We start from the raw sequence: 70624 nt of genomic DNA, 5'->3' as shown, positions 1-70624 counted from the left end.
GCTGGGGAGGATGGGGGTTATAGGGCTGGGAGGGGGCTATGGGGCTAGAGGGAGTGGTTATGGGGCTGGGGGACTTGTGGGGCTGGCAGAGTTATGGGGCTGGGGAGGATGGAGGGGTGTGTGGGGCTGGGGGAAGCTATGGGGCTGGTGGAGCTATGGGGCTGGGAGGGGGCTATGGGGCTAGAGAGAGTGGTTATGGGGCTGGAGGTGGTTATGGGGCTGGGGAGGATGGGGGTTATAGGGCTGGGAGGGGGCTATGGGGCCGGGGGAGTGGTTATGGGGCTGCAGGTGGTTATGGGGCTGGGGGACTTATGGGGCTGGCAGAGTTATGGGGCTGGGGAGGATGGAGGGGGGTGTGGGGCTAAGGGAAGCTATGGGGCTGGGGGAGCTATGGGGCTGGGAGGGGGCTATGGGGCTAGAGAGAGTGGTTATGGGGCTGGTGGAGCTATGGGGCTGGTGGAGCTATGGGGCTGGGAGGGGGCTATGGGGCTAGGGGGAGTGGTTATGGGTCTGGAGGTGGTTATGGGGCTGGGGGTGCTGTGGGGCTGGCTGAGCTATGGGGCTGGGGGTCTCTATAGGGCTGGGAGGGGGCTATGGAGTTAGGGGCTGGGTTGTGGGTCTGGAGATGGTTATGGGGCTGGGGGGGGGTTGTGGGCCCCAGGCATCCTGGCCCCGCCCCCCCAGGCCCCGCCCCCGCCCCATACATCCCCTCCCCGCCCCCCAACCAGGCGCCTGGTGGCCTCGGCCGGCGGTTGGACGACCTTGTTGTTGGGTGCCCTCTTAGTGGCCGCTTTGCCCCTCGCCCGTCCGGGCGTGGCCGCCCTTCTCCGCGCCGTTGGGCGCTGGGCGGTGGGCGTGGCCCTGGCTCGCTCCGCCCCTCGTTTCTTCGCCGCCTTAGAAGCCGCCACCGGCCGTTGTTTGAGCCCCGTGGCCGGCGGGATCCTCCTTCTGCCCCACGGCGACCCACGGAGCTGTCGGGCCGAGGGACATCGGTGGGAGGGGTTCGGGGCCTCCCCCCAAGCTTTCGCCTTGGTTCATTGCGGCTTGGGATTGGCCGAAGAAGCCGGGGCTTTGGGGCGGATCCTCTACCCGCCCTGGCGAAGGAGATGGGGGCGGGAAGGACCTCGCCGGGCGGGGTGGGGCCGGGAGGAACCTCAGCGAATGGGGTGGAGCGGTGAAGAACGTCAATGGATGGGGTGGGGCCGCGAAGGAGCTCAACGAATGGGGTGGGGCCCTGAGGGAGCTCAACGAATGGGGTGGGGCCATGAAGAACCTCAAGAGGTGGGATGGAAGGGTGAAGGACCTCAATGGACGGGGTGGGGCCGTGAAGGAGCTCAGCGAATGGGGTGGGGCCGTGAAGGAACTCAGCGAATGGGGTGGGGCCATGAAGGAGCTCAGCGAATGGGGTGGGGCCGTGAAGGTGCTCAGCGAATGGGGTGGGGCCGTGAAGAAGGTCAAGAGGCGGGATGGAAGGGTGAAGAACCTCAACGGGTGAGATGGAGCCACGAAGAACCCGAACGGATGGGGCGGAGCCACGAAGGACCTCAGCGAATGGGGTGGGGCCACGAAGAACCTCAACGAATGGGGTGGGGCCACGAAGAACCTCAACGAATGGGGTGGGGCCACGAAGAACCTCAACGTCCGGGTTGGGAGACCCATGAAGGACCTTGGCGTCCGGGCTGGGAAGTCCCCGCCCCCTCCTCCCCTGGGAGGAGCCAGTCATTCTGGCATTGGTTGCTACGAGCTCTCCGATTGGGTGGTTTGACCTTGGGGGCGACCCCAGCGTCTGGGTGGAGCCAGGCATCCGGCTGGCCGCCATCTTCCATGGGGCCACCGTTCTCCATGGGGCCGCCGTCATCTATGGGGCCACCGTCATCTATGGGGCAGCCTTCGTCTATGGGGCAGCCTTCATCTATGGGGCAGCCTTTGTCTATGGGGCGACCTTCGTCTATGGGGCGGCCTTCATCTATGGGGCAGCCTTCATCTATGGGGCAGCCTTCGTCTATGGGGCGACCTTCGTCTATGGGGCGGCCTTCATCTATGGGGCAGCCTTCATCTATGGGGCAGCCTTCGTCTATGGGGGAGCCTTCGTCTATGGGGCGACCTTCGTCTATGGGGCCACCATCGCCCATGAGGTCACCATCGCCCATGAGGTCACCATCGCCCATGAGGTCATCACCGCCCCCGGAGCCGCCGTCACCTGGTTGGACCCAACCGGCCCCATGGGCTTCTGGGTGGCCGGAGGATGAAGATGCCGCGGAGGAAGGACCCAGGCGGCCGGGCACCGCCCTCTGCCTCCTCTTCCTCCTCAACGTCGCCCTGGTGCTGGTGTGGCAAGCCTTATTGGCCGTCACCTTGGCCTACCGTCACGATTGGCCGCGCAACGCCGCCGGCGCCGCCTTGGGTTGGGCCGCTTGGGTCGTCACCTATCGCTTCTGGTACCGTTACCCGTGTTCTCCTGGGCCACCGGGGTTGGGGCTTCCATCGGCATGAAGGACCCAAGGGGCCGGGGGGCGATCCAGATGTCCGGGAAGGTTCTAGATGTCCTGGAGAACCTCAACTGTCTTGGAGAACCTCAACCGTCTTGGAGAACCCAACCATCTTGGAGAACCTAACCCGGCTTGGAGAAGCCAACCATCTTGGAGAACCTCAACCGTCTTGGAGAACCCAACCGTCTTGGAGAACCTCAACCATCTTGGAGAACCTCAACCGTCTTGGAGAACCCAACCGTCTTGGAGAACCCAACCGTCTTGGAGAACCTCAACCATCTTGGAGAACCTCAACCGTCTTGGAGAACTCAACCGTCTTGGAGAACCTCAACCGCCTTGGAGAACCTCAACCGTCTTGGAGAACTCAACCGTCTTGGAGAACCTCAACCGTCTTGGAGAACTCAACCGTCTTGGAGAACCTCAACCGTCTTGGAGAACTCAACCGTCTTGGAGAACCTCAACCGTCTTGGAGAACTCAACCGTCTTGGAGAACCTCAACCGTCTTGGAGAACTCAACCGTCTTGGAGAACCCAACCGTCTTGGAGAACCTCAACCGTCTTGGAGAACCCCAACCATCTTGGAGAACCTCAACCGTCCAGGAGAACCTCAAGTGTCCCGAAGGTCCATGTGCCCATGGTGGGAGGGGTCATATAGGGGGATGATGGGGTTTGGGGGTGGGGACTGAGGTGTCCAGGAAGGTTCTAGATGTCCAGGAGAACCCAACCATCTTGGAGAACCTCAAGAGTCCAAGAGGAGCCATTTTGGGACAAATTGGGCTAGAAATCGGGGGGGTTCCCCCTTTTTTGGGGGGTGTTTGAGGTCATTGAGGTCCCGGCCAATCAGGGGAGGGCAAGGGGGGGGAGGTCCAAGGCGCTGCCATTGGCTGAGGGAGCGGGAGGCGGGGTGAGGGCGGCGGCCAATGAGGTGAGAGGTGGAGGAAGTGGGCGGTCTGGTGCCACCTGGGTGACCCCGTTGACCCCCCAATGGGAGCCAGGCGTTGGGGTTTGCCCCTCCCCCTCCCTGATTTTGGGGGTGGGGGAGGGGAAATCTGACCGTTGCGGGGGGGGGGGTGGTAAAATTGGGTCGAAACCCGCAAGTTTTGGGGGCCGGGCGGTGACGGGATTGAGCGGCCCGCGCGGAAAGGGGCAAAAAAGGGCGTTTTGCATAAAAAAGCAGAAAACGGTGGTTTTCAGTACGGGGGAGGGGATCTTTTGGGGGCGTGAAGAGGCAAATTGGGGGATTTTCCCAAAAAATAAGGTTTTGGGTTTTTTTTTTAATATGTAGAAATGGCGGGTTTTGCACAACAGGCAATTTTTGCCCAAAAGTGAAGATTTTTGGACAGAAAAGTCAAGATTTTTGGATAGAAAAGTCAAGATTTTGGAGGACAAAATTCAAGATTTTGGGGGGTGAAATTCAAGATTTTGGGACAAAAAGGTCAAGATTTTGGGGGCACAAACGTCAAGATTTGGGACCACAGAAGTCAAGATTTTGGGGGCATGAAAGTGAAGATTTTTGAGTACAGAAGTGAAGATTTTTGGAGCACAAAAATGAAGATTGTTTTTGGGTGCAAAAGTCAAGATTTTTGGGTGCAAAATTCAAGATTTTGGGGGCAGAAAAGTGAAGATTTTTGAGTACAGAGGTGAAGATTTTTGGAGGACAATAATGAAGATTTTTTTGGGTGCAAAAGTCAAGATTTTTGGGTGCAAGAGTCAAGATTGCTGGAGCACAAAAGCCAAGATTTTGGGGGCAGAAAAGTGAAGATTTTTGAGTACAGAAGTGAAGATTTTTGGAGCACAAAAATCAAGGCTTTGGGGCGCAGAAGTCAAGATTTTGGGGCAAAAAAGTCAAGATTTGTGAATTGCGGTTGGAGCTCTCTCCAAAAAAAGGCAGGTTTGGGGCAGGCAAGGGGAGGTTTTGTGCCAAATTTCATGTTTTTGGGCAAAAATCCACTGGTTTTCCCTTTTCGCGGAAAAAAAAAGGGGACTTTGGGTTTGGCAGTGAAGGTGGAAATGGGGTTTTTTTGCAGCAAAGTGCCTGGTTTGGGGGGAAAAAAGGAGATTTGGGGGGCTAAAATGATGATAAAGGAAGAAAATGTAGTTTTTTTCCCATAAAATGTGTGCGTTTGCTATAAAATGTGTGTTTTTGCCATAAAATGTGTGGTTTTGCCGTAAAATGTGTGTTTTTGCTGTAAAATGTGTGGTTTTGCTGTAAAATGTGTATTTTTGCCATAAAAATGTGTGGGGTTTGTGATAAAATGTGTGGTTTGGCGATAAAGTGCTTCTTTTTGTGCCGTAAAATGGGGGGTTTGCACCTAAAATGCTTTTTTTTTTGCCATAAAATAAGGGGGTTTTTGCCATAGAACGAGGGGGAAATTTGCTAGAAAATGCGGAATTTTTGCCATAAAATTAGGGGTTTTTTTCCCATAAAATGGAAGGGGTTTTTTTCATAAAATGTGGGTCTTTTTTACCGTAAAATCAAGTTTTTTTCCCTTTAAATGAGGGCTTTCTTTTTGTCACAAAATGGAGGGATTTTACCAAAAAAAGAGGATTTTTTTGGCCATAAATTTGGGTGGGGTTTTGCCATAAAATGAGGGCTTTTTACCTTAAAATGAGGACTGCTTTATGATAAAATGAGTTGTTTGTTATTTTTTTAATAAAATGAGGGATTTTTAAACATAAAATGAGGGGATTTTACCTTAAAATGAGGGTTTTTTTTACCACAGAATGAGGGTGGTTTTGCCTTAAAATGAGGATTTAATTTTTTGCCTTAAAACAAGGATTATTTTGCCATAAAATGCTGCTTTTGCTGTGTTTATTTTTGCCATAAAATGAGGGTTTTTTTCCATAAAATGATTTTTTTTTCCATAAAATGAGGGTTTTTTTCCATAAAATGATTTTTTTTCCATAAAATGAGGGTTTTTTTTCATAAAATGAAGTTTTTTTCCATAAAATGAGAAGGTTTTTTCATAAAATGAAGGTTTTTTTTCCATAAAATGATTTTTTTTTTTCATAAAATGAGGGGGGTTTAAACATAAAAGGGGGGTGGGGTGGTCCATAAAATGAGGGTTTTTTTCCATAAAATGAGATTTTTTTTCCATAAAATGATTGGGTTTTCCATAAAATGAGGGGGTTTTTACCATAACATGAGTCTTTTTTCTGTAAAATGAGTTTTTTTACCCTAAAATGAGGGCATTTTTTACCATAAATGAGGGCTTTTTTCTGTAAAATGAGATTTTTTTACCATAAAATGAGAGGCTTTCACCATAAAATGAGTTTTTTTCCATAAAGTAAATTTTTTTTCCATAAAATGAGGGGTTTTTTTCATAAAATGAGGGGTTTTTTTCATAAAATGAGGGGGAGGGTTTATCATAAAATGAGGTTTTTTTCCATAAAATGAGGCATTTTTCCCTAAAGTGAGGGCGTTTTTTACCATAAATTGAGGGGTTTTTTAACCATAAAACGAATTTTTTTAGCATAAAATGAGCATTTATTTACCTTAAAATGAGGGCTTTTTTTACCAAAAAAATGATAGTTTTTTTACCATAAAATGAGTTTTTTTTCAATAAAATGAGGGGAGGTTTCCATAAGAAGAAGGTTTTTTTCCATAAAATGAGGGGGTTTTTCCGTAAAATGAGATTTTTTACCATAGAAAGAGGCATTTTTACCATAAAATGAGGGCTTCTTTTACCATAAGATAAGAGGATTTTGCCATAATTTTTTTTTTCCATAAAATGAGATTCTTTTTTCATAAGATGAGGTGGTTTTCCATAAAATAAGGGGTTCTTTTTACCATAAAATGAGGGGTTTTCTTCTGTAAAATGAATTTTTTTTACCATAAAATGAGGGGCTTTTATCATAAAATGAGGGGTTTATTCCCACGGAATAAGTTTTTTTCCATAAAATGAGGGGGGGGTTTTCCATAAATGAAAGAGTTATATTCCATAAAATAAGCATTTATTTACCATAAAATGAGGGCTTTTTTTACCATAAAATGAGTTTTTGTTCTGTACAATGAAATTTTTTACCATAAAATGATTTCTTTTAACCATAAAATGAGAGTTTATTTACCAGAAAATGAGGGCTTTTTTTACCAGAAAATGAGGGGGTTTTTTACCATAAAATGAGGTTTTTTTCCATAAAGTTTTTTTTTCATAAAATGAGGGAGGCTTCCATAAAAAGATTTTTTTTTTTTTTTCCATAAAATGAGGTGGAGGTTTTTTACCATAAAATGAGGTGTTTTTTACCATAACATGAGGGTGTTTTCTATAAAATGAGGGGTTTTTTTACCATAAAATGAGGGGTTTTTTCCCTGTAAAATGAGATTTTTTTACCATAAAATTAGGGCTTTTTTCATATGAGTTTTTGTTTCCATAAAATGATAATTTTTTCCATAAAATGAGCTGGTTTTCCATAAAATGAGGGATTTTTTTTTCCCAGAAAATGAGGGTTTTCTTTACCATAAAATGAGGTTTCTTTCCATAAAACAAGGGGGTGTTTTTACCATAAAATGAGGGATTTTGACCATAAAATGAGGGTATTTTTACATAAATTGAGGGGGTTTACCATCGAGGGTTTTTTAACCATAACATGAGGTTTTTTTCTATAAAATAAGTTTTCTTTCCATAAAACAAGGCGCTTTTTTACCACAAAAATGGGTACTTTCCCCATGAAATAAGGGTCGTTTCCACAAAATGCAGATTTTTTTCCGCCAGAAACTCGGTATTTTCGTAGCGCCAGGTGTCAGCGCAGCTTTTGAAGACAACCCGGGGAATAAACGCAACAACTTTGAGCTGAAGGAGCCAAAAATAGCGACTTTTCGCAGCAGGAGGCCGTTGGCGGGAAGCCGACGGGTTCGGTGGCCGAAACCGGGGGAAAAAGGGGGATTTTAGCGCTGTAGCGGGTGAAATGAAGCGAAGCGGTTGGGCAGATGCAAATAATGCTCAAATGTGGTGGCTTTGCTCTAAATCGGCGGGTTTTTCTGGAGAAAAGAGACGGCTCGCCCCACCCTGCTCCCCCCACTCCCCCCCCTCCTCCTCCCCACCTCCAGTAGACCTGGTGGCCAATTGCCCTGGGTAGACCTGGTGGCCAGTTCGCACTGGGTAGACCTGATGGCCGGTTGCCACGGGTAGACCTGGTGGCCAGTTCCCACTGGGTAGATAGACCTGGTGGCCAGTTCCTATTGGGTAGACCTGGTTGCCCGTTCCCACTGGGTGGACCTGGTGGCCAATTGCCCTGGGTAGACCTGGTGGCCAGTTCGCACTGGGTCGACCTGGTGGCCCGTTCCCTTGGGTAGATAGACCTGGTGGCCAGTTCACACTGGGTAGACCTGGTGGCCAGTTCCTATTGGGTAGACCTGGTGGCCAGTTCCCCCTGGGTGGACCTGGTGGCTAGTTCACACTGGGTAGACCTGGTGGCCAATTGCCCTGGGTAGACCTGGTGGCCAGTTCGCACTGGGTCGACCTGGTGGCCCATTCCCACTGGGCAGACCTGGTGGCCAGTTCCCTTGGGTAGATAGACCTGGTGGCCTGCTCCCACTGGGTAGACCTGGTTGCCAGTTCCCACTGGGTAGACCTGGTGGCCAATTGCCCTGGGTAGACCTGGTGGCCAGTTCGCACTGGGTCGACCTGGTGGCCCATTCCCACTGGGCAGACCTGGTGGCCAGTTCCCTTGGGTAGACCTGGTGGCCAGTTCCTGCTGGGTAGACCTGGTGGCCAATTGCCCTGGGTAGACCTGGTGGCCAGTTCGCACTGGGTCGACCGGGTGGCCAGTTCCCTTGGGTAGATAGACCTGGTGGCCAGTTCACACTGGGTAGACCTGATGGCCAGTTGCCACGAGTAGACCTGGTGGCCAGTTCCCCTGAGTAGACCTGGTGGCCCATTCCCACTGGGTAGACCTGGTGGCCAGTTCCCTTGGGTAGACCTGGTGTCCAGTTCCTATTGGGTAGACCTGGTGGCCTGCTCCCACTGGGTAGACCTGGTGGCCAGTTCCCACTGGGTAGACCTGGTGGCCAATTCCCTTGGATCAACCTGGTGGCCAATTGCCCTGGGTAGACCTGGTGGCCAGTTCGCACTGGGTAGACCTGATGGCCAGTTGCCACGAGTAGACCTGGTGGCCAGTTCCTACTGGGTAGACCTGGTGTCCAGTTCCCTTGGGTAGACCTGGTGGCCAGTCCCTACTGGGTCAACCTGGTGGCCAATTGCCCTGGGTAGACCTGGTGGCCAGTGCACACTGGGTAGACCTGGTGGCCAGTTCCTATTGGGTAGACCTGGTGGCCTGTTCCCACTGGGTAGACCTGCTGGCCAATTGCCCTGGGTAGACCTGGTGGCCGGTGTGCCCCCCCCCCCCCATGGGTAGACCTGGTGGCTGCTGCCCCATCATCACAGCCCCCTCCTCCCCCCCCCCCCCCCCCAGCTGGGGGTGCCACCCACCCCAGGGTGCTACCTTGAGGCCCCACCTGACACCCTTGAGATGGGGGGGGGCGGGCAGGGACAGGAAACATCTGCCACCCGTAGCGGAGGTGAGGAGACCTCCCCCCCCCTCGGTCTCCCTGCACCCAGTGCGAGCACCCAGGCGTCGGCCTCCCCGTGCACCCCGTTTTCCTCCCCGTGCACGCGTGCAGCCGCGCAACGTCTTCTCCGTGCGCGTCTGAACCCCGTTTTCTTCGTGCACGCGTGCAGCCGCGCGACGTCTTCTCCGTGCGTGCACGCACCCCGTCTTTTCTGCGCGCATGTGCGTTCATGCGACGTCCTCTCCGTGCACGCGTGCACCCACGCATCATCTCCGCGCAACCGCGCAACGTCCTCTCCGTGCACGCGTGCGCCCTGTTTTCTTCTCTGTGCATGCGTGTGCATCCGTGCAACACCCTCTCCGTGCACGCGTGCGACGTCCGTGCAAGCGCGCACCCCGTTTTCTTCTCCGTGCGTGCATGTATCTGTGCATCGTCCTCTCCGTGCACGCGTGTGCAGCCGTGCAAAGTCCCCTCCGTGCACACCTGCAGCCCGTTTTCCTCCCCGTGCACGCGTGCGCCCACGCATCATCTCCGTGCACACGTGCAACAGCCGTGCAACGTCCTCCCCGTGCACGCGCGCACCCCGTTTTTCCTCTCTGTGCACACGCGTGCGCCCGTGCAACACGCCTGCACCCTATTCTCCTCCCCATGCACGCCCCCCCGCCCCTCCCCCCCTTCCTATCCCCTCCCCCTTTGCCGGGCGCGGGGTTTATTGTCACTCAGTGCAAGCAGCCAATGGGAGAGGTGGCCCGCCCCCCCCCGGTGTCACCTCCCCGGGGGGGGGACACGCCCCCCCTAGACCACACGCTGGATGACGTTCTTGTAGTCGCGGGCGGGGCCCTGCTTGAGCTGGATGACGGTGGAGAGGAGCCACTTGACCTGCAGGTGGGGGAGGGGGGGGCATGTTCAGGGCGTGGCACCTCAGGGGACCCCGGGTGTGGTGACCACCCGTCCGACCATCCGTCTATCTTCCCAACCGACCAGCCGGCCATCTCCCCGTCCCACCATCCATCCATCCACCGAGTTGTCCATCTACCCGACCAGCCAGCCATCTGCCCAACCATCCGTCCGTCTGTCCGTCCCACCATCCATCAATCTACCCAACCGTCCGTGCCACCATCCATCTGCCCAAACATCCACCCAACCATCGTCATCCATGTCCCCGTCCCACCAGCCATCCATCTAGTTGTCCATCCAGGCAACCATCTACCCAACCATCCAGCCAACCATCTAGTCGTCCATCTACCCAACCAACCAGCCAAACATCCACCCAACCATCCATCTACCCATCCATCCATCCATCTAATCATCTATCTACCTGTCCCACCATCCATCCATCCAGTCATCCATCTACTTGTCCCACCATCCATCCATCCATCTGGTCATCCATCTACCCAACCCTCCAGCCAACCATCGAGTTGTCCAGCTACCCAACCAACCAGCCAAACATCCACCCAACCATCCATCTACCCATCCATCCATCCATCTAATCATCTATCTACCTGTCCCACCATCCATCCATCCAATCATCCATCTACTTGTCCCACCATCCATCCATCCATCTGGTGATCCATCTACCTGTCCCACCATCCATCCACCCATCTACACATCCATCTACCCAACCCTCCAGCCAACCATCGAGTTGTCCAGCTACCCAACCAACGAGCCGAACATCCACCCAAACATCCATCTACCCAACCGTCCATCCAGCCATCTGATCATCCATCCACCCATCCCACCATCCATCTAGTCATCCATCTACACATGCATCTACCCAACCATCCATCCAATCATCCATCTACCTGTCCCACCATCCATCCATCTAGTCATCCATCTACCCAACCATCCAGCCAACCACCTAGTCGTCCATCTACCCAACCAACCAGCCAAACATCCACCCAATCATCCATCTACCCATCCATCCATCCATCTGATCATCCATCTACCCGTCCCACCATCCATCTAGTCATCCATCTACACATGCACCTACCCAACCATCTATCCATCCATCTACCTGTCCCACCATCCATCCATCTAATCATCCATCTACCTGTCCCATCATCCATCCATCCATCCATCCAGTCTTCCATCTACCCAACCATCCAGCCAACCATCTAGTCGTCCATCTACCCAACCAACCATTCATCTACCCAACCATCCATCCATCCATCCATCCACCCATCCCACCATCCAGTCATCCATCCACACATCCATCTACCCAACCCTCAAGCCAAGTTGTCCATCTACCCAACCAACCAGCCGAACACCCACCCGACCATCCATCTACCCATCCACCCAACCATCCAGCCGTCTATCCATCCCACCATCCATCCTTCCATCTAGTCATCCATCTACCCAACCATCTAGTTGTCCATCTCCTCAACCATCCATCCATCCATCTACCCAAACATCCAGCCCTCTACCCGTCCATCCATCCATCCATCTACCCACCTATCTAGTTGTCCATCTAGTTCTCCATCCATCCATCCATCCTTTTATCTATCGATCCATCCACCGCCCGTCCACCTCTGGGACCTCCAACTCTCCTCCTCCCACCCTCCCCACCTCACCTTGAAGAGGGTGATGGTAGCGCTGTAGCAGACGCTGAGGAGGAAGAGGGTGATGAAGACGGCGATGGTGTCCCAGGACCCGTTGGACTTCTCGGGGTCGGCGTAGCAGAAGTCTTCGGGCAGGCTGAAATCTGGGAGAGGGGAGGAGGAGGAAGAGGGTGAGCGTCCGGCAGCTGCCTGCCCCTCTGCCTGTCCTCGGTGTCCCCTTGTCCCTCACCCCTCTGTCCCACCCTCGCTCCATCCATGCATCTACCCAACCGTCCGGCCGACCACGCCTCCGTCCGGCCAGCCAACCATCTACGCCCCCGTCCACCACCTGCCCGACCCCTTCTCCACCCACCTCCTCATCCCTACGGGAACGTCCCTCCCACCCGCCCTCGCCCCACGGAGGACGTGGGTGGGGTGAGGTTGGTGGGTGGAAGGGCGGGACGTGCCCTGCAGCCTCAGGACGGGTGTCCGTCATCCACCCCTTGCAGGCACTCGTCTCTTGGGTCATCCATCCGTCCGTCCATACATCCCATTGCATAGCTGTCCATCTGCCTGTTCTCCAACCCTTCATCCATCTCCATCCATCTATCCAACTATCTCCATCCATCTCTCCAATCTTCTCCATCCATCTCCATCCATCTATCCAACCATCTCTATCCCTCTATCCAACCATCTCCATCCATCTCCACCCATCTATCCAATCTTCTCTACCCATCTCCATCCATCTCCATCCATCTATCCAATCTTCTCTACCCATCTCCATCCATCTCTGTCCATCTCCATCCATCTATCCAACCATCTCCATCCATCTCCATCCATCTATCCAACCATCTCCATCCATCTACCCAATCTTCTCTACCCATCTCCATCCATCTCCGTCCATCTCCATCCATCTATCCAACCATCTCCATCCATCTCCAACCATCTCCACCCATCTATCCAATCTTCTCTACCCATCTCCATCCATCTCTGTCCATCTCCATCCATCTATCCAACCATCTCCATCCATCTCCATCCATCTATCCAACCATCTCCATCCATCTACCCAATCTTCTCTACCCATCTCCATCCATCTCCGTCCATCTATCCGTCCATCTCCATCCAAACCCATCCATCTCCACCCAACCCCGTCCATCTCCACCCACCTACCCAATCTTCTCTATCCATCTCCATCCATCTCCACCCATCTCCACCCATCTCCAACCATCTCCATCCATCTATCCAACCATCTCCATCCATCTCCATCCACCTCCAACCATCTCCATCCATCCATCCAACCATCTCTGCTAATTTCTATCCCTCTCCACCCATCTCCATCCATCTATCCAACCATCTCCATCCATCTCCACCCATCTACCCAATCTTCTCTACCCATCTCCATCCATCTCCATCCATCTATCCGTCCATCTTCATCCATCTATCCAACCATCTCCATCCAACCCCATCCATCTCCATCCATCTAGCCAACCATCTCCATCCATGCCCATCCATCTATCCAACCATCTCCACCCAGCTACCCAATCTTCTCTATCCATCTCCGGCCACCTCTGTCCATCTCCACCCATCTATCCAACCATCTCCACCCATCTCCATCCATCTCCAACCATTTCCATCCATCTATCCAACCATCTCTGCCAATTTCTATCCCTCTCCACCCATCTCCATCCATCTATCCAACCATCTCCAACCATCTATCCAATCTTCTCTACCCATCTCCATCCATCTCCATCCATCTATCCGTCCATCTTCATCCATCTATCCAACCATCTCCATCCAACTCCAACCATCTATCCAATCTTCTCTACCCATCTCCATCCATCTATCCAACCATCTCCATCCAAACCCATCCATCTCCAACCATCTCCATCCATCTCCATCCATCTATCCAACCATCTCCATCCAAACCCATCCATCTCCAACCATCTCCATCCATCTCCAACCATCTATCCAAACATCTCCATCCATCTATCCGTCCATCTTCATCCATCTATCCAACCATCTCCACCCATCTACCCAATCTTCTCTACCCATCTCCATCCATCTCCATCCATCTCTCCGTCCATCTTCATCCATCTATCCAACCATCTCCATCCAACCCCATCCATCTAGCCAACCATCTCCATCCATGCCCATCCATCTAGAACCATCTCCACCCATCTACCCAATCTTCTCTATCCATCTCCGGCCACCTCTGTCCATCTCCACCCATCTATCCAACCATCTCCATCCATCTCCAACCATTTCCATCCATCTATCCAACCATCTCTGCCAATTTCTATCCCTCTCCACCCATCTCCACCCATCTCCATCCATCTCCAACCATCTCCATCCACCCATCTCCCCCCACCCCTCTACCTCTCCACCTGTCCCCGTGTCTCTCCCTCCATCTCCCATGGGTGCAACTCCCACGTGTTGCCCCCACGGTTGGGGAGGAACCTCCCCTTCCTCCCTGTCCATCCGTCTGTCCAGCTATCACGCAGGCCCACCACTGTCCATCCAGCTCTTCCTCCAACCATCTGCCCACCCAACCATCTGCCCGCCCACCCACCCACCAACCCTCCTGTCCATCCAGGCGTGCATCTGCCCATCCATCCCTCCCTCCGTCCATCCAGGTGTCCATCCGTCCCACCAGATCTCTCTCCATCAATCCATCTGCCTGATGTCTCCCTGTCCATCCATCCATCCGTCCCACCTGATATCTCCCCAGCCACCCACCTACCACACCTGATGTCTCCCCGTCCATCCATCCATCCATCCATCCATCCATCCATCCATCCCTCTTCCTCTTGTGTCCTCATCCAGCCATGGCTGGTGTCCGTCCGTCCATCCATCCACCCACCCGAGGTCTCCCCATCTAGCCAACTCTCTGATGGCTCCCCCTCCATCCATCATGGCTGGTGTCCATCCATCTGACATCTCCCCATCCATCCATCCGACATCTCCCCATCCATCCATCCATCCATCCATCCATCCATGTTTGATGTCCATCCATCCACCCAATATCTCCTCATCCATCTGTCCATCCACCCATCCACCATGCTTGATGTCTCCCCATCCATCCACCATGTTTGATATCCATCCATCCACCATCTAATGTCTCCTCATCCATCCGTCCATCCACCCATCCACCATGTTTGATGTCTTCTCATCCATCCATCCACCATGTTTGATGTCCATCCTTCCATCCATCCATCCTTCATCTCATGTCTCCTCATCCATCCATCCACCATGTTTGATATCCATCCATCCTTCATCTAATGTCTCCTCATCCATCCGTCCATCCACCATGTTTGACGTCTCCCCAACCATCCAACTATGTTTGATGTCCATCCATCCATCCATCAATCCAACCATCCAACCATGTTTGATGTCCGTCCATCCATCATCTCATGTCTTCCCATCCACCATGTTTGACATCTCCCCATCCATCCAACCATGTTTGATGTCCATCCATCCATCCATCCATCCATCCATCCATCCACCATGTTTGATGTCCATCCATCCATCCATCCATCCATCCATCCATCCATCCTTCATCTAATGTCTCCTCATCCATCCATCCATCCATCCACCATGTTTGACGTCTCCCCATCCATCCACCATGTTTGATGTCCATCCATCCATCCACCCATCCATCCATCCATCCAACCATGTTTGATATCCATCCATCCATCATCTCATGTCTTCCCATCCACCATGTGTGACATCTCCCCATCCATGTTTGATGTCCATCCATCCATCCATCCATCCATCCATCCATCCAACCATGTTTGATGTCCATCCATCCATCCATCCAACCATCCAACCATGTTTGATGTCCGTCCATCCATCATCTCATGTCTCCCCATCCATCCATCCACCATGTTTGTCCGTCCATCCATCCATCCATCCAACCATCCAACCATGTTTGATGTCCGTCCATCCATCATCTCATGTCTTCCCATCCACCATGTTTGACGTCTCCCCATCCATCCAACCATGTTTGATGTCCATCCATCCATCCATCCGTCCATCCATCCATCCATCCACCATGTTTGATGTCCATCCATCCATCCATCCAACCATCCAATCATGTTTGATGTCCGTCCATCCATCACCTCATGTCTCCCCATCCACCATGTTTGACATCTCCCCATCCATGTTTGAAGTCCATCCATCCAACCATGTTTGATATCCATCCATCCATCCATCAATCTAACCATGTTTGATGTCCATCCTTCCATCCATCCATCCTTCATCTAATGTCTCCTCATCCATCCATCCATCCACCATGTTTGACGTCTCCCCATCCATCCAACCATGTTTGATGTCCCTCCATCCATCACCTCATGTCTCCCCGCCCACCACGTTTGATGTCTCCCCATCCCTCCATCCATCACCCCGCGTCTCCCCATCCCTCCCCCCCGCCCATCCGCCACATTTGACATCTCCGCCCCCGCCATGCCCATGGCTCCGCCCCCCTTCCCCCCTCCCCCGGCACTCAGAGGCAGACGCCAGCCTGACTTCTTCTCCTTTATTCACCCACCCAAGACGGGGGGAGGGGTGGGGGGGGAGGGGAGGACCGAGGCGGGTGGGGGGAGGGGGCGGGGGCCGACGGCGGTGCCACCACCTCATTTTTTACCGGGGTTCTTGTTGATGCTACGTTGGATGAACTTCATGGGCAGCGCTTCGTGGACCACCATGCAGACGAAGGTGGTGCCCCGGTTCCACTCCTCCCTCTTGACGACCAATCGGCTGTAGAGGAAGTAGGAGGCGTCGCCCGTCTTCTCCTTCAGCGGTTGGACGGTGTCGTAGGTGGCGGCGTCCAAGGTCTCTTGGTTCTTCTGCCACTCCACCGAGATGTCCTCGGGGTAGAAGCCTCGCACCAAACAGGTCAAGCTGAGCGTGTCCCGGTTGCCGCTCAGCTCCTCGGAGGGCGGAGCCAGCAGGTAGACGCTGGGAGCCAGGCGCTTGCCTGCGGGGGAGGGGAGGGCGTGAGCGAGGGGCGGGGCCGAAATGGGGCGGGGCGGGGGGGAGGAAATGGCGACGGGAAGGCCGGGGGTGACGCGACGGGAAGCGGGATCGGCGAGCGACGGGTGGCGCGCCGCCACCCGGGCGTGAGGCGACGCGACCTGGGGGTGGGGTGACGCGGCGCAACGGAGGCGTGGCGCAACGCGGCGGGGGCGCGGCGCGACGCGTGATGCGACGCGACCTAGGCGTGGCGCGACGCAAGGTTGGCGTGATGCAATGCAAGATTGGCGTGGCGCAAGGCAAGACCTAGGCGTGGCGCAATGCAAGATAGGCGTGGTGCAATGCAAGATAGGCGTGGCGCAACGGAAGATAGGCGTGGCGCAACGCAAGATAGGCATGATGCAACGGAAGATAGGCGTGGCGCAACGCAAGATAGGCATGGCGCAATGCAAGATAGGCGTGATGCAAGGCAAGATAGGCGTGGCACAATGCAAGATAGGCGTGATGCAAGGCAAGATAGGCGTGGCACAACGCAAGATAGGCGTGGCACAATGCAAGATAGGCGTGATGCAACGCAAGATAGGCGTGGCACAATGCAAGATAGGCGTGATGCAACGCAAGATAGGCGTGACGCAACGCAAGATAGGTGTGGCGCAATGCAAGATAGGCGTGGCACAACGCAAGATAGGCGTGGTGCAACGCAACGTAGGCGTGACGAGCTGCCAATCGGCCCCGACGCGCCCCCCGCCCCCCGCCCGCGGCGAGGCGCCATGCCGCAATGCGAGGCCGAGGAGGCGCGGCGCAATGCGGACGAGGCGCGGCGCTATGCAAATGAGGCAGGGGGGCGGGAGGGCCTTACCGGGTTTCTTGCTGATGCTCCTGCTGATGGGGGAGGGCAGCTCGGCGTGGTTGATGGTGCAGGTGAAGGTCTCGCCCTCCTCCCAGTCGTGGGTGGAGATGGGGACCTCGCTGGTGGCCGTGAAGGTGCCGTTGAACTGGGCCTTCAGCGGGTGAAGGTGGGGACGGAGGGTGCCCCCCCGTTTCCGGGTCCAGCTCACCACCACATCCTCGTCACTGGGTAAACTGGTGGCCAAGCAACGGAGTTTGGGGTTTTGGGAGACGTAGAGTTCCGAGGGGGTGGGGGGAAGGACGAAGACTTGGATGTGGCTGGCGTCCGGCGGGGCACCTGGGAGGGGGAAGTGGTGGAGGTGAACGTCGCGGTGATGCCACCGGCCCCGGAAGTAAGGTGGGGGGAACCCCGGGGAGATGCCACCACCCAACTCAACGGGCGGTCAACCCCATGGAGATGCCACCATGCAACTCAAGGTGGGGTGAATCCCATGGAGATGCCCCCACCCAAAGAACTTGGGGTCAACCCAAGAGGGGTGGAGACCCCCAGAGCAATGGGAGGTGAACTCCATGGAGATGCCGCCACCCAACTCAACGTGGGGTCAACTCAAGGCGATGCCACCACCCAACGCAAGGTCTGCTCAACCCAAGGAGATGTCACCACCCAACTCAACGTTGGGTCAACCCCATGGAGATGCCACCACTCAACTCAAAGTGGGGTGAATCCCATGGAGGTGCCAGCGCCCAACTCAACGTGGGGTCAACTCTATGGAGATGCCACCACTCAACTCAACGTGGGGTGAATGCCATGGAGATGCCACCACCCAACTCAACGTTGGGTCAACCCCATGGAGATGCCACCACCCAACTCAACGTTGGGTCAACCCCATGGAGATGCCGCCACCCAACTCAACGTTGGGTCAACCCCATGGAGATGCTGCCACCCAACTCAACGTGGGGTGAATCCCATGGAGATGCCACCACCCAACACAAGGTCTACTCAACCCAGGGAGATGCCACCACCCAACTCAACATAGGGTCAACCCAAGGAGATGCCACCACCCAACTCAACGTTGGGTCAACCCCATGGAGATGCCACCACCCAACTCAACGTTGGGTCAACCCCATGGAGGTGCCAGCACCCAACTCAACATAGGGTCAACCCAAGGATATGCCACCACCCAACTCAACATGGGGTCAACCCCATGGCGATGCCACCCCCCAACGCAAGGTCTACTCCACCCAAGGAGATGCCACCACCCAACTCAACATGGGGCGAATCCCATGGAGATGCCACCCAACTCAACATGGGGTCAACCCCATGGCGATGCCACCCCCCAACGCAAGGTCTACTCCACCCAAGGAGATGCCACCACCCAACTCAACATGGGGCGAATCCCATGGAGATGCCACCCAACTCAACATGGGGTCAACCCATGGAGATGCCACCCCCCAACGCAAGGTCTACTCAACCCAAGGAGATGCCACCACCCAACTCAACGTTGGGTCAACCCCATGGAGGTGCCAGCACCCAACTCAACATAGGGTCAACCCAAGGAGATGCCACCACCCAACTCAACGTTGGGTCAACCCATGGAGATGCCACCACCCAACACAAGGTCTACTCCACCCAGGGAGATGCCACCACCCAACTCAACATGGGGTCAACCCAAGGAGATGCCACCAGCCAACTCAACGTTGGGTCAACCCCATGGCGATGCCACCCCCCAACGCAAGGTCTACTCCACCCAAGGAGATGCCACCACCCAACTCAACGTCGGTGGAACTCACTCAAGCACTTGTGGCCGGTGACCTCATGCACGCTGCTCGAGCCGGGGTGGGTGACCTTGCAGGAGAAGGTCTTCTGCTGCCAATCCTCCAAGGAGACGTTGAGGTGAGAGCTGGTACGGAAGGTCCCGCCGGCGGCTTCGGGTACGACGGGGTCAACGGAAGGGGCGGGGCTGAAGCGTTGGCCGTCCACCAACCACTCCACGGTGACGGCGGCGGGGGAGAAGTGGGAGACGAGGCAGACGAGGTGGGCGGAGTCGATGTCGCAGGCGTGGAAGACGTCGACGGTGGGGACGTGGGGCTTGGAGACTGCGGGGGAGGGGAGAAGGGGCGGGGTCGGCAAGGGCGGGGCAGCGGGGGGAAAAAGCCGCCGAAATTGCGCCTGCGAGGGCGCCGGGCGCGATTGCAGTCCTGCTGCAGCCGCGCGGGGGATGCGATGCGAAAGAGCCCGCTGCGATTACGAGCCCGCTGCAATTGCAACCGTGCTGCAATTGCAACTGCAAGGCCTCCTGCTGCAATTGCAGCTGCGAGTTTTCCTGCTGCAATTGCAAGCTCGCTGCAGCTGCAAGCGGGATGCAATGCAAAACCCCAGAGAGATCCCGCTGCAATTGCGATCTTGCTGCAATTGCGATCCCACTGCAATTGCAACTCTGCTGCAACTGCAAGGCCTCCTGCTGCAATTGCAACCCTGCTGCAACACAACTCCGAGGGATCTGGATGCAATTGCAAGCTCGGTGCACCTGCAAGCGGGGTGCAATGCCAAAGCAAAGCATCCTGCTGCAATTGCAACTCCACGGGCTTCTGATGCAATTGCAAGCTTAGTGCAGCTCCAAGCGGGATGCAACGGAAAAGCAAAAGATCCTGCTGCGATTACGATCCCGCTGCAATTACAATCCCACTGCAATGCAGCTGCACGGCCTCCTGCTGCAGTTGCAATCATGCTGCAATGCAAAAGATCCCGCTGCAATTACGAGCCTGCTGCAATTACGATCCCGCTGCAATTGCAACTGCAAGGCCTCCTGCTGCAATTGCAAGCTCGGTGCAGCTGCAAGCAGGATGCAATGCAAAATCAAATGATCCAGCTGCAATTTATGATCCCACTGCAATTACGATCGCACTGCAATTGCAGCCCTGCTGCAGCTGCAAGCACGACGCAATGCAAAAGCAAAGGCTCCTGCTGCAATTATGATCCGGCTGCAATTGCAACTGCAAGGCCTCCTTATGCAATTGCAAGCTCGGTGCAGCTGCAAGCGGGATGCAATGCCACAGCAAAGGATTGTGCTGCAATTACGATCCTGCTGCAGCTGCAACCCTGCTGCAATTGCAAATCCGTGGCCTTCTGATGCAATTGCAAGCTCAGTGCAGCTCCAAGCGGGATGCAATGCAAAAGCAAAAGATCCTGCTGCGATTACGATCCCGCTGCAATTACAATCCCACTGCAATGCAGCTGCACGGCCTCCTGCTGCAATTGCAACCCTGCTGCAGTTGCAATCACGCTGCAATGCAAAAGCAAAAGATCCTGCTGCAATTACGATCCCGCTGCAATTATGATCCTGCTGCAATTACAATCCCCCTGCAATTGCAACCCTGCTGCAATTGCAACTGCAAGTTCTCCTGCTGCAATCGCAAGCTTGGTGCAGCTGCAAGCAGGATTCAGTGCAAAAGCAAATGATGCTGCTGCAATTATGATCCTGCTGCAATTGCGAACCTGCTGCAATTGCAACTGCAAGGCCTCCTGCTGCAATTGCAACCCTGCTGCGGCTACAAGTGGGATGCAATGCCAAAGCAAAAGAGCCTGTTGCAATTACGATGCTGCTGCAATTGCAGGCCTGCTGCAATTGCAACAACACTGCAATGCAAAAGCAAAGGATCCCGCTGCAATTACAATCCTGCTGCAACTGCAACCCTGCTGCAATTGCAACTGCAAGTCCTCCTGCTGCAATTGCGATCCTGCTGCGTTTGCAATCATGCTGCGATGCCAAAGCAAAAGAGCCTGTTGCAATTACGATGCTGCTGCAATTGCAGGCCTGCTGCAATTGCAACCACACTGCAATGCAAAAGCAAAGGATCCCGCTGCAGTTATGATCCTGCTGCAATTACGATCCCACTGCAATTGCAACTGCAAGTCCTCCTGCTGCAATTGCAAGCTCGGTGCAGCTGCAAGCAGGATTCAATGCAAAAGCAAAGGATCCCGCTGCAGTTATGATCCTGCTGCAATTGCCATCCTGCTGCAATTGCGATCCTGCTGCAATTACGATCCTGCTGCAATTGCGATCCTGCTGCATTTGCAATCACGCTGCGATGCCAAAGCAAAAGAGCCTGTTGCAATTACGATCCCGCTGCAATTACGATCCTGCTGCAAATACAATCCTGCTGCAAATACAATCCTGCTGCAATTACGATCCTGCTGCAGTTAAGATCCCGCTGCAAATATGATCCTGCTGCAAATACAATCCTGCTGCAATTACAATCCCACTGCAATTACGATCCCACTGCAATTAAGATCCCGCTGCAATTATGATCCCGCTGCAATTACGATCCTGCTGCAATTACGATCCCGCTGCAATTACGATCCCGCTGCAATTAAGATCCTGCTGCAATTATGATCCCGCTGCAAATACAATCCCACTGCAATTGCAATCCCGCTGCAATTACGATCCCGCTGCAATTGCAATCCCGCTGCAATTACAATCCCACTGCAATTACGATCCCGCTGCAATTACGATCCTGCTGCAATTGCAATCCCGCCGCAATCACGATCCCGCCGCAATCGCGACCCCGCCGCCCCCGTACCTTGAATATCGGTGGTCTTCTTGAAGCCGGAGGGCGGGTGCTCCACGGTGCACTGGAGGCGGTTGGGCTGCCCGCTGGTGACGCGGAGTTGACTCCCTAGGGTGTAACTCCCCGAGGGCCGGCGGGAGGCGGGGAAAGTCCGGGTGACGGCGGGTGACGTCCCGCTGTCCCACGTCACCTTCACCGGTTCCGGGAAATAGCCGTCCACCAAACAAGCCACCACCACCGCGGAGGAGACGCCGCCCGAGCAGGCCACCAAGGGGAAGACGGTGGGGACGGTCACCGAGGCTGCGGGGGATAGGAGGGCGGTTACGGGGAGTTTGTTTTTTTTTTTTGGGTGGGGGGCACCCGGCTGCACCCCTGGTTTGGGGCCGAGGGTGGGTCAGAGAGCCCCAGGGGGCAACCCCGAGGGAGATGCCTGCAGCCCAAGGGAGCGCCGTGCACCCGAGTTGCGCCCCAAGGGACCCACCTGCACCCTAAGGGCACCCACGTGCACCCCAAGACACCTCTGTGCACCCGAATTGCACCCCAAGGGACCCACCCGCACCCTAAGGGCACCCCAAGAGCACCCGTGTGCACCCCAAGACACCCATCTGCACCCGAATTGCACCCTAAGGGACCTCTCTGCACCCTAAGGGCACCCCAAGACACCCATCTGCACCCAAAGAGCACCCCAAGGCACCTCTCTGCACCCTAAGAGCACCCCAAGACACCTCCGTGCACCCAAATTGCACCCTAAGGGACCCACCTGCACCCTAAGGGCACCCTAAGGGCACCTCGGTGCACCCCAAGACACCCAACTGCACCCTAAGAGCACCCCAAGACACCTCTCTGCACCCAAATTGCACCCCAAGGGACGTCTCTGCACCCTAAGGGCACCCCAAGAGCACCCGTGTGCACCCCAAGACACCTCTGTGCACCCAAATTGCACCCCAAGGGACCCACCTGCACCCTAAGGGCAGCCTAAGAGCACCCCAAGGGACCTCTGTGCACCCTAAGTGCACCCCAAGACACCCATCTGCACCCAAAGAGCACCCCAAGGCACCTCTCTGCACCCTAAGAGCACCCCAAGACACCTCTCTGCACCCAAATTGCACCCCAAGGGACGTCTCTGCACCCTAAGAGCACCCATGTGCACCCCAAGACACCTCCGTGCACCCAAATTGCACCCTAAGGGACCCACCTGCACCCTAAGGGCACCCCAAGGGACCTCTCTGCACCCTAAGAGCACCCCAAGACACCTCTGTGCACCCAAATTGCACCCCAAGGGACCCACCTGCACCCTACGGGCAGCCTAAGAGCACCCTAAGGGACCTCTCTGCACCCTAAGTGCACCCCAAGACACCCATCTGCACCCAAATTGCACCCCAAGGGACCCACCTGCACCCTAAGGGCAGCCTAAGAGCACCCCAAGGGACCTCTGTGCACCCTCAGAGCACCCACGTGCACCCCAAGACACCTCCGTGCACCCGAATTGCACCCCAAGGGACGTGTCTGCACCCTAAGGGCACCCTAAGGGCACCTCAGTGCACCCCAAGACACCCATCTGCACCCAAAGAGCACCCCAAGGCACCTCTCTGCACCCTAAGAGCACCCCAAGGGACCCACCTGCACCCTAAGAGCACCCCAAGGGCACCCATGTGCACCCCAAGGGACCTGTCTGCACCCTCAGAGCACCCATGTGCACCCCAAGACACCTCTGTGCACCTGAATTGCACCCCAAGGCACCCACCTGCACCCTAAGAGCACTCCAGGAGCACCCTATTTTCACCCCAAGGCACCTCTCTGCACCCTAAGAGCACCCCAAGAGCACCCCAGGGTGTCTAATTGCACCCCAAAGGACCACTCTGCACCCTAAGAGCACCCCAAGAGCACCCTAAGAGCACTCCAAGAGCACCCCAGGCTGTCTATTTGCACCCCAAGGGACCTCCCTGCACCCTAACTGCACCCCAAGAGCACCCCAAGGAACCTCTTGGCACCCTAAGAGCACCCCAAGAGCACCCCAGGGTGCCTATTTGCACCCCAAGGCACCTCCCTGCACCCTAAGAGCACCCCAAGAGCACCCCAGGGTGTCTAATTGCACCCCAAAGGACCACTCTGCACCCCAAGAGCACCCCAAGAGCATCCCAAGGCACCTCTCAGCACCCCAAGAGCACCCTAAGAGCACCCCAAGAGCACCCCAGGGTGCCTATTTGCACCCCAAGGCACCTCCCTCCACCCCAAGAGCACCCATGTGCACCCCAAGGGACCTCGCTGCACCCTAATTACACCCTAATTACACCCCAATTACACCCCAAGAGCACCCCAGGGTGTCTAATTGCACCCCAAGAGCACCCCCCTGCACCCTTTTTGCACCCCAAGGGACCCCTCGGCACCCCGGGGTGCTGCTGTGCCGCCCCACAGCACCGCTCTGCACCCTAATGCAACCCCTGCCCCATAGCGTCCCCTGCCCCATAGGGACCTCCCGCCCCATAGAAACTCCTATCCTATAGGATTCCCTGTCCCATAGGAACCCCTGCCCTATAGGAACCCCTGCCCTATAGGAATCCCATACTACAGCTTAGCTGACCCCTGCCCCATAGGGACCTCCTGCCCCATAGGGACCCCATACTACAGCTTAGCTCCCCGCTGCCCTATAGGAAGCCCTGCCCCATAGGGAATCCCTGCCCCATAGAAACCCCTGCCCCATAGAGACTGCTGCCCCATAGGGATCCTATACTACAGCCTAGCTGACCCCTGCCCTATAGGATCCCCTGCCCCATAGGAACCCCTGCCCTATAGGAATCCCATACTACAGCTTAGCTCCCCCCCTGCCCTATAGAGAACCCCTGCCCCGTAGGACCCCCTGCCCCATAGGGACCCCATACTACAGCTTAGCTGCCCCATAGGGACCCCCTGCCCTATAGAAACCCCTGCCCCATAGGACCCCCTGCCCTATAGGGAAGCCCTGACCCAGCCTTGCTACCCCCTACCCTGTAGGGACCCCTGCCCCATAGGGACCCCCTGCCCCATAGGGACCCCATACTACAGCTTAGCTGCCCCATAGGGACCCCCTGCCCCATAGGGACCCCATACTACAGCTTAGCTGACCCATAGGGACCCCCTGCCCTATAGGAACCCCTGCCCCATAGCACCCCCTGCCCTATAGGGACCCCCCTGACTCATAGGGACTCCATACTACAGCTTAGCTGACCCCTGCCCCATAGGAACCCCTGCCCCATAGGACCCCCTGCCCTATAGGGACCCCATACTACAGCTTAGCTGCCCCATAGGGACCCCCTGCCCTATAGGGACCCCTGCCCCATAGGACCCCCTGCCCTATAGGGACCCCCTGCCCCATAGGGACCCCCCTGCCCTATAGGGACCCCCTGCCCTATAGGGACCCCATACTACAGCTTAGCTGCCCCATAGGGACCCCCTGCCCTATAGGGACCCCTGCCCCATAGGACCCCCTGCCCTGTAGGGACCCCCCTGCCCCATAGGGACCCCCTGCCCTATAGGGACCCCCCTGCCCTATAGGGACCCCATACTACAGCTTAGCTCCCCCCCTGCCCTATAGAGAACCCCTGCCCCATAGGATCCCCTACCCCATAGGGACTCCATACTACAGATCAGCTCCCCCCTGCCCCATAGGAGCCCCCTACCCTATAGGAACCCCTGCCCCACAGAACCCCTGCCCCACAGAACCTTATACTACAGCTTAGCTGACCCCTGCCCCATAGGAACCCCTGCCCCATAGGACCCCTTGCCTTATAGGGACCCCACACTACAGCTCTAGCTGCCCCATAGGGACCCCCTGCCCCATAGGGACCCCATACTACAGCTTAGGTGACCCCTGCCCCATAGGGACCCCTGCCCCATAGGAACCCCTGCCCTATAGGGACCCCTGCCCCATAGGGACCCCTTCCCCATAGGAACCCCATACTACAGCTTAGCTGCCCCATAGGGACCCCCCTGCCCTATAGGGACCCCGTACTCCAGCTTAGCTCCTCCTGCCCCATAGGAAGGCCCTGCCCTATAGGGACCCCTGCCCCACAGGGACCCCATACCACAGCTTAGCTGGCCCCGGCCCCATAGGGAGCCCCTGCCCCATAAGTCCCCCTTGCTCCTTCCTAGCAGCCCCTTGCCCCATAGACCCTCCCCCATTATCTATGGGGTAGTTACCCCCTACCCCATAGCAGCCCCCTGCCCCATAGGGGCCTCATATTCCACCTCTGCCCCATAGAGACCTCCCTGCCCTATAGGGACTCCCTGCCCCATAGGGACTTCATAGTCCACCTCTGCCCCATAGGGCCCCCTGCCCCATAAGACCCCCCAACCCCTGCCCCATAGGGCCCCCCGTTGCCCCATAGGGACTCCCCCCACCCCATAGGGAGTCCCCCCACCCCATAGGGACACCCCCCCCCCCCGCCCCACACCTCCCAGCCCCACAGAAAAGGCGTCCGGCCCTACCGGCGTGGCTTGCGGCTCCAGACCCTCTGCCCCACGGCGAGCCCTCTCCTGCCCCATAGCCACGGCGTGGAGCCCTTGCTCCTCTGCCCCACGGCTCTCTGGGAGATGATGCAATGGGGCCCCTCCCCCCCCCCCCAACCCCCCAACTTCCCCTTTCCCGCCCAGCACCCAGGTTGGTCCCAGGGGAGCACCCAGCACCCGTTGCAGGGCCTTGGCAGCCCCATAGCACCCCATAGCACCCCATTGTGCCCCATAGCACCCTATCATGCCCCATAGTGCCCCATAGCACCCCATAGCACCTTAAAGCACCCCATTACACCCTGTGCCCCATAGCACTTCATAGCACCCCATTGTGCCCCATAGCACCCTAAAGCACCCCATAGCACACCCTGCACCCCATAGCACCCCATTGTGCCCCATTGTACCCTGTGCCCCATAGCACCCCATAGCACCCTATTGCACCCCATAGCACCCCATTGTGCCCCATAGCACCCCATTACACCCCCTATCACCCAGCACCCCATAGCACCCTATTGCGCCCCATAGCACGCTAAAGCACCCTATGGCACACCCTGCACCCCATAGCACCCCATTATATCCCATTGCGCCCCATTGCACCCTGCACCCCATCGTGCCCCATAGCACCCTATTGCGCCCCATAGCACCCCATAGCACCCCCTTGTGCCCCATAGCATCCTATTGCACCCCATAGCACCCTATTGTGCCCCATAGCACCCTACCGTGCCCCATAGCACCCTATCATGCCCCATAGCACCTCATTGTGCCCCATAGCACCCTATTGCACCCCATAGCACCCTACCGTGCCCCATAGCGCCCTATCAAGCCCCATTGTGCCCCATAGCACCCTACCGTGCCCCATAGCACCCTATCATGCCCCATAACACCCTTTGCACCCCATAGCACCCCACAGCACCCTATTGTGCCCCATAGCACGTTATTGTGCCCCATAGCACCCTATCGCACCCCATAGCACGCTATTGTGTCCCATAGCACCCTACTGTGCCCCATAGCACCTTATCATGCCCCATAGCACCCTTTGCACCCCATAGCACCCCACAGCACCCCACTGTGCCCCATAGCACCCTATTGTGCCCCATAGCACCCTACTGTGCCCCATAGCACCCTATCACGCCCCATAGCACCCCATAGTGCCCCATAGCGCCCCAAATCCCGCCCCCCTCCGCAGAACAAAGACCGACTCCCCATGGGGGGGTTCAAGGCCGACGGGTTTATTGAGGGGGGTGAGGGCTGGGCGGGGACACGCCCCCCCCCGCCCCATTTTTGGGGTGAAAAAAGGGGCGTTTGGAGAGGCTCCGCCCTAAACCGCCTCCTTAAGGACGTCCCGGTAGGCGGAGCCAGGCGTTTGTTTGAGGTGAAGGACGGTGGAGAAAAGCCACTTGACCTGGGAGGGGGAGTGGGCGGGACAAAAGAAAGGAGCGGGTCAAGGTAGGGTTGTCCCCAAGGGCCCCGCCCAAGGTCACGGCCCCGCCCAAGGTCACGGCCCCGCCCAAGGTCATGACCTCGGCGCCGCCGGAAGCTCACCTTGAAGAGGGTGACGGTGGCGCTGTAGCAGACGCTGAGGAGGAAGAGGGTGATGAAGACGGCGACGGTCGCCCAAAGACCGTCCAGGTCCTTGTCGGTTTCTTCCGAGCAAATCTCGGCCGCGACGTCGGCTCCTGTTGAGGAGAAAAAGGGGGTGGGGTCAGGGGGGGCGGGGATGGCTCCGCCTTCTTTTGCGGGTCACTTTCGGGGCCCCTGGGGTTGGCCGGCCGGTTGTCCTGCCCTGAGGTCTACAGCCAACCGGCTGTCTGTCCGTCCCTCCGGCCAGCTCGGCAGACTTCAACCAACCATCCAACCAACCAGCCAGCCAGCCAACCAATCAACCATCCAACCAACCAACCAACCTTCCAACCAACTAACCAGCAACCCATTCAACCAACCATCCAACCAACCAACCAACCTTCCAACCAACTAACCAGCAACCCATTCAACCAACCATCCAACCAACCAACCTTCCAACCAACCACCCAACCAGCCAGCCAACCAATCAACCACCCAACCAACCTTCCAACCAACCTTCCAACCAACCAACCAACCTTCCAACCAACCTTCCAACCAACCAACCAACCTTCCAACCAACCTTCCAACCAACCAACCAACCACCCAATGATCCAACCAACCACCCAACCAGCCAGCCAGTCAACCAATCAACCATCCAACTATCCAACCAACCAACCTTCCAACCAACTAACCAGCAACCCATTCAACCAGCCACCCACCCAACCAACCAACCAACCAACCAACCTTCCAACCAACCACCCATCCAACCAACCACCCAACGATCCAACCAACCAACCATCCAACCAACCTTCTAACCAACCACCCATCCAACCAACCATCCAACCATCCAACCAACCAACCAACCAACCACCCAACGATCCAACCATCGAACCATCCAACCAACCAGCCATCCAACCAACCAACCATCCAACCAACCAACCAACCACCCATCCAACCAACCACCCAACGATCCAACCATCCAACCAACCACCCAACCACCCATCCAACCAACCACCCAACGATCCAACCATCCAACCAACCAACCAACCACCCAACGATCCAACCATCCAACCAACCAACCATCCAACCAACCAACCAACAACCCAACCAACCTTCCAACCAACCAACCAGCCACCCATCCAACCAACCAGCGATCCAACCAGCCACCCGTGTCATCTCTCAGAACCCAACCAAGCAGCCAGCCCACCCAACCAGCCACTCACCGTCTCCCTGTCCCCAACCAACCCAGCAACCAACCAATCAGCCAACCAACCAACCAACCAGCTGCCTGAGTGGCAAACCAACCAACCAACCAACCAGCTGCCTGAGTGGCAAACCAACCAGCCAACTGGGCATCCAACCAACCAACCAACCAACCAGCCAGCCGACCATCCGGCCAACCAACCATCCCCTTAACCACTTAACCGACCATCCAACCAACCGACCCGCCCATTAACCAGCCGACCATCCAGCCAACCAATCCGTTAACCGATCCAGCAGCCAACCATCCACCCAACCCGCCCACCCTCCACTCAGCCACCTCCCGGACATCTCCTCCTCCATCGCCAGCCGACTGACCGATCAACCAACCACCCAACCAACCAGCCAACCACCCAACCAACCAGCCAACCTTTCAACCACCCAACCAACCAACCAACCATCCAATCAACATTCCAACCACCTAACCAACCAACCAACCATCCAACCAACCTACCAACCATCCATCCAACCAACCAACCTTCCAACCAATAATCCAACCAACAACCCACCCAACCATCCAACCACCTACCAACCATCCAACCAACCTTCCAGCCACCCAACCAATAATCCAACCAACCGACCATCCAACCAACCACCCACCCAACCAAACTTCCAACCACCCAACCACCCATCCAACCAACCATCCAACCAACCTTCCAACCAACCACCCAACCATCCAACCAACCTTCCAAGCAATAGTCCAACCAACCAACCATCCAACCAACCTTCCAACCACCCAACCAACCATCCAACCAACCAACCAACCAACCAACCAACCAACCATCCAACGAACCTTCCAACCAATCAACCATCCAACCACCCAACCAACCATCCAACCAATCAACCAACCATCCAACCAACCTTCCAACCACCCAACCAACCATCCAACCAACCAACCAACCAACCAACCATCCAACGAACCTTCCATCCAACCAACCTTCCAACCACCCAACCAACCAACCAACCAACCAACCAACCAACCATCCAACGAACCTTCCAACCAACCAACCATCCAACCACCCAACCAACCATCCAACCAATCAACCAACCAACCAACCAACCATCCAACGAACCTTCCAACCAACCAACCATCCAACCACCCAACCAACCATCCAACCAATCAACCAACCATCCAACCAACCTTCCAACCACCCAACCAACCATCCAACCACCCAACCAACCATCCAACCACCCAACCAACCATCCAACCAATCAACCAACCAACCAACCAACCATCCAACGAACCTTCCAACCAACCAACCATCCAATCACCCAACCAACCATCCAACCAATCAACCAACCAACCAACCAACCATCCAACGAACCTTCCAACCAACCAACCATCCAATCACCCAACCAACCATCCAACCAATCAACCACCCATCCAACCAACCTTCCAACCACCCAACCAACCAACCAACCAATCTTCCAACCAACCATCCACCCACCACTCCTCCATCCACCTTCCACTCAACCACCTCCCTGACCTCTCCTCCTCCGCCCCTCCCACCAGGCCCCACCCTCACCCCACCCCAAGGCGTGGCGGCACCACCAGTAACCCCCACCTGGGGTGGGTGGGGCAGGGGGAGGGGCGGCTTCAACCTCCCAACCCCCCGCCAGGGGTTGGCAGACACGTGAGACACCGCCCACACCCCCTGTGGAGAAGAGGACACCATTGGCCCCATGGAAGGGTTGGGAGATGCTCCATGAGATAGCCGGTTGGCTGGGCGACCCCTTAACCCCACCCCCTGGCCGCCTCTTAAACCGCTCTTGGGCGTGGCCTTGGACCCATCTTTCGGTAGAACATCTCCAACCCCTTCCACGTTGCGACCGGGCTCCTTGGCGGGCCTCCAAGCCCCGCCTTCTCCAACCTCCAATCGGCGTCAACCTTTTCCTTCTTGTCCCGCCCCCTCCTCTTCCCGCCTCCGGCTTGACCCCCCCCCCCCCCCCCCGCCCCTTCCCACCGCCGCCGAAAGACACCACGCCGCGGAGACCTTGGCGGTGCGAGACGAGACCGGTTGGCTTTATTTCGAGCTCGGCAAACTCCTCGGCCACAAAGGTCATCTCCGAAGCGATGGGGCGGGGCCTCTCCCCTCCCCCCACCCCCTTAATTACCGGGCCCCTTCTGGATCTGCCGTTGGGTGAACCTCATGGGCAACCCTTCGTGAACCACCATGCAGGTGTAGCTGTCGCCGCTCAACCAACTGGTTTTGGAGACCGCCATCTTGCTGTAGACGAAGAAGGTGCTCTCCTTCGGCCCGTCCTTCAACGGCGGCGTGGTGACGTAATGGTCTTCGCCGACGTTCTCGTGGTTCTTCAACCATTGGACCTGGACGTTCTCCGGTTGGAAACCGTAAACCATGCAAGTGAGGGTGACTTTGGCTTGAGGCAGCTCCTCGGCGTGAGGCGGGAAGACGAAGATGAGAGGCGGCGAGACCTTGCCTACGAGAAGACGGTCGGCGTCGGCCAAAACGGAAGGGTTTTGGGGTTTTGTTTTTTTTTTTTGGGGGGGGTGGGCGTGGTTTGGAGGAGAAGACACTCACCTGACCGTCTGGAGATGGTCTTGTTGAGCGGCAACGGGAGTTCGTCGTGTTTCACCATGCAGGTGAACCGTTCGCCGGCTTCCCAGTCTTGGGTGGAGATGGTCAAGGTGCTGGTGGCCGTGTAGGTGCCGTTAAATTGTTCTTGGAGATCCAAGAAATCGGGATTGAGGACGCCCGGTTTCTCCTTGATCCAGAAGAGTTGGAAACCGGAATCGCTCGGCAAGTTGGTGGCCAGACAACGGACTTTGGGGTTACGGGTGATGTAGAGGTCGGCCATGTTGGGGGGGAGGACGTAGAGGACGATGTTGCTGAAGTTGGGGGGCTCCAGGCCTGCGGGTGGGAGCGGGGGAGGTGAGGGGGGGGAGGGGCGGGGGCGTGCCCTTCCTCCCGCCCAGCGCTCGTGGGGTTACTGGTGATACTGGGGAGGCTCGGCGGGGGCGCGGGACCTCCCGGGAGGCACCGCGGTCGCGAAATATCCCGCACGGGTGTCACCGGTGGAAGGCGGCGTGGTGGCGCGAGCTTCTCCACCGGGGAGAGCCGCCGTCGGCGTGCAACCGAGCACGGCCACGCGACCTGCTCCACCCGCCATGACCACACGACCTTCTCCACCGGTGCCACCCATCATGGCCGTGCAATGTCCTCCAACGTACCGTGGCCACGCGACCTTCTCCACCGGTGCCACCCACCACGGCCACGCGACCTTCTCCACCGGTGCCAGTCGCCACGGCCACGCGACCTGCTCCACCGGTGCCACCACGACCACGCGACCTTCTCCACCGGTGCCACCGTGACCACCCGATCTTCTCCACCGGTGCCACCGTGACCGCGCAACCTTCTCCACCGGTGCCAGTCACCACCACCATGCGACCTTCTCCACCGGTGCCACCATGACTGTGCAACCTTCTCCACCAGTGCCACCCACCACAGCCATGCAACCTTCTCCACCGGTGCCACCACAACCATACGACCTTCTCCACCGGTGCCACCACAACCACATGATCTTCTCCACCGGTGCCACCATGACCGTGCAACCTTCTCCACCGGTGCCACCACAACCATACGACCTTCTCCACCGGTGCCACCACAACCACATGATCTTCTCCACCGGTGCCACCATGACCGTGCAACCTTCTCCACCGGTGCCACCACAACCATACAACCTTCTCCACCGGTGCCACCACGACCGTGCAACCTTCTCCACCGGTGCCACCACGACCATGTGACCTTCTCCACCGGTGCCACCACAACCATACAACCTTCTCCACCGGTGCCATCACGACCGTGCAACCTTCTCCACCGGTGCCACCACGACCATGTGACCTTCTCCACCGGTGCCACCACAACCATACAACCTTCTCCACTGGTGCCACCACGACCGTGCAACCTTCTCCACTGGTGCCACCCACCACAGCCATGCAACCTTCTCCACCGGTGCCACCACAACCACATGATCTTCTCCACCGGTGCCACCATGACCACGCAACCTTGTCCACCGGTGCCACCACAACCACATGATCTTCTCCACCAGTGCCACCATGACCACGCAACCTTGTCCACCGGTGCCACCACGACCGTGCAACCTTCTCCACCAGTGCCACCACAACCATACAACCTTCTCCACCGGTGCCACCACGACCGTGCAACCTTCTCCACCGGTGCCACCACAACCACATGATCTTCTCCACTGGTGCCACCATGACCACGCAACTTCTCCACCAGTGCCACCCACCACAGCCACGCAACCTTCTCCACCGGTGCCACCACGACCACTCAACCTTCTCCACCGGTGCCCCTACAACCACGCAACCTTCTCCACCCGCCACGACCACGCTCCCTTCTCCACCGACGCCACCTCCCCGCCCCGGTGTCCCCGTGCCACACCCATGGCCTCACCTGAGCAGGCCCGGGCGTGGTCCTGGACGACGGTGCCGGAGGCGGGATGTCTGACGCGGCACGTGAAGGTCTTCCCTTCCAACCACTCGGTGTGGCTGACGTTGGTACGGCTGGTGGTCGAGTAGGTGGCGGCACCTTCTTCTCGCCGCGGCGACGTCTGAGTGGCCGGTAGAAGATCGGGGATGCCGTCAATCAACCATTCCACTTCCACGGTGGCCGGGGTGAAGCCGGTGATGAGGCAGAAGAGCTCCACCGAATCCTCGCCCAACGTGGGGCTGCAGGAAGTGGTGTAGAGGATCTGGACCTCGGGAGGAATGGGCGTGGCCGGACCTCTGCACACTGCGCGGGAGGGGAGGAGGAGGAAGTTAGGGGGCTGGGGGAGGAGCTTCCGTTGGCCAATGGGGCTTGGAGGACGTTGCCACCGCGTGGAAGAAGTTATGGGGCCGACAGAGCTTTCCAGGGGCCGACGGGTCTTGGAGGACGTCCCGCCTCATCACGTGAGTTATGGGGCTGGGGGAGGAGCTTCCACGGGCCAATGGGTCTTGGAAGAGGTCCCACCCCATTGAAGAAGTTATGGGGCTGGGGGAGGAGCTTCCATGGTCTAATGGGTCTTGGGGACGTCCCACCCCATTGAAGAAGTTATGGGGCTGGGGGAGGAGCTTCCACGGGCCAATGGGTCTTGGGGATGTCCCACCTCATGGCGTGGGTCATGGCAACAGGGGAGGAGCTTCCGTGGGCCAATGGGTCTTGGAGGAGGTCCCACCCCACTGAAGAAGTTATGGGGCTGGGGGAGGACCTTCCGTGGTCCAATGGGACTGGAGGACGTCCCACCTCACCCCATGAGCTATGGGGCTGGGGGAGGAGCTTCCATGGGCCAACGGGTCTTTGGGCCATCCCACCTCATCATATGAGCTATGGGGCTGGAGGAGGAGCTTCCATGGGCCAATGGGTCTGGAGGACATCCCACCTCATGGCGTGGGTCATGGCAACAGGGGTGGAGCTTCCATGGGCCAATGGCTCTTGAAGGACGTCCCACCTCACCCCATGAGTTATGGGGCTGGGGGAGGAGCTTCCATCATCCGACGGGTCTCGGGGACATCCCACCCCACTGAAGAAGTTATGGGGCTGGGGGAGGACCTTCTCTGGTCCAACGGGACTGGAGGACCTCCCACCTCACCCCATGGGCTATGGGGCTGGGGGAAGACCTTCCGCCATCCAATGGGTCTTGAGGCCCTCCCCCGCCCCCTCCCCCCCCCTCCCCCCCCTTACCTTTGACCTTCTTGTTGATGGTGCTGCTGGTGGGGGGATGGGTGACGGTGCAGGTATAGGTCTCGTCGTGGGCGCCGTGGGGCAGGAGGAGTTGACTGCTGAGGCGGTGAAGGCCGGTGGCCGAGTCACGGGTGAGGGGGAAGGTGGTGACGCCGGCGGCGGCCCCGCCCCAGGTGACGGTAACCGGTGGGGGGAGGTAACCGCTCACCAAACACGCCACCGTCACCGGGCCGGTGCTCTCCCCACAGCAAGTGCTGAGGGGGAAGACGGTGGGGACCGAGGAGGTGGCTGTGGGGCAGGAAGAGGAGGGGTCAGGCAAGCCCCACGGCGAGGGGTGGGGCAGGAGGAACTTGGTCCCGTGGGGTGGGGTGGAGAAGGTTTCCTGCCCCATAGGATAGGGGAGGAACTCCTGCCCCATAGGATGGGGAGGAACTCCTGCCCCATAGGGGGAGCGGAGGAACTCCTGCCCCATAGGATAGGGGAAGAACTCCGGCCCCATAGGGGGAGCAGAGGAACTCCTGCCCCATAGGATGGGGAGGAACTCCTGCCCCATAGGATAGGGGAAGAACTCCGGCCCCATAGGGGGAGCAGAGGAACTCCTGCCCCATAGGATGGGGAGGAACTCCTGCCCCATAGGATAGGGGAAGAACTCCTGCCCCATAGGATGGGGGAAGAACTCCTGCCCCATAGGATGGGGAGGAACTCCTGCCCCATAGGGGGAGCGGAGGAACTCCTGCCCCATAGGATGGGGAGGAACTCCTGCCCCATAGGATAGGGGAAGAACTCCTGCCCCATAGGATGGGGAGGAACTCCTGCCCCATAGGGTGAGCAGAGGATCTCCTGCCCCATAGGATGGGGGAGGAACTCCTGCCCCATAGGATGGGGGAAGAACTCCTGCCCCATAGGATGGGGAGGTGATGAGACATCAAGTCAACATCAATCTCTAGCCCCACAGCAGTCCCCAGCCCCACGGCTGTTCCTGACCCACGGCTAGATCCAGCCCCACAGATATGCCCAGAACCAAGGATGTTCCTGCCCCATAGATATCTCTGCCCCACAGCTATCATCTGCCTCATGGTTATCCCTGCCCCACAGCTAGCCCTGCCCCACAACTGTCCCTGCAGCATTGCTAGCCCTGACCCACAGCTTTCTGTCCCCCACAGCTATCCTCGACCCACAGCTAGCCCTGACCCACAGCTAAACGTGACCCACAGCTATCCCCGACCCACATCTATGCCGGCCCCACTGCTATCCCTGACCCACAGACTTCTGTGCCCCACAGCTAGCCCTGCCCCACAGCTAGCCCTCACCCCACAGGTAACATTGACCCACAGCTAACCCTGCCCCACAGCTATCCCAGCCCCACAGCTCTCCCCAACCCACAGCTAGCCCTGACCCACAGCTAGCCCTTGCCCCATGGCTGTCCCCAGCCCCACGGCTGTCCCTGCCCCACAACTATCCCTGCCCCACGGCGATGACTTGCTGCACAGCTATCCCTGCCCCACAGCTATCCCTGACCCCACAGGTAACCGTGACCCACAGCTGTCCCAGCCCCACAGCTATTCCCAACCCATGGCTCTCTCTGCCCCACAGATCTCCCTGCCCCACAGCTATCCCTGCCCCACGGCTATCCCTGCCCCACAGCTAGCCCAGCCCCACAGCTGTCCCTGCCCCACGGCTATCCCTGACCCACAGCTAGCCCTAATGGGTGGCTATCCCTCACCCCACAGGTAACCCTGACCCACAGCTGTGCCCCACAGCTAGCCCAGCCCCACAGCTGTCCCTGCCCCATTGCTCTCCCTCGCCCACAGCTTTCTGTGCCCCACAGCTCTCCCTGACCCACAGCTATCCCCAACGCACTGCTAGCCCTGCCCCACAGCTAGCTCTGACCCACAGCTATCCTTGCCCCACAGCTAACCCCGACCCACAGCTGTCCCTGCCCCATTGCTATCCCTGCCCCACAGCTTTCTGTGCCCCACAGCTACCCCTGCCCCACAGCTAGCCCCACCAAGAGCTAACTGTGACCCACAGCTATCCCAGCCCCACAGCTATCCATTGCCTTGCAGCTTTCCCTGCCCCACAGCTAACCCTGACCCACAGCTGTCCCTGCCCCATTGCTAGCCCTGACCCACAGCTTTCTGTGCCCCACAGCTACCCCTGCCCCACAGCTAGCCCTCACCAACAGCTAACCGTGACCCACAGCTCTCCCTGCCCCACAGCTATCCCAGCCCCACAGCTATCCATTGCCTTACAGCTTTCCCTGCCCCACAGCTAGCCCTGCCCCACAGCTAACCCTGACCCACAGCTAGCCCTGCCCCACAGCTAGCCCTCACCAACAGCTAACCATGACCCACACCTATTCCTGCCCCATGGCTATCCCAGCCCCACAGCTAGCCCTCAACAACAGCTATCCCAGCCCCACAGCTATTCCTGCCCCATGGCTAGCCCAGCCCCACAGCTATCCCTGACCCACAGCTATCCGTTGCCCCACAGCTATCCCTGCACCACAGCTATCCCTGCCCCACAGCTATCTCTGCCCCACAGCTATCCCAGACCCACAGCTATCCCTGACCCACAGCTAGCCCTGCCCCACAGCTATCTGTTGCCCCACAGCTATCCCAGCCCCACAGCTAACCCTGACCCGCAGCTATTCCTGCCCCACAGCTATTCCAGCCCCACAGCTATTCCTGCCCCACGGCTATCCCAGCCCCACAGCTTTCCCAGCCCCACATCTATTCCTGCCCCACAGCTATTCCTGCCCCACAGCTATCCCAGCCCCACAGCTACCCCCGACCCACAGCTATCCTGGCCCCACAGCTATCCGTTGCCCTATAGCTCTCCCTGCCCCACATCTATTCCTGCCCCACACCTCTCCTCAGCCCCACACATCATCCACCCTATTTCTAAGTCCACGCTAGAGATTTGGGCTCAATTCTGGTGATTTTGGGTCAACACCCCAGACCCTGGTGCCAACGGTTGGATTTTTGGGTCCGTACCGGAGATTTTTGGGTCCAGGACAGATCCTCGGGGATGACGCTGGAATTTTGGGTCCAAACGGGTCATTTTTGGTCCATCCCGCTGCCCTTCCATCTGTGGTGGAATTTTGGGGTGAATTCCGGAGGGTTTGGGTCCATCACGGCAATCTCGGGTCCGTCACGGCGATTTTGGGTCCACGAGCGACATTTTGGGGTCTATAACGGAAATTTGGGGTCCTTCATGGAGCCCTCAAGCCCCGACAGCATTTTTGGGTTCATAATAGCTATTTTTGGGTCATAATAGCTATTTTTGGGTCCATAATAGGTATTTTTGGGTCCATACTGGATTTTTTGGGTCCATAAAGAGGATTTTGGGGTCCATAATGGAGATTTTAGGGTCCAAAATGAAGATTTTTGGATCCATAATGAAGTTCTGGGTCCATGATGGAGATTTTTGCATCCATAATGAAGATTTTGGGGTCCATAATGGTGATTTTTGAGTCCATAATGGAGATTTTTGGGTCCAGAATGAAGATTTTTGGATCCCTAATGAAGATTTGGGTCCGTAATGAAGATTTTTGAGTCCGAACTGAAGATTTTGGGGTCCACAATGAAGTTCTGGGTCCATGATGGAGATTTTTGCATCCATAATGAAGATTTTTGGGTCCAAAATGGTGATTTTTGAGTCCATAATGGAGATTTTTGGGTCCAGAATGAAGATTTTTGGATCCATGCTGGAGTTCGAAGATCCATAATGCAGATTTTTGGCTTCATAATGCAGATTTTTGGCTTCATAATGGAGATTTTGGGGTTCATAACGGAGATTTTTGGCTTCGTAACGGAGATTTTTGGGGCCGTGCTGGCGTTTTTGGCCACTGAGCTTCATCCTGAGCCTAACCTCCAAAAAAAAAAAAGACGCACCACCAGAAATAACGATTAATTAACCAAAAAAACCCCGTCAAGGGCCACCCCCAGATGGAAAAAGGCGGCCGGGCGTCACCTCCCCCACGCTTCCCCAAATTCGGGTGAATTTCTGCAGAAATTGGCCACGGCGGGAGGGGGCGGGGCAGGGCCCCAAATCGCCGTTTCTCGCCTCGGTTCAGAGCTGGGCTGTCCCCTCCCCCGCCCCGGCTTCGTTAGGAGGGTGATCAATAGGCGATAGGGTCAATAACCAATAGGATTGATAACCAATAGGGTCGATAACCAATAGAATCAATAATAAGACCGAGAAGCAATAGGATCGATAATCAGTAGGGTCAATAATTAATAAGGTCAATAACCAATAGGGTCAATAACCAATAGGGTCAATAGCCAATAGGATTGATAACCAATAGGGTCAATAATCGATAGAATCAATGATTAATAGGACTGAGAACCAATAGGATCAATAACCAATAGGACTGAGAACCAATAGGATCAATAAACAGTAGGGTTAATAACTAATAAGATCAATAACCAATAGGATTGATAACCAATAGGGTCGATAATCAATAGAATCAATAATTAATAGGACCAATAACCAAGAGGATCCATAACCAATAGGATCAATAATCAGTGGCGTCAATAACTAATAAGATCAATAACCAATAGGGTCAATAACCAATCGGGTCAATAGCCAATAGGATCAATAACCAATAGGATCAATAAACAATAGGATCAATAAACAATAGGGTCAATAACCAATAAGATCAATAATCAATAGGGTCAAAACCCAGTAGGACTCATAACTAAAAGGGTCAATAACCAATCAGATCAATAACCAATCGGATCAATAACCAATCGGATCAATAGTGCCAATAACCAATCAGATCAATAGCCAATTGGATCAATAACCAATCGGATCAATAGCCAATGGGGTTCGTTCCCCTCAGCCACTCCTTTGACCTTAACTGGGATTTTTTCCGTCTCCAGGCAGCTGCTGGTGGTGAAGGGAGGCGGAGCCAGGTGGGATCCAATCGGGAAGCGGGGGCGGGATTTGACTGGGATTGGGGCGGGATTCCAACTGGGATGGGGGTGGGATTTGACTGGGATGGGGGCGGGATTCCGATTGGGATTGGGGTGGGATTTGACTGGGTTTGGTGTGGGATTCAACTGGGATTGGGGCAGGATTCCGACTGGGATGGGGGCGGGATTTGACTGGGATGGGGGCAGGACTCGACTGGGATGGGGTGGAATTCAACCGGGATTGGAGTGGGATTCAACTGGGATTGGGGTGGGATTCGAGTGGGATGGGGGCGGGATTACAACCGGGAATGGGGGGATTGCAGGGATCCAGGGAGCAAAAAACACCCTTGGGATTGGGATCAGGATCAAGGGGATTAGGATTGGGATGGGGGGGATTGGGATCGGGATTGGGGGGATAGCATGGATCCGAGGAGCAAAACACTCCATTGGGATCGGGATCGGGGGGATTGGGATCAGGGGGGTTGGGATCGGGAGGATTGGGATTGGGATTGGGGTTTGGGATTGGGATGGGGGGGTATCATGGATCCGGGGAGCAAAGCACTCCATTGGGAGTGGGATTGGGATTGGAATCAGGGGGATTAGGATCCGGATGGGGGGATTGGGATCGGGATCAGCAAGATTGGGATCAGGATCAGGGGGATCGCAACCAGGATTGGGGGGATTGAACGTAGCCAGGAAGCAAAACACTCCGTTAGGATCGGGATTGGGATTAGGATCAGGGGGGATATCATGGATTGAGGGAGCAAAACACTCCATTGGGATCGGGATTGGGAGGATTGGGATTGGAATCAGGGGGATTAGGATCAGGATCGAGGGGATTTGGATCGGGATTGGGGCGATTGGGATGAGGATTGGGGGGGATAGCACGGATCCGGGGAGCAAACCACTCCGTTGGGACCGGGATTGGGATTGGGGGCATTGCAGGGATCTGGGAAGCAAAAGACAGGCCCCGCCCCACTCTGCTTGGCCACGCCCCTCAGGTGTCATGGGAACCCCCAGGGACCGCGCCGAGGGATGCCACGGTTGAATGGTGCCAGCTGGGCCGAGCCTTGGTATGACCCAGCAAAGCCCAGCCTAGAGCCAGGTGAGCAGCGCTTGGCTCCGATATTACCCAGCAAAGCCCAGCCTAGATCTGGGCAAGCAATGCTTGGCTCCAATATTATCTAACGAAGCCCAGCTTAACGATGTTCTAGCAATTCTCAGCTTCGATATTACCTAGAAAAGCTCAGCCCAGAGCTGTGCCAGCAAGTTTCAGCTTTGAGCTTCGATATCATCTAACAAAGCCCGGCTTAGAGCCGTGCAAGCTGTGCTCAGCGTCAAGCTTTGCTGGCCATGCTTATTGAGCCGTGCCTATAGCGTTCAACCTCAATATTATCTAGCAGAGTCCGGCTTTGAGCTGTGCTAGTGATGCTCAGCTTTGATATCAACCAGAAAAGCCCAGCTTAGAGCTGTGCTTGCAATTCTCAGCTTCAGTATCACCTAGAAAAGCTCAGCTCTGAGCTGTCCTAGCAATGCTCAGCTTTGATATTATCCCGGAAAGCTCAGCTTAGAGACTTGACAGCAATGCTCAGCTCCAGCGGTGTCTAGCAAAGCCCAGCTCTGAGCCACGCAAGCCAGGCTTGGCATCGAGCTTTGCCAGCCATGCTTACCCAGCCGTGCTTGCTGGGCTGAGCTTCAATATTACAGAACAAAGCTCAGCTCTGAGCTGTGCTAGCAATGCTCAGCTTCAGTATTACCTAGAAAAGCTCAGCTCAGAGCTGTGCTAGCAAGTCTCAGCTACAAAATTACATAGGAAATCTCAACTCAGAGCTGTCCTAGCAATGCTCAGCTTCTGTATTATCTAGGAAAGCCCAGCTCTGAGCTGTCCTAGCAAAGCTCAGCTTTGATATTATCCAGCAAAGCTCAGCTCTGAGTTGTCTTAGTAATGCTGAACATCAATATTACCTAGGAAAGCTCAGCTCAGAGCTGGCCTAGCAATATTCAGCTTTGAAATTACCTAGAAAAGCTCAGCTCTGAGCTGTGCTAGTGATGCTCAGCTTTGAGATTATCTAGGAAAGCTCAGCTCAGAGCTGTCCTAGCAATACTCAGCGTCAATATTACCTAGAAAAGCTCAGCTCAGAACCGTGCTCCCTATGCTCAGCTGCTTTGATATTATCCAGCAAAGCCCAGCTCAGAGCTGTCCTAGGAATGCTCAGCTACAGTATTACCCAGCAAAGCTGAGCTTCGGGCTGTCCTAGCAATGCTCAGCTACAACATTATCCAGCAAATCCCAGATCTCAGCTGTCCTAGCAATGCTCAGCTTCGATATTATCTAGGAAAGCTCAGCTCTGAGCTTTCCTAGAAATGTTCAGCTGCAATATTATCCAGCAAAGCTCAGCTTTGAGCTCTGCTAGCAATGCTCAGCTTTGGTATTTAGGAAAGCTCAGCTCTGAGCTGTCCTAGCAATGCGCAGCTTCAATATTACCTAAAAAATCTGAGCTCAGAGCTGTGCTAGCGATGCTGAGCTTCAATATAACCTAGGAAAGCCCAGCTCAGAGCTGTCCTAGCAATGCTCAGCTACAGTATTCTCAGCAAAGCTCAGCTCTGAGCTGTGCTAGCAATACCCAGCTTTGATATTACCTAGAAAAGCTCAGCTCTGAGCCGTGCTTGTAATGCTTAGCTTTGATATTATCTAGGAAAGCTCAATGCAGAGCTCTCCTGGCAATACTCAGCTCGATATTACCTAGAAAAGCTCAGCTCAGAGCTGTGCTAGCGATGCTGAGCTCCAATATTACCTAGGAAAGCCCAGCTCTGAGCTGTACTAGCAAGGCTCAGCTACAATATTACCAAGCACAGGTCGGCTCTGAGCTGTCCTAGCAATGCTCAGCTTTGACATTACCTAGAAAAGCTCAGCTCTGAGCTGTGCTAGTAATGCTTAGCTACAATATTATTCAGCAAAGCTCAGCTCTGAGCTTTCCTAGCGATGCTCAGCTTCGATATTACCTAGGAAAGCTCAGCTCTGAGCTGTCCTAGCAATGCTCAGCTGCAATATTACTCAGCAAAGCTCGGCTCTGAGCTTTCCTAGCAATGCTCAGCTTGATATTCCCTAGGAAAGCTCAGCTCTGAGCTGTGCTAGTAATGCTGAGCATCAGTATTACCCAGCAAAGCTCAGCTCTGAGCTGTCCTAGCAATGCTGAACATCAATCTTACCTAGGAATGCCCAGCTCAGACCTGTGCTAGTAAGTCTCAGCTTTGATATTATCCAGCAAAGCCCAGCTCTGAGCTGTCCTAGCAATGCTCAGCTTCGATATTACCTAGAAAAGCTCAGCTCTGAGCCGTGTTTGCAATGCTCAGCTTCAATATTATCCAGCAAAGCCCAGCTCTGAGCTGTCCTAGCAATACTCAGCTTTGAAATTACCTAGAAAAGCTCAGCTCTGAGCCGTGCTTGTAATGCTTAGCTTTGATATTATCTAGGAAAGCTCAGCGCAGAGCTCACCTAGCAATACTCAGCTCGATATTACCTAGAAAAGCTCAGCTCAGAGCTGTGCTAGCGATGCTGAGCTCCAATATTACCTAGGAAAGCCCAGCTCCGAGCTGTACTAGCAAGGCTCAGCTGCAATATTACCCAGCAAAGCTCAGCTCTGAGCTTTCCTAGCAATACTCAGCTTTGATATTACCTAGGAAAGCTCAGCTCTGAGCCGTGTTTGCAATGCTCAGCTTCGATATTATCTAGGAAAGCTCAGCTCTGAGCTGTGCTAGTAATGCTGAGCATCAGTATTACCCAGCAAAGCTCAGCTCTGAGCTGTGCTTGTAATGCTGAACTTCAATCTTACCTAGGAATGCCCAGCTCAGACCTGTGCTAGTAAGTCTCAGCTTTGATATTATCCAGCAAAGCCCAGCTCTGAGCTGTCCTAGCAATACTCAGCTTTGAAATTACCTAGAAAAGCTCAGCTCTGAGCCATGCTTGTAGTGCTCAGCTTTTATATTACCTAGGAAAGCTCAGCTCTGAGCTATGCTAGTAATGCTGAGCATCAGTATTACCCAGCAAAGCTCAGCTCTGAGCCGAGCTTGTAATGCTTAGCTTTGATATTATCCAGGAAAGCTCAGCTCAGAGCTGTCCTAGCAATACTCAGCTCGATATTACCTAGGAAAGCTCAGCTCTGAGCTATGCGAGTAATGCTGAGCATCAGTATTACCCAGCAAAGCTCAGATCTGAGCTGTCCTAATAATGCTGAACTTCAATATTGCCTAGGAATGCCCAGTTCATACCTGTGCTAGTAAGTCTCAGCTTTGATATTATCCAGCAAAGCCCAGCTCTGAGCTGTCCTAGCAATGCTCAGCTTCGATATTACCTAGAAAAGCTGAGCTCTGAGCCGTGCTTGCAATGCTCAGCTTCGATATTATCTAGGAAAGCTCAGCTCTGAGCTGTGCTAGTAATGCTGAGCATCAGTATTACCCAGCAAAGCTCAGCTCTGAGCTGTCCTAGTAATGCTGAACATCAATATTACCTAGGAAAGCTCAGCTCAGAGCTGTCCTAGAAATACTCAGCTTCGATATTACCTAGAAAAGCTCAGCTCAGACCTGTGCTAGCGATGCTGAGCATCAGTATTACCTTGGAAAGCCCAGCTCAGAGCTGTCCTAGCAATGCTCAGCTACAGTATTCTCAGCAAAGCTCAGCTCAGAGCTGTGCTAACAATACCCAGCTTCGATTTTACCTAGAAAAGCTCAGCTCAGAGCTGTGCTTGCAATGCCTAGCTTTGATATTATCTAGGAAAGCTCAGCGCAGAGCTGTCCTAGCAATACTGAGCTTCAGCACTATCTAGGAAAGCCCAGCTCACTGAGCCGTGCTAGCAGTGCTCAGCTTCAATATTACCTCGGAAAGCCCAGCTTACAGCTGTGCAAACCGGGCTCGTGCTCAAGGTTTTCTAGGAAAGCTGTGTTTAAGCTGAGCTCATCTTCCAGCTGTGCTTGCCATCCGCAGCTTCAGTATGATCTAGAAAAGCTCAGCTCGGAGGTGTGCAAGCCACGCTTAACATTGAGCTGTGGCAGCCGTGCTTGGGCTTGAGCTTTTCTAGGAAAGCCAGGTTTTAACCATGCAAGCTCTGCTCAGCTGCAAGCTGTGTTATCAATACTCAGCTTCAGTGTTATCTAGAAAAGCCCAGCTTAGAGCTATGCTAGCGAGGTTCAGCTTTGGTATTATCTGGAAAAGCTTAGCTTAGAGCCATGCTAGCAATGCTCAGCTTCGATATTACCTGGAAAAGCTCAGCTCAGAGCTGTGCTATCGATGCCCGGCTTCAATATTACCTAGAAAAGCTCAGCCTAGAGCTTTTCTATCGATGCTAAGCCTTGATCTTCTGTGGGGAAGGCCAGCTTCGAGCTGCGCAAGCCGTGCTCGGTGTTGAGCTCATCTAGAAAAGCTCAGCTTCGAGCTGTTCAAGTGGTTCTCAGCTTCAAGCTTTTCAAGAAAAAGCTCAGCTTTGAGCTTATCTGGGAAAGCCCAGCTTCAAGCTGCTCTTGCAAAGCTCAACTTCAAGCCCTGCAAATGATGCTCAAGCTCAAGCTTGTCTAGGAAAGCCCAGCTTTGAGCTATGCAAGCCAAGCTCAGCCTTTGTCTTGTCTAGAAAAGCCCTAGAGTTGTTCAAGCCATGTTTGGCTTCAGGCTTGTCTAGGAAAGCCCAGCTTTGAGTTGTGCAAGCCAAGCTCAGCCTTAATCTTCTCTAGAAAAGCCCTAGAGCTGTGCAAGCCATGTTTGGCTTCAAGCTTGTCTAGGAAAGCCCAGCTTTGAGTTGTGCAAGTGGTTCTCAACTTTAAGTTCTTCTAGGAAAGCCTAGCTTTGAGCTACACAAGCGAAGATCAGCCTTAATCTTCTCTAGGAAAGCCCTACAGTTGGGCAAGCCTCGCTTGGCTTCACACTTGTCTAGGAAAGCCCAGCTTTGAGTTGTGCAATCAAAGCTCAGCCTTCGTCTTCTCCAGAAAAGCCCTAGAGATGTTCAAGCTGTGCTTGGCTTCAAGCCTGTCTAGGAAAGCCCAGCTTTGAGCTATGCAAGCAAAGCTCAGCCTTAATCTTCTCTAGGAAAGCCCTAGAGCCGTGCAAGCCATGTTGGGCTTCAGGTTTGTCTAGGAAAGCCCAGCTTTGAGCTGTGCAAGAGGTCCTCAGCTTTAAGCTCTTCTAGGAAAGCCTAGCTTTGCACTACGCAAGCCAAGCTCAGCCTTAATCTTCTCTAGGAAAGCCCTAGAGCTGTGCAAGCCACGCTTGGCTTCAAGCCTGTCTAGGAAAGCCCAGCTTTAAGCCTTGCTCATGACACTCAGCCTCTAGTTTTTTTTAGGAAAGCCAGGTTTAAGCTGCGCTTAGCCTTAGGCTGCTGCCGGTTGCAACAGCAGCCCCGTGCCCTCCCCAGAGACCCCAAAGCGTCTCCCCCAAAAGAAGCCCCCCCCCCCCAAAGCAAAGGTGACCCCAAAAGCAGCGGAGGGGGGGACTAAAACCGAGCCTAAGCCCCCTCTTTGCCGAGCCACTCACCGGCGGAGCTGCCATCGCACGCCGAAACAGGGGGGCAGGGGGGGGATCCCCACCGAATATGGGCCAGCGACGCCGTGACGTCGGGGGGGGGGGTTGGGGGGGGGAGGGGCTCGTTTTTGGGGTGAGAAACCCATCGAGAAGGAAATTCTCTTGCCCCGGTGAACTTCCCCTTCTGGCGGTGACCTTTCCCCCGGCGCTTTCACATCGTCTTTCGGCGAGACCGCTTCCCCCTCCCCACGACCTCCGGGTCACCAGCTGGCCAAAAAAAAAAAAAATAAGGGGGGGGTTGTCCATGCCAGACACCTCCCCGCCCACCCCCCCCCAAAAAAAAAATTGGGATTCTTCTCCTTTGCAGTCAAGGCCCACGCTCCCGTCGTCTACCCGTTGATCCAGTGCACCGATTGCGAGGATACGGTTAGCTTCGGCTGTTTGGTCACCGACTACTTCCCCCAACCCGTCACCGTCACGTGGATTTCCAACGTCAAAGGAGACAACGAGACTTTCCCGGTCGTCCAGAGCGGCAACAGTTACTACAGTCTCAGCACCCAACTCACCGTCCCGGTGAGCAGCTTGGAAGGCAACAACTTCCAGTGCAAGGTGGACCACAGCGGCACCACAACCACCGTCACCGAGACCATCAAGGGTGAGAAAGGCAACGGGGGAGTCACTCTCGGCATTGCACGCCGTCTTGGCGGGTGCCGAGACGGGTTGGCGTTGCTCTCGGCGTCGCATGACGTCTTGGCCGATTTCTAGACGGGTTGGCGTTGCTCTCGGCGTCGCATGACGTCTTGGCCAATTTCTAGATGGGTTGGCGTTGCTTTCGGCATCGCATGATGTCTTGGCCAATTTCTAGATGGGTTGGCGCTGCTCTCAGCGTCGCATGACGTCTTGGCCAATTTCTAGATGGGTTGGCGTTGCTTTCGGCATCGCATGATGTCTTGGCCAATTTCTAGATGGGTTGGCGCTGCTCTCAGCGTCGCATGACGTCTTGGCCAATTCCTAGACGGGTTGGCGCTGCTCTCGGCATTGCACGCCATCTTGGTGGATGCCGAGATGGGTTGGCACTGCTCCTGGCCTTGTGTGACATCTTGGCCAACTCCTAGATGAGTTGGCGTTGCTTCCAGCTTTGCTCCCGGCGTTCCATGACGTCTTGGCCAACTCCTAGATGAGTTGGCGTTGCTTCCAGCCTCGCATGACGTCTTGGCCAACTCCTAGATGGGCTGGCATTTCTCCCAGCCTTGTGTGAAGTCTTGGTGAACTTCTAAATGGGTTGGTGTTGCTCCCGGCCTTCCATGACATCTTGGCCAACTCCTAGATGAGTTGGTGTTGCTTCCAGCTTTGCTCCCAGCTTTCCATGACATCTTGACCAACTCCTGGATGGGTTGGCGTTGCTTCCAGCTTTGCTCCCGGCCTCGCGTGACATCTTGGCCAACTCCTGGATGGGTTGGCGTTGCTTCCAGCTTTGCTCCCAGCTTTCCATGACGTCTTGGCCAACTCCTAGATGGGTTGGCATTGCTCCCAGCCTTGTGTGATATCTCGGTCAACTCCTAGGTGACAAACTATGTCCCGACCCGTCCCCGCCGGTGATAAAACTTCTGGGCGACCCAAATCAGAGCGACCCTCAGAAAAGGGTCCTACTCATGTGCCTCATCGAGGGACCCAAGGCTTCCAGTAGCAACGTGCAGTGGCTGATGAACCAAGAAGTGATGGACGTGCAGCAGGAGGACTACGGCTGTGACAATTGCTCCCCAGAGAAGGCCACATTTACGAGCAAAGTCAACGTCAGCCGGCAGAGCTGGGACCTGGGGGCTGAGTTCTCTTGCAAAGTGACCCACCCCACGCTGAAAGCACCCGCCGTCCTCAACATCAGCACGTTCTGCTCAGGTGAGGTCGAGGAAGCCGTGGTTTCCTGGAGGTCATGGATGGATGGGAGTTAAGAGTGGGTTGGTTGGCTCCGGAGAGGGCAAAGACGGTCGGTTGGGACGCGGACGGGTGGTTGGTTGACTGGGAGGATGGTTGGTTGATAGAAAACCGGCTGGTTGATTGGTTGGAGAACGTAGAGATGGTCGGATGGTCGGAAGGGAGGGATGGCGGGCAGGTGGGTGAAGTCTATGGAGATGGAAGGGTTGGTGGACCCAACAGATGGATGGATGGTGGAGATAAACGGGTGGTTGGATGGATAGGTGCCGATCCAAACACACCATCAGCTCCCACGAAGCCACACGATGACGTTGGAGAAGGGTCCAACACCGCGACGGTGGCGGCAATGAAGGGCGGGGGGGCGAAGGTGGCTTTTGGAGCTAAAATAGTAGACGGAAATTGTTGAGGAAATGGACGGATGGGGCTGAAAAACCTTAGAGAAAAATCACGTGGTAGAAATTTCCTTGGGAATCATCCCAATTTGCTGCAAGGCTCTATTTTTTTTTGGGGGGGGGGGTGGCGAGAGGACAGGGGGTTGAAAATTTCTCCTGCCAATTGGACGAGCGTTTTGGGGGGCACCAAAGCTTTACGCCCCTCCCCGGGGGAGGCGGGTCGGGGCGCCCTGTCGAATTTGGCATCCGCCGAGCCCCAAGATCTACCCACTCAACGCCGCTCCCTCCCCCCCCCCCAACCCCAACCAGATCCCAAACCGAAGGTGGAGGTCACCATCCTCCCCCCATCCTTGGAGGACCTCTACCTCAGCCAGAACGCCAGCATCACCTGCGTGGCCACCAACCTGAAGTCTTACGAAGACGTAAAGTTCTCCTGGAGCCGAGACCAGGGCAGCGCCTTGGATGTGACCTCGGGGGCAGCAGAGAAGCTGGAGAACGGTCTCTACCGCCTCACCAGCACCCTGAAGATCTGCGCCGATGAGTGGAACTCCGGGGAGAAGTTCACCTGCACCGTCAAAATCCCCGAGATCGAAGAACCCATCATCAGGTCCATTAAGAAAGACATAGGTAGGAGCCCGCCCCTTCTCTCCCGCCCCACGTCCCGCCCTCCGAGTCCCGGCGTGGGAGGCGATGGGTTTCCTTCCGACATGGTGTCCACCGAGAAGCTCGGTGAAAAGGGTTTCAGCAAGGGAAGAGCAGTTTTGGGCAAGTCGAAGCAGCTGGTTGGAAAAGTTGAGTCTACTGGGCTAGTCTACGGGGAGAGTCTACTGGAAGAGGCTAGCCAACTGGAAGGGTCTAGTTGGAGAGCCTGGGGCTACTGGGAGAGTCAACTGGGCCGGCCTGCTGGAAGGGTCTAGACTACTGGAAGGAACTTGACCACTGGAAGGGGCTTGTCTGCTGGAGAGGTCTACTGGGAGGGTCTACTGGAAGAGGTTGGTCTACTGGAAGGGTCTAGTTGGAGAGCCTGGGGCTACTGGGAGAGTCAACTGGGCCGGCCTGCTGGAAGGGTCTAGTCTACTGGAAGGAACTTGTCCACTGGAAGGGTCTTGTCCGCTGGAGAAGTCTACTGGGAGGGTCTACTGGAAGAGGTTGGTCTACTGGAAGGGTCTAGCCTACTGGGAAAGCCAACTTAAGCTAGTCTGCAGGAAAAGGCCAGTCTACTGGAAGGGTCTAGCCTACTGGAAAGGTCTAGCTCACTGGGAGGGCCAGCTGGGCCAGCCTACTGGAGGAAGTCAGGCCACCGGGCGAGCTCTGTCCCTCCCACCGCCCTTGACCTTCTCTCGCGCCCACCCCGCAGACGTCTCCGTGAAGCCACCCTCCGTCTACGTCTTCCCCCCACCGGCCGAGGAGTTGGCCCGTCAGGAAACGGCCACCTTGACCTGTCTGGCCTTGGGTTTCCGCCCCCGTGACATCCTGGTGACCTGGACCCAAGAGGACCGTCCCGTGTCCCCCGGCAGCTTCTCCATCTTTGGTCCTCAGAAGGAAGGAGACACCTACACGGTCTACAGCAAGTTGAGCGTGCCGGCAGCCGACTGGCAACGGGGCGACTCTTTCGCCTGCGTGGTCGGCCACGACGGCATCCCCCTGCATTTCGTGCAGAAGACCATGGACAAGGCCATCGGTAAACCCACCTCCGTCAACGTTTCGGTGGTCCTCGCCGACGCCGACGTCACCTGCTACTGAGCTTGGCGGAGGCGGGGAGGGGCGGGGCGGGGGGGGAGAGGCGTGGGGCTGTAATTCCGCATCCGAATAAAAACCAACCCAAAAAAAAAAAAAGAAAATCCAACCCGTATCGTGACGCAACGTGGCAACGCTGGTCTCGGTTGGGGTTGTCTTCATCCGGCGCGTGCGTCCCGCCCCCCTCCCGGCCCTTCAAAAAAAAAAAACAAACCAAACCTCCCCCGCTGGCTTAATTGTAATTAGGGTTGGGTCAAACGAAGTCGGCGGGGGGGGGGGGAGATGCTGGGAAGTCTTCCTTGCTCCGTTGAGTGATGGTCAGAGTTGGCTTCACCGGGGAAGGTCAAGGTTGGGAGGCGGGGGGGGAACCCACCCAGCCGCTCTCGGATTGGACAACCTGGTGGGACAGGAGACATCTCTTTGCAAACCACACCCTTCCTTCTGCGTCTTCGCCTGCGGAAGAGGGAAATTCGCCCGAAATAGGGGGTTTTCACCCTAATAATCAACCGAACTCACCCAACGAGGAGGTTCAAAGGGAAGGGGCGTGTTTTCCCACCAATTCGGGCATTTTTCTGGTGGTGGTTAGAGCAGGTTTGGGTGAAAAAACGGGTGGGAAAAGGACTTTTTGTTGCATGCGGCAAAAATCCCCGTGGCCCCTCGGCTTGCAGGAGATTTTTGGACAAGGATTGGGTAGAAAATAGGTGGAAATGGGGTTTTTTTTGCTGCATGCACCAAAAATCCTCGTGGTTGTTTTGCTTGAGGCAGGTTTTGGGCGAGGACTAGGGTGGAAAATGGGTGAAAATGGGGTTTTTGCTGCATGCACCAAAAAAATCCTGCACCCCTTTTGCTTTGCAGCAGGAATTTGGACAAAGATTGGGTAGAAAATGGGGGAAAATGGGTAAAAACCGTGGGGTTTTTGCTGCATGCACCCAAAATCCTCATGCCCCTCTGCTCACAGCAAGGTTTTGCACAAGGATTGGCTCGAAAATGGGTGGGAAACAGGTAAAAATGGGGGGTTTTGCTGCATGCACCAAAAATCCTCGTGTTCCTTTTGCTCGCTGCAGGGTTTTGCACAAGGATTGGGTAGAAAATGCATAAAAATGGGGGTGTTTTCTGCATGCACCAAAAATCCTCATGGTCCTTTCGCTCACAGCAGAGTTTTACACAAGGAGTTGGTAGAAAATGGGTGGAAAAAGGCTGAAAACAGGGTTTTTTGCTGCATGCACCACAAATCTTCATGGTCCTTTTGCTTGACGCTGGATTTTGCACAAGAATTGGGTGGAAAATGGCTAAAAACATTTTTTTTGCTGCATGCGCCAAAAATCCTCGTGTTCCTTTTGCTCGCCGCAGTGTTTTGCACAAGCATTGGGTAGAAAATGGGTGGAAAATGACAGAAAACGGGATTTTTTTGCTGCATGTGCCAAAAATCCTCATGGTCCTTTTGCTCGCCGCAGGGTTTTGCACAAGAATTGGGTGGAAAATGGCAGAAAGCGAATTTTTTGCTGCACGCACCAAAAATCCTCATGGTCCTTTTGCTCGCTGCAGGGTTTTGCACAAGAATTGGGTGGAAAATGGGTGGAAAATGGCAGAAAACGGGATTTTTTGCTGCACGCACCAAAATCCTCATGGTCCTTTTGCTCGCCACAGAGTTTTGCACAAGAATTGAGTAGAAAATGGGTGGAAAATGGCAGAAAACGGGATTTTTTGCTGCACGCACCAAAATCCTCATGGTCCTTTTGCTCGCCACAGAGTTTTGCACAAGAATTGAGTAGAAAATGGGTGGAAAATGGCAGAAAGTGGAATTTTTTGCTGCACGCACCAAAAATCCTCATGGTCCTTTTGCTCGCCGCAGGGTTTTGCACAAGAATTGAGTAGAAAATGGGTGGAAAATGGCAGAAAGCGGGATTTTTTGCTGCATGCACCAAAAATCCTCATGGTCCTTTTGCTCGCCACAGGGTTTTGCACAAGAATTGAGTAGAAAATGGGTGGAAAATGGCAGAAAACGGGATTTTTTGCTGCACGCACCAAAAATCCTCATGGTCCTTTTGCTCGCCGCAGGGTTTTGCACAAGAATTGGGTGGAAAATGGCAGAAAACAGGATTTTTTGCTGCACACACCAAAAAATCCTCATGGTCCTTTTGCTCGCTGCAGGGTTTTGCACAAGAATTGGGTGGAAAATGGCAGAAAACGGGATTTTTTGCTGCACGCACCAAAAATCCTCATGGTCCTTTTGCTCGCCGCAGGGTTTTGCACAAGAATTGGGTAGAAAATGGCAGAAAACGGGATTTTTTGCTGCATGCACCAAAAATCCTCATGGTCCTTTTGCTCGCCGCTGGGTTTTGCACAAGAATTGAGTAGAAAATGGGTGGAAAATGGCAGAAAACGGGATTTTTTGCTGCACGCACCAAAAATCCTCATGGTCCTTTTGCTCGCCGCAGGGTTTTGCACAAGAATTGAGTAGAAAATGGGTGGAAAATGTCAGAAAATGGGATTTTTTGCTGCACGCACCAAAAATCCTCATGGTCCTTTTGCTCGCCGCAGGATTTTGCACAAGAATTGGGTGGAAAATGGCAGAAAACAGGATTTTTTGCTGCATGCACCAAAAATCCTCATGGTACTTTTGCTCGCCGCTGGGTTTTGCACAAGAATTGAGTAGAAAATGGGTGGAAAATGGCAGAAAACGGGATTTTTTGCTGCACGCACCAAAAATCCTCATGGTCCTTTTGCTCGCCACAGGATTTTGCACAAGAATTGGGTGGAAAATGGCAGAAAACAGGATTTTTTGCTGCATGCACCAAAAATCCTCATGGTCCTTTTGCTCGCCGCAGGGTTTTGCACAAGAATTGGGTAGAAAATGGGTGGAAAATGGCAGAAAACGGGATTTTTTGCTGCACGCACCAAAAATCCTCGTGCCCCCTTTGCTCGCACGTTGGGTTTTCGGTGACGCGTCATGAAGGGGGTCTCCACCGCCCACCCCCGCCACTGAAGTCCAACTCTCGCCCCCCCCCCAGATTGCGTCATGGTGACGGTGGGCGAGGAGACGCACCCCGAGGTGGAGGAAGACGCCACCGACCTCTGGACGGCCGTGACCTTCATCGTCCTCTTCCTCCTCAGCCTCTGCTACAGCACCGGCGTCACCCTCTTCAAGGTAACCGTGCGCACCAGTGACTTGCTGATGATTAATTAAGGCTGATTAATTAAGTCTCGGTGTCTCCCCCCAGGTCCTGTGACCGCCGCAGACGGGAGAAGACCCTCGTCCTTGGGTTGTCCCCTCTCTTTCCCCCACGGCCGAGCGCTGCCCGGCGTCGTTTTGTGGCTTTTTTGAAGATTCGAGGAATAAAATGAACTTCAGCCCGTTTCCATCGGCCGGAAAAAAACCCATTTTCCAATGAAATCAGCCCATTTTTGTTGGGCATCGGACCCCAATCCCCATCAAGCTGCAAAAAAAAACCATTTTCCAATGAAATCAGCCCATTTTCATTGGGGCATCGCACCCCAATCCCCATCAAGCTACAAAAACCCACATTTTCTCCTGAAATCAGCCCGTTTTGTGTTGGTGCATCACCCTGATTCCCATCAAACTACAAAAAAAACCCTGTTTTTGCCAGAAATGAGCCCGTTTTGCATTGGTGCATCACCCCTAAATTCCCATCAAGCTTCAAAAACCCCGATTTATCCCCATTTTTGCCCCCCAATCCTTCACCTCCACACGGCGACTACGTGCCGGAGGACCCAAAATTTCACCTTTTACCCCAACCTCCACCCCCAAAAATTCTGTTTACTGTAAAAACTCGTTTCATTTCTCCTCTCTCTTTTCAGTTAGGGGTTTTTTTGGGGGCGAGCTGAGTCATTTTTGGAGCAGACGCCGGTTAAAATAAGAGGGGGACGAGCGCCGCTTCCCCCCAACATCGTGCCCAAGCTCGACCGCGAACATCTGGATCGGGGGGGGGAACCAGATGTGTCCTGTTTACCGAAGCCACTTTTCTCCATCTGAGTCATCACCGGGAGAGGAAAAAACATGGGCAGGGTAAAAATAGAACTACGAGCCAACCCTTAAATAGTTGTTTTCCGTCCCAAAATGCCCTGCTCCTTTCCCGTGAGAAAAAAAATGAGGTGGAAAGGAGGAAAAATGGCGTTTTATTGGAGATTTGCCCACCCCGCCACGCGGAAATGAGGAATTTGGTAATAAAGTTGGGTGTTGAGCTCTTTTTTGGTGTTTTTCTCACCGTTTTGTTGTTCTCCGGCGCTTCTTGCGCCGTCTCCGATGCCGTGGGTGAAGGCGACAGTGGCGGGTGGAGGGAGAAGGGGTTTGGGGGTCGTTATTTCAACCTGGGGGGGGGGGAGAAAGGGGGTCACGAGTGGGGTGAGGGAAGGGGGGGTGATGGGGATGGGGTGCTCTGGGGGCAGTGGGGAAAGGCAAGCCAACCCAACCCAACCCGTGGCCGGGCAACCCAACCCGTGGCCGGGCAAGGCAACCCAAGGCCGGGCAAGGCAACCCAAGGCCAGGCAACCCAACCCAAGGTTGGGCAAGACAACGAATGACCGGGCAAGGCAACCCAAGGTCGGGCAAGGCAACCGAAGACCGGGCAACCCAACCGAAGACCGGGCAACCCAACCGAAGACCAGGCAACCCAACCGAAGACCGGGCAACCCAACCCAAGGCCAGGCAACGCAGCCCAAGGTCAGGCAAGGCAAGCCATGGCCGGGCAAGACAAGCCATGGCCGGGCAACCCAACCGCCGGTTACCGAGATGAAGATGGCGAAGCCGCTGTAGAAGATCGGGAGGAGGAAGAGCACCACGAAGGTGGAGATGGCGGTCCAGGCGCTACCGTCCTCCTCCAGCTCGAGGTCATCGCCTTCGCCCAATAAGCCGCAAGGCACAAAACGCAGCCCGGCGCAATCCCGGGGGTCTGCGGGAACAGGGCAGAGGTGGGACCGTCACAACAGGCCGCTGTAATTAGCTCCCCTTTAACGACCCTGCTGCTCGTTTGCTGCCTTACCGGCGTGGGCATCAACGGTCTTCTCCACCATCTTGCCGGTGGAGATGTGGGCGGCCAAGCAGCCGTAGGAGGTGCCCCCCACCCACTCGCCCCACGGCACGTCCAAGGCGATGACAAGGGAGCACCGTTGGGCTTTGTGGACGCAACCGGGCGCTTCGTCAGCCGGCCCTTCGTTAGCGCCCCGCCGCCACCACACGGTGATCTCCGGCGGGTAGAAGTCCTTCACGGGGCCAAAGAGGGTGACGTCACGGCCGGCGCAAGCTTCGGCGGGTGACAACGGCAGGACATGGCTGCTCGGTGGCTTCAAGGGACCTGTGGGACGCGGGAGGACTGAGTGCCGCCGGTCGCGCAGGGGACCTTCCATCGGTCATCCCATCGCATGGCGTTGCAAAGCTCGCCGTGGCGGTGCCAGGCTCGCCTGCATCGTCGCAAGACTCACCGCCACCTTGCCAAGGCTCGCCGCGGTGTTGCAAGGTCACCCAACCCCGTTGCAGGTGGAAACGCAACCCGTTGGAGATGCCAAGCCATGTAGGACGAGAGCGGCACCCCAAAACACCGTCAAGAAGGGTTTGGTTGCTCCCCCCAAGAAGAAATCAGGTGGTTGATGGACTCGGCAAGGAGATGGCCAACCCGTTGGAGATGCCAACCCAAGTAGGACGAGAGCGGCACCCCAAAACACCGTCAAGAAGGGTTTGGTTGCTCCCCCCAAGAAGAAATCAGGTGGTTGATGGACTCGGCAAGGAGATGCCCAACCCGTCGGAGATGCCCAACCTGTTGGAGATGCCAACCCATGTCCCAACTGTCCCGGCTGATCTCCAATCAATTTTGCCGACCATCTGCCCCCTCGGCGGTGGGGTGCCGCGTCACCTTGCCGGGACACGTTGGTCTGGTCGGACTCGGAGCTCCAGAGTACGTAGAGGATCTCCGACTCCATCTCACACCGCGGTTCCACCAGGTAGACCCACGGCGGTCGCGTTACCGGCGTGCACGCCACAAAGGGACGTGGGATGGGTGCCGCCATGATGCCACCCATCATCACCACGTCAGACGTGTGTCCTCCCACCCAAACCGTCTCCTGCCATCCTTGGGGAACATCTTGGAGACCGCCAAGATGGCGGTCACTGCGGGGCTTGGCCACCACCGGTGGCACCGGTCACGGCGCCGGTGGTGATGTCATCGAGGGAGAAGTTGGTCACCAAACAGGTCAAGACGGTGCTGCCGGCGCTTGCCGGGCACCAAGGAGCCGGGGGGGGCGATGGTGGGAGCCACCACGTGATCTGGTGGGGAAGGGGAGGTGACGGTGGGTGAGGGCAACCCCCAAAAACCGAGTCGTGGGGCACGCGCCCCATTGCGACCCCCCAAAACTGACTCGTAGGAGGATGTGCCCCATTGCGACCCCCCAAAACCAACTCCTAGGAGGACGTGCCCCATTGCGACCCCCCAAAACCGACTCATAGGAGGATGTGCCCCATTGTGACCCCCCCAAAACCGACTCGTAGGAGCACACACCCCATTGTGACCCCCAAAACAACTCCTAGGAGCACGTGCCCCACTGCAAACCCCCAAAAAACCAAATCCTAGGAGCACACACCCCATTGCGACCCCCCGAAATCAACTCCTAGGAGTATGTGCCCCCTTGCGACCCCCCAAAACCGACTCGTAGGAGGATGTGCCCCATTGCAACCCCCCAAAACCAACTCCTAGGAGCACATGCCCCACTGCAAACCCCCAAAAAACCAAATCCTAGGAGCATGCGCCCCATTGCGACACCCCAAAAAAACAACTCCTAGGAGTATGTGCCCCATTGTGACCCCCCAAAAACAACTCATAGGAGGACGTGCCCCATTGCAACCCCCCCAAAATCAACTTCTAGAAGCACATGCCCCACTGCGACCCCCCCAAAACCGACTCGTAGGAGCACACGCCCCATTGCGACCCCCAAAATCAACTCCTAGGAGCACATGCTCCATTGTGACCCCCCAAAACCGACTCGTAGGAGGACATGCCCCTTTGTGACCCCCCCAAAAACAACTCCTAGGAGCATGCACCCCACTGTGACCCCCCAAAAACCCAACTCCTAGGAGCACGTGCCCCATTGCGACCCCCCCAAAACTGACTTGTAGGAGGACGTGCCCCATTGAGACCCCCCCCAAAACCAACTCCTAGGAGCACGCACCCCATTGCAACCCCCAAAACAACTCCTAGGAGTATGCGCCCCATTGCGACCCCCCCCAAAACAACTCCTAGGAGCACGCGCCCCACTGCGACCCCCCCCAAAACCAACTCATAGAAGCACGTGCCCCATTGCGACCCCCCCAAAACAACTCCTAGGAGCACGTGCCCCATCGCGACCCCCCCAAAACCGACTCATAGGAGGACACATCCCACTGCGACCCCCACAAAATGGGTCCCCATCGTGACCCCCCCCACCCCTAAATATTTCCTCCCCCTACCTAGCCCCCCCCCCAAAAGTGGGTGCTGGGGTTGCACCCTTCTAGGGCTGCAAAATGGGGGTTGCCCCACTCTTGAATTGTGTTGTCCCGGAGAAAATCACGTGGAAAATTAGGGAAAATTGGAAAATTTTATTTTCAGGATGGAGAATATTTACAAGGGGGAGGGGGGGAATACAAGTGGGGTTGGAGAATCCCGAAAAATTCCAGCAATATCCGGCGGTGGAGGGGATGAGGCGGCGGTTTCGGGTGGAGAAATGCATCGGGAGCTGGATTATTTCACCTGGGATGGGGAAAAAAAGGGGAATTAATGAGTTATTTGGGTAATTAGGGGTGATGGGATGTGGCAAGGTGGATCTGAGCAAAAAAATCCTGTTAAGAGACAGAATTGATGGAAAAAATTCCAGGAATGGGGGGGGGAAAAAAAGAGTTTTGGTAAGGATGGGGGAAATAAAGGGATTTTAGTGAAAAAGGGGGGGAGGAATTAGGGATTTTAGCAAAAATGGGGGGGGAATAGGGACTTTTGGAAGGATGGGGGGAATAGGGATTTTTGCAAGGATTGGGGAATAAATAGGGTTTTTTCCAAGGATAGGGGAAAAATAGGGATTTTTATGTAACTGCGGGAGAGAAAAATAGATTTTTTGCAAGGATGAGGAAAAAACCAGGAATTTTAGAGAAGATGGGGAAAAATGGGGTTTTATTGCAAGGATGGGGAAAAAATAGCGGTTTTTCACAAGGATGGGGAAAAATAGGGATATTTTGCAAGGATATGGGAGAAAAAATAGGGATTTTTTTGGCAAGGATGGGGAAAAATAGGGACTTTTGGAGGATGGGGGAAAACACGGATTTTTTGGAAGGAAGGGGAGAAAAATAGGAATTTTAGTGAAATTAGTTGGAACAAAGGGATTTTTGCAAAGATGGGGGAAAATTAGGGATTTTTTGGCAAGGATGGGGAAAAATGGGGATATTTTGCAAGGATATAGGGAAAAAATAGGGATTTTTTGGCGAGGATGGCAGGAAACAGGGATTTTGGCAAGAATGGGGGAAAAGGGGGGATTTTTTGGAAGTATGGGGGCAAAAAGGGATTTTTTTGTGAAGATGGGGGAAAATAGGGAGTCTTTGCAAGAATTAAGAAAAAAATAGGGATATTTTGCAAAGATGGGGAAATGGGGATTTTTGCAAGGATAAGGGGGGGAAGGGATTATTTTGGCAAGAATGGGGAAAAAATTAGGGTATTTTGCAAAAATGGAGGAAAAAATAGGGATTTTTGCAAGGATGTGGGAAGAGGGATTTTTTTAGCAAGGATGGGGAAAAATAGGGAATTTTTTGCAAGGATGGGGAAATAGGGATTTTTGAAGGATGGGGGAAAACGGATTTTGGCAAGAATGAGGGGAAAAGGGATTTCTGGAAGTATGGGAGGAAAAGGGGATTATTTTGTGAAGATGGGGGAAAAATAAGGAGGTTTTGCAAGAATTAGGGAAAAATAGGGATATTTTGCAAAGATGGGGAAAAGGGGGATTTTTTTCAAGGATGAGGGGGGTAAAGGATTTTTTTTGGCAAGGATGGGGGAAAAATTCAGGTATTTTGCAAAAATGGAGGAGAAAATAGGGATTTTTGCAAGGATGAAGGAAAAAGGGGGATTTTTTTTGGCAAGGACAGCAAAAACTATAGGGATTTTTGAAGGATGGGGGAAAATAGTGTTTTTTGGAAAGAAGGGGAGAAAAACAGGGATTTTAGTGAAACAGGTTAGAATAAATAGGGTTTTTTGCAAGGATAGGGAAAAATTAGGGATTTTTGGCAAGGATGGGGGAAAAATAGGGATATTTTGCAAGGATATTGGGGAAAATAGGGATTTTTTGGCAAGGATTGTGGGGAAAGGGGATTTTTAGGAGTATGGCGGGGAAGGGGATTTTTTTTTGTGATGATGGGGAAAAAAGGGGAGTTTTTGAAAGATGGGGGAAAGGGATATTTTGCAAAGATGGAGAAAAAATAGGGATTTTTGCAAGGATGAGGGGAAAAGTAGGGATTTTTTGCAAGGATTTGGGGAAAATAAGGATTTTCTGCAAGGATAGGGTGGAAAAATAGGGATTTTTGGCAAGGATGGGGGGAAAGGGGATTTTTGTGAAGATGGAGAAAAAATTGGGATATTTTGCAAGGATGAGGGAAAAGGGGGATTTTTTTTTTGGCAGGATTGGGGGAAATGGGGAATTTTTACAAGGATGGGGAAAAGTAGGGACTTTTTGCAAGGCTTTGGGGAAAAAGGGGGATTTTCTGCAAGGATGGGGGGAAAAAACAGGGATTTTTTGCAAGGATGGGACGAAAGGTAGGGATTATTTGCAAGGATTTGGGGAAAAATAGGGGGTTTTTTGCAAGGATGGGGAAAAATAGGAATTTTCTGCAAGGATGGGGGAAACGTAGGGATTTTTTGCAAGGCTTTGGGGAAAATAGGGATTTTCTGCAAGGATAGGGTGGAAAAATAGAGATTTTTGGCAAGGATGGGGGGGAAACAGAGGTTTTGGCAAGGATGGGGACAAAGGGGACTTTTGGAGGTATGGGGGGGAAAGGGGATTTTTTTTGTGTGAAGATGGGTGGAAAAACAGGGATATTTTGCAAAGACCAAGAAAAAATAGGGATTTTTGCAAGGATGAGGGAAAGGGGGATTTTTTTGGCAGGGTTGGGGGAAAAATGGGGAGTTTTTACAAGGATGGGGAAAAGTAGGGAGTTTTTGCAAGGCTTTGGGGAAAAAGGGGGATTTTCTGCGAGGATGGGGGGAAAAATAGGGATTTTTTGCAAGGCTGGGACGAAAGGTAGGGATTATTTGCAAGGATTTGGGGAAAAATAGGGGGTTTTTGCAAGAATGGGGAAAAAATAGGAATTTTCTGCAAGGATGGGGGAAATGTAGGGATTTTTTGCAAGGCTTTGGGGAAAAGTAGGGATTTTTTGAAAGAATGGGGGGAATGTAGGGATTTTTTTGCAAGGCTTTGGGGAAAATAGGGATTTTCTGCAAGGATGGGGTGGAAAAATAGGGATTTTTGGCAAGGATGGGGACAAAGGGGACTTTTGGAAGTATGGGGGAAAGGGGATTTTTTTTGTGTGAAGATGGGTGGAAAAACAGGGATATTTTGCAAAGATCGAGAAAAAATAGGGATTTTTGCAAGGATGAGGGAAAGGGGGATTTTTTTGGCAGGGTTGGGGGAAAAATGGGGAGTTTTTACAAGGATGGGGAAAAGTAGGGAGTTTTTGCAAGGCTTTGGGGAAAAAGGGGGATTTTCTGCGAGGATGGGGGGAAAAATAGGGATTTTTTGCAAGGCTGGGACGAAAGGTAGGGATTATTTGCAAGGATTTGGGGAAAAATAGGGGGTTTTTGCAAGAATGGGGAAAAACAGGAATTTTCTGCAAGGATGGGGGAAACGTAGGGATTTTTTGCAAGGCTTTGGGGAAAAGTAGGGATTTTTTGAAAGAATGGGGGGAATGTAGGGATTTTTTTGCAAGGATTTGGGGAAAATAGGGATTTTCGGCAAGGATGGGGTGGAAAAATAGGGATTTTTTGCAAGGATGGGAGGAAAAGTAGGGATTATTTGCGAGGCTTTGGGGAAAAATAGGGATTTTTTGCAAGTATAGCGTGGAAAAAAATTGTATTTGCCAAAAAAGGGGGAAAAAATCAAGGATTTGGGAGAAGGCTGGGCGGTACCTTGATCAAGGTGACCGTGGCGCTGTAGAAGAGGCTGAGGATGAAGAGGACGATGAAGGTCGAGGCCGTCGCCCAGAGGTTGTTGAGGTCGTCCTCCTCCGCTTCCGTGAAGCCGTCGAGGAAGGCTTTTTTGGGGGGGACACACAAGAGGAGGGGGTTAGCACCATCACCCAACCGAGGGGAGCACCCTTGGGTGCAGCACCCGGGGGTGCAAAGGGAGGGGAGGGGGGACACCCCATTTTGGGTTGATTTGGGGGGATTTTGGCTACGCACAAAGCCGGGAAGAGTTTTTGGGGTGTGGAGGTAACCAGGGGAGGGGGCAGCACTGCATTCGGGGGCCAGGGGCTGCTTAGCAAGCAAGGGGGGGGCTCAGGGTGCATGCAGCCCAAAATCTGGGGTGCGTACCCCCAAACCCAGGGGTTACACCCCAAAATCTGGGGTGCACCCCCCAAAATCTGGGGTGCACCCCCAAAATCCAGGGGTTATACCCCAAAATCTGGGGCGCGCCCCCCAAAATCCCGGAGTTATACCCAAAAATCGGGGGTGCACCCCCCCCAAAATCCAGGGTGCGTGCCCCCCCCAAAAGCAGAGGGTCAGCCCCATTGCACGCAGCAGCACCCCCCACCCAATTTCTCAGCCTTGTTCCCTAAATCGCCACTTTTAGACCCAAAATGGTGGCAGGCACGCCTACGAGGGGCAGATTTCCCCTTCCCACCCCCCCCCCCAAAAAGGGGGAGGGTGAGCGCCTGCTTTGCAAATTTTGCAGGATTTTTTGGGGGGGAAAAGGGGTGCAGCTGCAGCTTCTTGCAAAGGGTGCAAGGGGATGGCGCAAATGACGGTGCAAGAAGTTGCAGCAAGAGGAGGGTGCAAATGATGGTGCAAGAGGGTGGTGCATGCAAGGGGGCGGTGCAAATGACGGTGCAAGAGCGTGGCGCATGCAAGAGGAGGATGCAAGTGATGGCGCAAGAGGGCGGCGCATGCAAGAGGAGGGTGCAAATGAAGGTGCACGAGGCTGCAGCACGAGGAGGGTGCAAATGATGGTGCACAAGGGCGGTGCATGCAAGGGGATGGTGCAAGAGGACGGCGCAGCAAAGGCTGCTGCAGCTGATGGCGCAGGGGATGCTGCAAGAGGTTGCAGCAAATGGTGGTGCAGCCGGGAGGAGGGTGCAGCAAGAAGATGCGGCAGGAGGAGGGTACGGCAGGATGCAAGAGGCGGACGCTTGCAAGAGGTTGCAGCAAGAGGATGGAGCAAGGGGATGCAGCAAGGAGCAGACGCTTGCAAGATGATGCTGCAGCAGCATGCAAGAGGGAACCACTTGCAAGAGGAGGATGCTTGCAAGATGATGCTACGGCAGGATGCAAGAGGCGGGTGCTTGCAAGAGGTTGCAGCAAGAGGGTGCAGCAAGAAGCAGATGCTTGCAAGAGGAGGACGCTTGCAAGATGCTGCTGCAGCAGCATGCAAGAGGGGAACACTTGCAAGAGGAGGATGCTTGCAAGAAGAGGATGCTTGCAAGAGGAGGACGCTTGCAAGATGCTGCTGCTGCAGGATGCAAGAGGCAAATGCTTGCAAGAGGTTGCAGCAAGGGGGTGCAGCAAGAAGGTGCAGCAAAAGGAGGATGTTTGCAAGAGGAGGACGCTTGCAAGGTGATGTTGCAGCAGGATGCAAGAGGTGGACGCTTGCAAGAGGTTGCAGCAAGAAGCGGATGCTTGCAAGATGTTGCTGCAGCAGCATGCAAGAGGGAAACACTTGCAAGAGGAGGATGCTTGCAAGATGCTGCAGCAGCAGCATGCAAGAGGGAAACACTTGCAAGAGGAGGATGCTTGCAAGATGCTGCAGCAGGATGCAAGAGGCGGATGCTTGCAAGATGCTGTTGCAGCAGCATGCAAGAGGGGAACACTTGCAAGAAGAGGATGCTTGCAAGAAGAGGTCGCTTGCAAAAGGAGGATGCTTGCACAAAGATGATGCTTGCAAGAGAAGGATGCTTGCAAGAGGATGCAGCAGCAGGATGCAAGAGGTAGAGGCTGCAACACTGCCGAGGAGCCAAGCCCCAAAACAAGCCACCCTGCCCCAAAACAACCCTTTTCCCCTTAAAAAAAACAACCCCAAGACCCCCCAGAATTGCTGCGGCCCGGCCCGGGAATGCAGTGCCGAAACTCTCCCCCCCACACACACCATCCCCAACGCAAAGATCGGGCGCGGCGGCGCGTCTTTTCCATAAAAACTCGATTTTATTGCTATTTTTTGTGGGGGTTTGGGGTTTTTTTGGAAGGGGGAGGACTTTCTAAATGACATCGGAGGGGCGGGGGGGAGGGAATTTAGTAGCAGGCGCTGGCGGCGTCGGAGAGCACCAGGGATACGTTGACGGAGGTGGGTTTACCCGAAGCTTTATCCACCGATTTCTGCGCCACCTGCAGAGGGATTTGCTCATGGCCGACCAAGCAAGTGAAGATGTTGCCGGCTCGCCAATCCTCGCCGCTGACCGTCAAGGAACTGTAGGTGAAGTAAGAGACGGCCGGCTGCGATTCGGCGACGGGCGGCATGGTGATGTAATCGCCGGTGGGTAAAGGTTCGCCGTTGCGGAGCCAACGGACGAAAAGATCCGGAGGGTTGAAGCCTTTCACCAAGCAAGTGATGGTGGCGGATTCCTGCATGGTGAGTTGTTCGGACGGGGGGGAGAAGATGTAGATGGAGGGGGCTTTGGCGTTGCGGCCTGCGAAGAGAAGGGGGAAGAGAGGGGCGGTTGGCAAAGCGGCGGTGCGATTGCAAAAGAAGGTGCTCGCAGCCTCCTTGCCCTTGATTTTGCAAATAAATGGGGCGATTGCATCCTTCTTCCCTTGTTTTTTGCAAATAAATGAGGGATTGCATCTCCTTGCCCTCGATTTTGCAAATAAACGGGGCAACTGCATCATCCTTCCCTTGATTTTGCAAATAAATGAGGGGATTGCATCTCCTTGCCCTCGATTTTGCAAATAAACGGGGCAATTGCATCATGCTTCCCTTGATTTTGCAAATAATCAGGGCGATTGCATCTCCTTGCCCTCAATTTTGCAAATAAACGGGGCGATTGCATCCTTCTTCCCTTGTTTTTTGCAAATAAATGAGGGGATTGCATCTCCTTGCCCTTGATTTTGCAAATAAATGGGGCGATTGCATCATGCTTCCCTTGATTTTGCAAATAATTGGGGGGATTGCATCTCCTTGCCCTTGATTTTGCAAATAATCAGGGTGATTGCATCTCCTTGCCCTCGATTTTGCAAATAAACGGGGCGATTGCATCCTTCTTCCCTTGTTTTTTGCAAATAAATGAGGGATTGCATCTCCTTGCCCTCGATTTTGCAAATAAATGGGGCAACTGCATCATCCTTCCCTTGATTTTGCAAATAAATGAGGGGATTGCAACTCCTTGCCCTTGATTTTGCAAATAAATGGGGCAATTGCATCATGCTTCCCTTGATTTTGCAAATAACCAGGGCGATTGCATCTCCTTGCCTCAGTTTTGCAAATAAAAGGGGCAATTGCATCCTCCTTCCCTCGATTTTGCAAATAAACGAGGCAATTGCATCTTCTTGCCCTTGATTTTGCAAATAAACAGGGCGATTGCATCCCTTGGCTTTGCAAAAAGAAGCGGCGGTGCCATTGCATCCTCCCGTCCTCGGCTTTGCAAAACGAAACGGTGGAATTGCACCTCGGTTTTGCAAAACTCAATGGCCCGATCTCCTCCTCCTCTCCCCAGCTTCGCCCGCCCCTCCCCAAAACCCCCCCCCGCCGACGGTGACGCAATCGCTCCTTGCCTTTGCAAAAAGAAACGGCGCCCGTTTCCCTCCGCAAATTGCAATCGCCACGCGCCCACGCAAATTGCAATCGCCACGCGCCCGTTTTCCCGGTTTTTTTGCAACCCGCCGACACTTTTCCAAACCCAACGCCCTCGGACTTACTGGGCGTCTTCTGCAACTTGACTTCGGCGGGGAAGAGGAGCTCGGGGTGGCTGACCTTGCAGGTGTAGATCTCGCCTTTATCCCACTCGTCGGCGTAGACGGTGGCCGTGCCGTCGACGCCGAAGAACCCGTTGGGTTGCAAGACTTGAGGCAACATCTTGGTGTCCAACTTCCCGCCGTTCTCCTTCCACCAAGAGATGACCAACCCTTCCACGCCCGGTAGGTTGGTCACCTTGCACGTCAACTTGGCCACTTTATCCTTGAAGATATCGGCGAAGACGGGCGGGACGACCTGCACCGTGATCTCCTCGTTGTTGTTGCCGTGGTCATCTGGAAAAGGACGCGGGTGATCGCTTGGGGATGGTTGCCCCCCAAAATTACGTCTCCCAACCCTACCGCCGCCGCGGTTGACCTCACTTACAGCCGCATTCCAGAGCTTTGCTGGTGTTCCTCACGTCTTCGTCCACTTGGCAAGTGAAGACGGTGCCGGCGTCCCATTCGGCTTCGGTAACGGTTGCCCAGCTGTTGGTGATGTAAGCCCTTTTGCTGTCGGCCACCGAACCTTCGGTGGCGACGCCGTCTTTTAGCAAAACGCCGTTTTTCAGCCACCGGACGGCGGCGGGCAGCTGCCGGGGTCCGCGGATTTGGCAAAGGATGCTGGAATTTCGGTAGGGACCTTCGAAATCCTCGCGGGATGGCGGGTGGATGGTGATGGCGGAGGTCACGGTGTTGGGACCTGGCGGCGGAGGGGATGGAGGAGGGGTGAGGGGGTGCAGAACCCCAAAATGGCACCCGGGGGGGCGCCGGGGGGGCGGGATGGGGGATGCAGAGCCGGGATGCCGGGTGAGGATGTAGCCGGAGCGGGATGCGACGGCGGGATGCAGAAGCGCCGGGAGGCGGCTGCAGCGCCGGGATGCAACGCCGGGTTGCTCCGGGGAGGATGCAACGCCGGGATGCAGCACCGGGATGCTTGGGGAAGGACGCAGCAGCACCGGGATGCTCCGGGGAGGATGCAGCACCGGGATGCAACACCGGGATGCACCGGGGAGGATGGAATGCCAGGATGCTCCGGGGAGGCTGCAGCACCGGGATGCAGCACTGGGATGCTCAGGGAAGGATGCAGCAGCACTGGGATGCTCCAGGGAGGATGCAACACCAGGATGCAAACCCGGGATGCTTGGGGAAGGATGCAGCAACACCGGGATGCTCCGGGGAGGATGCAACACTGGGATGCAACACTGGGATGCTTGGGGAAGGATGCAGCAGCACCGGGATGCAACACTGGGATGCTTGGGGAAGGATGCAGCAGCACGGGGATGCTCCAGGGAGGATGCAACACCAGGATGCAAACCCGGGATGCTTGGGGAAGGATGCAGCAACACCGGGATGCTCCGGGGAGGATGCAACACTGGGATGCAACACTGGGATGCTTGGGGAAGGATGCAGCAGCACCGGGATGCAACACTGGGATGCTTGGGGAAGGATGCAGCAGCACCGGGATGCTCCAGGGAGGATGCAACACCGGGATGCAACACTGGGATGCTCAGGGAAGGATGCAGCAGCACCGGGATGCTCCGGGGAGGATGCAACACCAGGATGCAAACCCGGGATGCTCGGGGAAGGATGCAGCAGCACCGGGATGCTCCAGGGAGGATGCAACACCGGGATGCAGCACCGGGATGCTTGGGGAAGGATGCAGCAACACCGGGATGCTCTGGGGAGGATGCAACACCGGGATGCAGCACTGGGATGCTCAGGGAAGGATGCAGCAGCACTGGGATGCTCCGGGGAGGATGCAACACCAGGATGCAAACCCGGGATGCTCGGGGAAGGATGCAGCAGCACCGGGATGCTCTGGGGAGGATGCAACACCGGGATGCAGCACCGGGATGCTTGGGGAAGGATGCAGCAGCACCGGGATGCTCCGGGGAGGATGCAACACCAGGATGCAAACCCGGGATGCTCGGGGAAGGATGCAGCAGCACCGGGATGCTCCGGGGATGATGCAACATCGGGATGCTTGGGGAAGGATGCAGCAACACCGGGATGCTCCGGGGAGGATGCAACACTAGTATGCAACACTGGGATGCTCAGGGAAGGATGCAGCAGCACCGGGATGCTCCGGGGAGGATGCAACCCTGGGATGCAGCAGCACGGAAATGCAACAGCACCGGGATGCTCGGGGAAGGCCGCAGCAGCACCGGGATGCTCCGGAGAAGGACCCAATCCCCCGCCGACCCGAGCGGGGACACTCACCGGGGTTGGACACCTCCACGGAGCGGCTCGCCTTGGGATGGGTGGCTCGGCAGTAGAACGGCTGCTGGGTTTTGCCGTCCGAGAAGGGAAGGCTGAGGCGGCTGGAAGCCGTGTAACGCCCGGCGGTGAGGACGGACGGGAAAACTGTCACCCCCTTGGTGACGCTTTCGTTGGCGTAGGTGCTCCAGCGGAAGGTGAGATCGTCGGGGAGGAAGCCCACCGCAACGCAACCCACCGAGTAGAGGTCCTGGGTGGCGGGCGTCCCGCAGGAAACCAGCGGGAAGAGGTTGGGAGCGCGGGGAACCCTCTGGGGTGGGAGGAGGGAGGAAGAAGAGGAGTTAGGGGAGGGGGAGGAAGGGGTTGGGGTTGTGCCGAACGCCCGTATTTTGGTGCAAAAATCACCTGCGCGGGTGCAAAACCCCCTGTTTTGGGGCAGAAATGGCCCGGGCATGAGCAAAATCCACCTGTGTGTGTGCAAAAAGCCCCTATTTTGGTGCAAAATTCACCTGTGCATGTGCAAAAAAATGTGTTTTGGTGCAAAAATGGCATGTGCATGTGCAAAGAGACCCGATTTTGGTGCAAAATCCACCTGTGCATGTCCAAAAAGCCCCAATTTTCGTGCAAAAATCACCTGTGCAGGTGCAAACCCCCCTATTTTGGTGCAAAAATTCACCTGTGCATGAGCAAAACCCCCCATTTCTGGGCAAAGAGCCCCTATTTTGGTGCAAAATCCACATGTGCATGTGCAAAAAAATGTGTTTTGGTGCAAAAAATGGCCTGTGCATGTGCAAAACCCCCCCATTTCAGTGCAAAGAGCCCCTATTTTGGTGCAAAATCCACATGTGCATGTCCAAAAAGCCCCAATTTTGGTGCAAAATTCACCTGTGCATGTCCAAAAAACCATTTTTTGGTGCAAAAATGGCCTGGGAATGAGCAAAATCCACCTGTGCAGGTGCAAAAAGCCCCGATTTTGGTGCAAAATTCACCTGTGCATGAGCAAAACCCCCATTTCTGGGCAAAGAGCCCCTATTTTGGTGCAAAATTCACCTGTGCATATGCAAAAAAATGTGTTTTGGTGCAAAAATGGCCTGTGCATGTGCAAAACCCCCCCATTTCAGTGCAAAGAGCCCCTATTTTGGTGCAAAATCCACATCTGCATGTCCAAAAAGCCCCAATTTTGGTGCAAAATTCACCTGTGCATGTCCAAAAAAACATATTTTGGTGCAAAAATGGCCTGGGCATGAGCAAAATCCACCTGTGTGTGTGCAAAAAGCCCCGATTTCGGTGCAAAAATCACCTGTGCAGGTGCAAAACCCCATATTTTGGTGCAAAAATGGCTTGGGAATGAGCAAAATCCACCTGTGCATGTGCAAAAATGGCCTGTGCATGAGCAAAACCCCCCCATTTCGGTGCAAAGAGCCCCAATTTTGGTGCAAAATTCACCTGTGCATGTCCAAAAAACCATTTTTTGGTGCAAAAATGGCCTGGGAATGAGCAAAATCCACCTGTGTGTGTGCAAAAAGCCCCAATTTCGGTGCAAAATTCACCTGTGCATGAGCAAAACCCCCATTTCTGGGCAAAGAGCCCCTATTTTAGTGCAAAATTCACCTGTGCATGTGCAAAAAGCCCCAATTTCAGTGCAAAAATCACCTGTGCAGGTGCAAAACCCCCTATTTTGGTGCAAAAATGGCCCGTGCATGAGCAAAACCTGCCTGTGCATGTGCAGAGACCCGATTTTGGTGCAAAATCCACCTGTGCATGTCCCAAAAGCCCCAATTTTGGTGCAAAAATCACCTGTGCAGGTGCAAAAAAACCCTATTTTGGTGCAAAAATTCACCTGTGCATGTGCAAAAAAATGTATTTTGGTGCAAAAACGGCCTGTGCAGGTGCAAAACCCCCTATTTTGGTGCAAAAATGGCCCATGCATGAGCAAAATCCACCTGTGCAGGTGCAAAAATTCACCTGTGCATGAGCAAAACCCCCCATTTCTGGGCAAAGAGCCCCTATTTCGGTGCAAAATTCACCTCTGCATGTGCAAAAAAATGTATTTTGGTGCAAAAACGGCCTGTGCATGTGCAAAAAGCCCTGATTTTGGTGCAAAAATTACCTGTGCAGGTGCAAAACCCCTATTTTGTTGCAAAAATGGCCTGTGCATGAACAAAATCCACCTGTGCGTGTGCAAAAAGCCCCTATTTCGGTGCAAAATTCACCTCTGCATGAGCAAAAAAATGTATTTTGGTGCAAAAATTCACCTGTGCATGAGCAAAACCCCCCATGTTGGTGCAAAGAGCCCCTATTTTGGTGCAAAAATCACCTGTGCAGGTGCAAAAAACCGTATTTTGGTGCAAAAATGGCCTGGGCATGAGCAAAATCCACCTGTGCGTGTGCAAAAAGCCCCGATTTTGGTGAAAAAAAACCCTATTTTGCTGCAAAACCTCCATATTTTGGTGCAGCCCCCCCCCCATTTTGGTGCAAAACCCCCATTTTGGTGCAAACCTCCCCATTTTGGTGAAAGCCAAATTCACCAAATTTGGTGAATTCTTCCTACGGCCCCACAGCTGCTTCTATCGGACCAGTATGGACCAGTACCGGACCAGTACCACACCCCAGAGCCGCTTCTGTAGGACCAGGACCAGTACTGGACCCCCCCAGTTGCCCCATACTGGGTTACTGCCAGCACCCCACAGCCGCTCCTGCAGGACTGGGACCAGTACTGGACCAGTACCAGAACAGTATCGGACCAGTACCAGCACCCACAGCTGCCCCAGAGCCACTCCTGCAGGACTGGGGCCAGTATCGGACCAGTACCAGCTGCCCTGGACCAGTACATACCAGTACTGGACCAGTACCAGTTGCCCTGGACCAGTACCAGCT

General features: G+C 54.8%; 2 protein-coding genes and 4 gene segments (V, D, J or C); 3 read left to right on the top strand and 3 right to left on the bottom strand.

Moving 5' to 3' along the window:
* LOC128138271 (collagen alpha-2(IV) chain-like) overlaps nucleotides 1-2607 on the top strand; it is a 5030-nt gene extending 2423 nt beyond the window's left edge. The window contains exon 2 of the mRNA XM_052779564.1: nucleotides 729-2607. Within this exon, the coding sequence (XP_052635524.1) occupies nucleotides 729-2493 (1765 nt within the window). The 3' untranslated portion in view covers nucleotides 2494-2607. The remainder of the gene's footprint in view (nucleotides 1-728) is intronic.
* On the top strand, nucleotides 2542-4763 carry LOC128138269 (uncharacterized). Its single transcript, XM_052779562.1, has 2 exons — nucleotides 2542-3094; nucleotides 3209-4763. The coding sequence occupies exons 1-2, from the start codon at nucleotides 2542-2544 to the stop codon at nucleotides 3394-3396; spliced, it is 741 nt and encodes a 246-aa protein (XP_052635522.1). The 3' UTR covers nucleotides 3397-4763.
* An 11331-nt stretch (nucleotides 4764-16094) lies between these two features.
* LOC128138268 (immunoglobulin heavy constant epsilon-like) lies at nucleotides 16095-26630 on the bottom strand. The segment is given in 5 exon segments: nucleotides 16095-16508; nucleotides 17364-17690; nucleotides 19145-19450; nucleotides 21935-22222; nucleotides 26387-26630. Coding segments are annotated over 5 exon segments (1509 nt in total).
* A 4704-nt stretch (nucleotides 26631-31334) lies between these two features.
* Nucleotides 31335-32395, bottom strand: LOC128138267 (Ig mu chain C region-like). The segment is given in 3 exon segments: nucleotides 31335-31669; nucleotides 31771-32100; nucleotides 32254-32395. Coding segments are annotated over 3 exon segments (807 nt in total).
* Nucleotides 32396-40026: 7631 nt separating this feature from the next.
* LOC128138266 (immunoglobulin heavy constant alpha 2-like) lies at nucleotides 40027-50439 on the top strand. The segment is given in 5 exon segments: nucleotides 40027-40423; nucleotides 46724-47011; nucleotides 47920-48252; nucleotides 48990-49307; nucleotides 50038-50439. Coding segments are annotated over 5 exon segments (1722 nt in total).
* Nucleotides 50440-57984: 7545 nt separating this feature from the next.
* LOC128138265 (Ig mu chain C region-like) lies at nucleotides 57985-70026 on the bottom strand. The segment is given in 7 exon segments: nucleotides 57985-58150; nucleotides 61559-61683; nucleotides 63937-64269; nucleotides 65495-65824; nucleotides 65916-66230; nucleotides 67751-68057; nucleotides 70003-70026. Coding segments are annotated over 7 exon segments (1443 nt in total).
* Between the last annotated feature and the right edge of the window lie 598 nt (nucleotides 70027-70624).

This window comes from Harpia harpyja, unplaced genomic scaffold (assembly GCF_026419915.1).
Source record: "Harpia harpyja isolate bHarHar1 unplaced genomic scaffold, bHarHar1 primary haplotype scaffold_190, whole genome shotgun sequence".
Taxonomy (NCBI): Eukaryota; Metazoa; Chordata; class Aves; order Accipitriformes; family Accipitridae; genus Harpia; species Harpia harpyja.
This window is presented reverse-complemented; position numbering and strand designations above follow the sequence as displayed.

Coding starts and splice junctions, on each gene's coding strand:
- LOC128138269 (XM_052779562.1), top strand. CDS start 2,542: ATGTCCTGGAGAACCTCAACTGTCTTGGAGAACCTCAACCGTCTTGGA. Junction 3,095..3,208: donor CCTCAACCGTCCAGGAGAAC/CTCAAGTGTCCC, acceptor GTCCAGGAGAAC/CCAACCATCTTGGAGAACCT.